General features: G+C 37.0%; 2 protein-coding genes across 4 annotated transcripts; both read right to left on the bottom strand.

Annotated features, from left to right (window-relative positions):
* Positions 1-19118: 19118 nt before the first annotated feature.
* Positions 19119-32772, bottom strand: ccdc69 (coiled-coil domain containing 69). 2 transcript variants are annotated; one of them, XM_083559936.1, is made up of 10 exons: positions 32685-32772; positions 32529-32595; positions 26830-26890; positions 25473-25651; positions 23021-23108; positions 22864-22937; positions 22595-22696; positions 22349-22468; positions 20741-20838; positions 19119-20319 (listed from the first exon to the last, which is right to left on the bottom strand). In XM_083559936.1, exons 2-10 carry the CDS (start codon positions 32574-32576, stop codon positions 20151-20153), a joined length of 939 nt encoding a protein of 312 aa, XP_083416062.1. In that variant the 5' UTR covers positions 32577-32595; positions 32685-32772; the 3' UTR covers positions 19119-20150. The 2 variants fall into 2 exon arrangements, with proteins under 2 accessions (XP_083416062.1, XP_083416061.1); XM_083559935.1 differs by having other exon boundaries at positions 32529-32766.
* A 4243-nt stretch (positions 32773-37015) lies between these two features.
* Positions 37016-39965, bottom strand: LOC310736441 (ganglioside GM2 activator-like). Of its 2 annotated transcripts, XM_083559938.1 has the most exons (5): positions 39669-39931; positions 39408-39560; positions 38270-38452; positions 37597-37772; positions 37016-37548 (listed from the first exon to the last, which is right to left on the bottom strand). In XM_083559938.1, exons 1-4 carry the CDS (start codon positions 39771-39773, stop codon positions 37617-37619), a joined length of 597 nt encoding a protein of 198 aa, XP_083416064.1. In that variant the 5' UTR covers positions 39774-39931; the 3' UTR covers positions 37016-37548; positions 37597-37616. The 2 variants fall into 2 exon arrangements, with proteins under 2 accessions (XP_083416064.1, XP_083416063.1); XM_083559937.1 differs by having other exon boundaries at positions 37016-37772; positions 39669-39965.
* Positions 39966-60948: the final 20983 nt, after the last annotated feature.

Genomic DNA, 60948 nt, shown 5'->3' on the forward strand with positions numbered 1-60948 from the left:
TCCTGGCCATGTAATTCACCAGAGCTGCACAGGTAGTACTGCTGCTGGAATACTCTTCCACTCCTCCGTAATAGCATCAAAGAGCTGCTGGATGTTAGAAACATGGCACTTCTCCATCTTCCAAAAAAACATCTGAATAGCCATTTTACAGTAACTCAGTATTCATCATGTTCGTGTATTTGTCTGCTTGACAAATACACGAACATGATGAATAGGACGTGTGGCTTTGCCTGGTTAAGCGACATACAGCTGCTATCACTTAGGGTGTACTCACTTTTGTTGCCAGCTATTTGCCAGCTATTTGACAATAATGGCTGTATGTTGAGTTGTTTTCAGAGGACAGTAAATCTGTACTGCTAAACAACCTGCACATTGACTACTCAAAAATATATCAAAGTTTAATTTCTATAGTATTGTCCCTTGAGAAGATATAATAAAATGGTTGCTGAAATGTGAGAGGTGCACTCACTTTTGTGAGATACTATTTACATATATACGTATAAATTTATAGCCACCAATCAGGCATAACATTATGAGCACCCGCCTAAAATTGTGTTGGTCCCCTTTTTGCTGCCAAAAAACTCCTAACTTGTTAAGCATTAACAGCAGTAACTACTTCAGCAATTTGAGCTACAGTAGATCATCTGTTGGATCAGATCCCATTGGCCAGCCTTTTCTCTCCACGGGCATCAATGAGCCTTGGCTGCCCATTATCCTGTCACCAGCACACCACTGTTCCTTCCTTGAACCACTTTTGATAGATACAGGTAGACCCAAACTTATGACATAGATAGGGACCGAAAAACTGGTCGTAATTCCATCAGGTTGTAAGTCGAGAAAAGTGACTACTCTATGATGCGTTCTGACACAGACATAAAGAGGCACTGTAAACACATTTAAAATGTTTTAGTACAAATAAAGTAAATAAAAACAACACCCCACAAGAGCTTGAGTTTTGAAGATGCTCTGACCCAGTAATCTGAAATCACAATTTGCCCCTTGTCAAGCTTGCACAAATTTAGCTGCTTCTAGATCTGACTGATATTCAAACTTAATATTCAATTATTAACTCTCCATGTCATGTTGATTCACATAATGTACCTGTAGATAAATCCCCTATATGATTTTTATATAGGAATTGAAAGAACACAGTAAAATCATACTGTTTTGCTCCTAAATGGATTCATTATTCTATGTAGATAATAAGTTCTGAATTCATTATGATAAAAAATGCAATTGTAATACTATGCAAAATAATATTTTTTACAATTGGGATGCTAGTTTCTTTACTGTTAACCTTCATGAAAATCCAATTAAAAGAGCAGTGGGAAAAAAGTGTCCAGGTTTGTGTTAATTCTACGACATGATAACGATGTTTGGTTCTTCTGATCTCACAGTGATTTACATCAGATGATTCTGTGGTATCTCAGATTGATAATTCCATGACATCTTACTGATGTTTATTCAGTGAAGATGTTTGAGATTTTCATTACCAAAGGGTTATTGGATATAAGGATAGCTAACACTTAGCATATAATCATAAAATACAAAAAATAAATTTTTGCTTGATCATCTAATTGCTGCTTTTATGCTACAAATGGATTTCACTTTCAATTTCATGCAATATATCATTTACTTGGTCAAAGGAGCTCTTTTATATTCTTTTACTCTTTTGGGGTATTAATAGAAACTACTTTTAGATTGACCCCATGCTAAAGAGTGATTATGAACAAATATTTACACATAAAAATGAAGCCCCTAAACAATAGCACATTGTATAATAAGAGAAGATTTTTACAAGGCTAGCTTACACAATAAGGTCACAATGCTAAATGCTACAAGTTCCCATCTTCACTGTGAGCTATATTAGCCCTCTGGACTGCTTTGCGGCCCTTCCTTTCCATCTTAGAGAAAAGTCCTGACACGAGAACAACGTTGTTGTGGATGATGCACAAATTTCAGACAGAAAGAAAAGCAAAATGAGCGTTTAGCTGTGAGTGTGAATTGCCTTTCGCACCAGACAGATTTTCTGATCCCATTATGGCTCCAGCTAGCGATTTTAGTGCAAATTTCTCAGCGCTTGTGTAGATTGCACATGCTCCCGGTGCCTAATGAGGGAGCATTAGCCAAGGGAGAAGCAGTAATTAGACCAAGCGTCAGAGAGGAGGACAGATGGCATGCAAAGACAAGTCTTTTTCCTTCAGACTTATTGTCCCACTCCTTCAAGGGATGTCAAGACATACAGCTTTTATTCCAGCTCATCATACTTTTTTATACGCTAATTACAAAACAGTTTACTTTGTGAGGCTAAATAGGTTTGAAGTATCGCCTTAAATGCAATTTGCTTGATATCAAGGAGTGACTAATGTATCATTAAATTGTTTCTGATCCCAAGCTGAGTGAGGCCAGCTGCACATGCTCACCTCAATAGTACACTTAAATTAAAACTGTGCAATTTGATTTTACAGGATTCATGTAAAATCTTGCTAAAGGCTAGATTTATGGTGCATAGTAACCATTCATCTAATTCTATAGTCCCTTCACTTAAGAAAATAATATAGCCAGTGAGATGTTTCCAAACATAGTTAATCTTCCTAATTTATAGTTCTCAGCTCAAGATATTGGCGGGAGACTCCTGATTATGAAAAATAATTCATGCCTCTGTATTCACACAAAATGTGATAGTTTAGTTTTGACTGTACATAATTAGCTTGGGACTATGTCATAATGTAATGTGTTTTATTAGTGTATTGTTTATGGTAATTTATTGTTCGTGTAGTCAAATATTGCGATGTGTTCTGCATTTGTCGATGGCACATTTGAGTCTCTAATTAGGCTGTACAGAGTCGCTACGAAAATTATGGGAACTCGATGACAGCCCCATCAACATCTTGCTGTGGTTTCAGGCTAAGTCGCAGCATGTAAATGAGCCTCGTATGACAAGCACTAAAGTGATGTGCCCTATGTGTGTGTGTTTAGGGATTAGGAACATGCACGCAGACACAACTTAATTACATGCGAGTGAAATACATGCACCTACAAATATCCGAAGATGTGAAAATGCAACTGCTGAGAGTTTTCAGTTGGTGTCATGCTTGAAAGACCCATCTCTTTTAACTGACACCAAACACTGTGTTTCTCCACACAGCTGCACACCTGGTCCTGATGGAGACTCTTTCTCTCTGGTATTTCTGTCAGCTGAAATTTGGAATGGAAAAGGTTTTGCATGGGCTCAGCAAAACGAGGCACATTAAAGAGTGAGGGCCAGCTGTGCACTGGATGTGGAGCTTTGGAGGATTCTCCCTGATTTTTCTCACATAGCATCATAATACACCGCCTTCATTTCATACTTGAGCTAAACTGCCTAAATCAGCAAAATGGGTGCTTAAGGGGTCCTTGTTTCTCAAAGCAGGTCGGACGGCCTTGGCTTTTTAATGTCACATTCCTGCCTAGCATTTTGTTTATTTTTTTTTCTTTATGCTGGTGCTGTCCCAGCTCTGTCTGGCTCTCTCACACACACCTGCAGTGCCCGAGGGGGAAGGCCGTGGCCCAGACCTTGCACCCCCACATTCTGTTCTTCTTGACTCAGAGGAAATGAGGAACACTTAGACTTGAACGGCTTAGCTGAAAGTCACAAAGTGTTGAGTTATTAGCCAACAAAACCCTGTGACCTGGAGAAGGTGGATCCACCTCTATCCTCTGAGGATTTGTGCAAAGTGATTTTTCCAGTGCATTCCAAAATAAAAATATAACATGTTTTTTGTCTTTTTGCCAAATAGTGTTTGGCTCACACGTTATATTTCTGCATAAACAATTTGAGGCTTAAGCAACCCATCCCGCAAACACACCTCAAAGTCCACAATAACAATAAGCTACAAAATTAACTATAACCACAAGCATGTGTTTGTGTGGCTGCAGTGCTTTATGTAAAAGTGTGACTCTGTGTGTACATTGGTGATCAGTAGCACCTGGGACAGCAGGGACTGTGGGGCGAGTACCAGCTTCCAGAGTGCTGTGTGGCAGCGCCCGCCTGGCTTTGGCACCTCAGCTGTCAGCCCATGCTGCTGATGACGCCAAGGTGTGGGGCGAGAGAGCCGATAATGAAGGTACCCATCTTGTTTTCACGACAGATTGTTTGCTCTGGGCCTTCCGAGGTGGCGTTGAGCTCCACGCAAGTCCACACCCCCTTCTGCCTTAGGGCTTGGCACCTCTGCTAGGAAGAGGAAGGTATTTTTACCCTGCATGCATCCATCAAGACTGCTGTCGAGCTCCACCATGTTGAGTGCAAATGATAATATTTTGCCTGATGACTGACTCTATTTGGTGTGTTTGTGCGGTCGTCTTCCTCTCCACTTAAAATCATAAACAGTAAACAAGATGCATTAAACAACAAGCAGGTTAACTTTCACCTGCTCTTTAGTTCCCAACTTCTGGGAAAGGAAAAAAAACTTTTTGTATGCAAAACACCTAAGGACATATTAAAGGACACACGATTTTATTTCTTGATTTTGAATTTAAGGAGTCATTATGCAAGTTAAAAAAAAGAGCTCCATAGTGTTTCTCTGTCCTTCTCAAGAGCAGCAGAACTTGAGAGTCTGAATAGCAGGATACTTGTTCTCAGTAAGCCAAGACTACAAAAGGTTGCTTTGTGAAATCTGTCACAGACTGGCCCCTAATGAGTGTTCGGCAGCTAGGAGAGACACCCACTTCCCGCTCACTAATTGCTTTATTAATGGCCTGCCTGTTTTTGATATCGTCATCCGCTTAAGCACTAGTTGTCCTCCACACTTTCTGGCTCTCCAAATCAAAGATACCTGACCTTATCGCCCCGTATCACAGGCTGGGAGCCTCGTAGGAGGCTGGGATGAAGGCGAGCAATGAGAGAAAGAGAGAAAAAAAAACTTTTAAGGCTTTCAACCCACTGATGAAGAGGATCATTTGAAGAAAACCATATGCACAGGCATCTGCTTCTTCTGACTCTTAGCTTACTGACAACTATCTCTAGAGTCTCTCGAAGCACACCAAACACTGTTTTTAAAAGGAAGGGCCATCTGTCTTTCACTCTTCCCTTGCGAGGGCTTTTCTTGGCATGCTGAGATGCCTTACCTCTTCCGCCGACACTCTGAAAGAAGTGTGTCTCCCTAGATAAGTCAGTGGCAAGCATTCATCCAACTCCCAAAAGAAGAGAGAGAGAGAGAGAGATGGGCTGTGTAATCATCTGAGGTTCTTATGTGTGTGAATCTGTTACAAGTGCTAAGAAGAGAAGAGCGGATCTCACACTAAATGTCACACAAAGTGAACTGCCAACATATGACATAAAGTAAATATTTTCTTAGCCATAATTCCTGCGACCAATTAACTTCCAATCTGTTTTAACTTTGAAGCAGAAGTTCTAAAGCAACCTTTTTAAAGAAGATTTACACTTCCTTATTCTAAAACCTGTTACCAAGCAGAATATCTGTACGATGCACTTAAAAATATATCTTGATTAATTTTCAATGTTTATGTGTTCAAGAGGTAATTCAAGGTAATATGTAGTTGCAATGGTAAATGAACTGGCAAAAGGGTAATTGATTATAAGTGGAATTTGGGCAATCATATATATTGGAAAATAAATATACAGTACATGAGATATGCTAATGTTTGCCTGTTCTATTAGGGTAAATGTAACTGTATTCCAGCCTTGCATTATTATAGATGCCTTTCAGGCTACTGTATTCCTTAACCGTGATGGCCAAGTGAAAGAAAAACGCCATTGATGCTGGAATTCATGCACTGAGTGAAGAGGAAGTCATCAGCATGTGCTGGACTAATTACTGCTACTAATACAGTGAGGCCCAGCACTGCCGTTCATAATGAGGCAGTTGTTTTGGGAACCTGGTCAGACAGAGATGCCTGCAGGTGTCTATTGTGCTCGCTCCACATGAGGGGTTTAGGAGTGGGAGGAGTGGCGGCTAGTTTGAAAACGGCTGCTCGAAAAGGACCGGGCTTGGATTAGCATGTTCCCAGCAGTATGGGGCTATTCTGAGGGTAACGTCATTAGATGGCATTAAAGCGATTCACTTTTTCCCCATTCTTCTACAGATGCTCCACAGCGAGCAGAGGATTAGGGGTAAAAAGCAGCTTTAATTGACGGGACTACATCATGTTTGATTTTCCTCCTTAAATATAGTTCTCCCTTATTTTGAAATTGGATTGTGCCAGATTAGCAATACCATATATTGTGTATGGGATCTTTTTGTTCATAAAAGTTTAAAAGTAGCAGAAGAACACTTTTACGAGCTCCAGTTTGTTATAGATTTACTGTTAAATTAGTCAAATCTCCAAGTGCGCTCGGTAACAAGCATGTTTGAATAACCGGGCCAACTTTATTTTGCAATTTGAAAGCATTATTTAAAAAAATAAATTATAGGCTCTAGTGCTTAATTGCACATAATTACAAGTATATTGTCAGCATGAACATTAAGCTCTTTAAATTAAGACTTTAAAATTAGGCTTATTTTTGTCTCAGTTCTTGCTCGCCAGCTCGCTCCTTCATTTAACTTCTGCTGTTCTCTCTGTAGAAGGGACCAAGAGCCCCAGCACTAATGCAGCCTTCCATCCCTCTAGATCCGTGGTGTAATTAAAGCATAATTAAGAGGCAGGGCCTGATGAATGTGTTTCTAAATGTCCCATGCTGTGCTGTTGTTGAGCCCAGCATGGTGGTTTTAATTGATTCGGGCTAATCAGCAAGTGGAATTAAAACAGTCACAGTTGTTTGGGAGAACAAGAGTGCAGGACTGGGCACCAGGACGGCTCCAGGCAGCATAAGGCCTGGGCCTCGCTGGACCAGTTATCGGCCTTGAAGGCTCACCATGTGTCCAGCAGGTTGGTAAAGACACACGCTAGCTGCTATTGTTTATTATTCCGAAAGAAATGCTTGTTAAAATAGGGAGCTCGATTTCTGGTTTCTGTTTCTGCCATTTTGTGCACTTGCACCTGCTTAATAAGCTGCAAATATGACTAATGAAGCATAAACATGATAAAAGTAAATGATGCATTTGAGTGCCTGTCAATGGCTATGAATCACACTTTGCTTTATTTTGCCACTTTGAGTAATATGTAATAAGAAAGAACATTTGTGTTGAGTTTTGTTTGCATATCTTGGTTTTGTATCTTGGTAGAGTTTGGTTGCATAAAGTTTTGTATGTATAGCTCAAATCTGAATTGTCCTGAGAGTCATTTGTTACTTATTTTGTCTTGTCCTCCTGTTGCGGCTCTAAAAAGAGATGGAAGGGGGTCCTGCTGCTTAGGCCTCTGAGCAAAGGAAGTTCTGCTTATAGGTGGGTGACAGCAGTCCTTGGGAGCTGGACAGAAGCCAGCTAAACAATGGGATGGGCAAACGACATCAAAGTGCAACAGCCCACATAAGCTGTGGTTACTTAATGTAGATGCGGTCATGCAGGGATGCTGTTGTTGGAAAGCCTTGGTTTGTTGCAGTACCAAACACGTATTCGGTAGTTTCTGGTTGGGGACGTTAGGACTTTTTTCCTGGATGTTGATGGAATAAAAGGATAGATTTTTGTTCCATGTAAAACTATAAATAAGCATATAAATATGCTGAAAACAAAAACACTAAGCACTATTTCCATTCAACCTGTTGCTGTTGGAATCCCTTGGTGAAAACCATTAAGAGAGAAAAAAAATGTCATAACTCCCCCTTGATGTAGAGTGCATAAAGGTACAACATAAAGACAGATGTTTTGGCTCTGGACATTCTCATCTGTCATATATAATAGCAGCTTAATGAGGAAAATCAAGCTGGCTGTGCAGATGGCAGTCATGAGGCAGCTGTAACATACAGTTGGACAGATGACATCTGCCTTTATGCTCTCCATTAGTATAATCACACAATTAAGCATCAGCAAACCGTTGTGGAGGAGCCCTGTGGTATTTGTACGTCAACAGATGAGTTAATGCGTGTAATAACATAATCAGTACAATCTAGGAGCTGATGGACTGAGTATAAACTGTAGAAATAACTGTGAGTTTATTATGTTTATTGTATTAAACCAAAATGCTAAATGCTTAGGCAGCGTTAAACATGTTTAGCCATTTCGACAGCTTCCAAAGGCATGTTGACTTTCTTGGAAAACCCAGAGGAAGAAGCATCTCTAATTGTATCGGATTAAACAGGTACTGACCTATAAAAGCTTTTATCCAAAGATGATACTGTCATAAAGTTAATGACAGTTGAGGATATATTTAAACTAAATGACATTTATTTGTGTTTCTGGAGCCAGTGATTGTACACAAGTGCCTCTTGATAGAAACAGACTGACACACACACAGATACGCATAGACATACACACAAACATAGATACACACTAACCTATACACACACAGAAACACACCACCAGACATACAGACTCACACATACATGCATATAGGTAGGTCTGTTGTGCACAGTAACAGGCACACCTGGAGATGCTCGAGCGTTCCTCGTGTGAAACCGGTATTATGCTAATTGTGACCCACGGGCACTGTGTGAAGGCTTGGTATAATTATCCATGTAATTGTCTCGTATTTTGTAAAGTGCCAGATCGTTTAATTCCGGATTAACATTTCTCACCTCCAACAGCCGAAGGCTTTGCCTTAGCTCACCGCTGCTCCCCCGTGGGGAACTTGACATTATTCATATGCCACATCTCTCTCTCTCTCTCTCTCTCTCTCTCTCTCTCTCTCTCTCTCTCTCTCTCTCTCTCTTTCTCTCTCTCTCTCTCTTTCTCTCAATCTCTCTCACTCTATCTTTCTCACTCTCACCGTCACCCCATCTACTTTTTTGTTCTTTAAGAAAAATGGGAGAAACACAGACCATCCACCAGTCCAGGGATAGCTGTCCACATTCCCCGACATTGCACACCACGGTGTGTATCATGGCTTCACAGTGTTTGCAGAGGGGGATGACAGAGCGGCTTTCATTTATGTCAGTGTCAGTTTTCACATGCTTGATGCCTTAATCCCTTCTGTGTTTGCCCAGGACTGCTTGGAGGATTTCCTCAGCGTGTACTGAATGGGCCTGCTGTCTGCAGCACGTCCAGCTCTGAAACCACAAATTAACGCTTTATGAAGCCTCTCTAATCATCACAGCTAGCTGTCTGTTACTAAGGTCAGACAAGGCTTCTAGAAGCTCTGACAGACAACTAGAGCATGCTGCGAGCTTGTAACCTGCACATGCAATAGACTTAAAAATAGATCTGGCATATGTACTACCAAATAGATCTGGCATATGACTACAAAAAATTCTCATTTGTGTAATACAATAAATGGTAATGTGTGTTTACTTTTTGTTTTATACACTAATTAGTGATGTTTATTTATATAACAATTATCACAGTGACAAATACTAACTTGAAGCTGCTTGCCAACAGTATAGAAGCCTTAAAGAGCAACACTCAATAAGCTTGTTTCCATTAATGCCATTCTAAGTTAATGGGAATAAATACACATGCTGTGTTCGAAGACATGGCACTTTCACTATGCTGTGTCATTCATTTTTAAGTCTGAAAAAAAATGAAATTGGCCTGGAGTGTATAGTGTCAGAACCATATAGAACACAAATAAAGTACACACATAGAAACAATAAAAACCATCCAGTTTTTACAATCAAGTCAATATTTGCACATTAGCATCAAGTATAAGCAATATGTTAATATGCATGAAAGATTTTATAAAAAATTTGATGCAGCCTTTATATTCTCTGATACCAGTACATAGATTTTTTAATTATTTACAAACTCTTAAATTAGCACATTTCATTTAATTAAGCCTACAGGCACATGTGAATGTGCAAATCAGGTGCATATAAATAGACTTGCGATGCTATGTTCAGTTCACTAAGCAGTCACTTCATTATTTTTGCACATTTCTAGTTAAATGCTTTTATTCTATAATAAAAAAACACTTTACTGTCTGTATGTATAAATATATATGCGGTTTACTGAATATATATGCAAAAGTACTTGTATACAACATTGTGGAATCCATTCAACCTTACCTTTACATCTCTAGTGTTTGTATTGTGTACATCATTTTTTTTTTTAATGGGACCTCAATGAGCCCAAATCTTCCATGCCACACTTTTACATGAACTGAGCCTAAACAAGCAAAGCAGTGCAGGGAAACAGCGATTAAGCTATCAGCAGACAGGAGACAGAGGTGTTTCTGGTGAATCTAATCGTTCAGATGCTAAATCTCCTGTCGTTGAAGTGCTTTCTTTTCAATTCAACGCGTCCCAGTAAATAGTCTATGTACCACTGATGTGAAGGTAAATAATACAAGTCTGAACGTGGTTTGAATATTCGCCATGCCACCCGAGGCATTTGCAGTACAACTATATTTACAATGCTCTTTCAGTGAGTCAGCTCCCCCTGGCACATGGATGCTTCACGCTTCCCAGAAATCCATTGCAGCATTTTGGTGTCAGTCATCTGGAGCTGCAATTTAGTGATTTAGGATCTCAACTGACATTTGATCTAGTCATTTCCGGGCTCGACAAACATAAACGCTGTCTGTCCGTCAAAGATTTGACATGGTGACAAGTTCTGGCTGCCAATATACAGACAGTATTTTTTATTTTTTCAATAATGAATGACTAATGAACAAATATATTAAGTAAACTGACTTCAGACATTGACAGTGCAAATGAGTTCATTTGAAAAGTAACATAACTAGCATATCTTTGAAGGGTTGTTTGTACATTGGCAGAAAGTTTGCATTAATGTGCTATTGTAATTAGTGCAATTACAAGCACACAAGAACAACCGTAACAGCGAATCATGAATGCCACATGTCGCAGCTCAGGAATGCGACATGGCAGAAGTACAAATGACAAAAAAGTGCAACAGTTTTTTAAACACTGTGAGCAAATCATTCTTGGGAATAATATTTGCTTTATTTGCTTTAATATATTCATTTTTTATTGATTTATTATTGTATTAATGTAATTACATTATTTATCATAGCAATGTGAAAGCCATTTGTACCATTTGAGCCAGTTTATTGCTTATGTAAACACTACATCTACCTTTGCTATTTATCCAATAGTTTATCATTTATTATTGTCACTTGAACACACATTAAATCATGTTATTATCTTCTGGGGGTAGGAAAGAAAGAAATTTGTGAGGAGCACTTGGAGACACTATAATTCCATGTCAAATGGAATGATTCAATAAGGACTTCAGCTTACACTGGAATAAAGCCATCACCAAAAAAGCCAAATCAGCTATTATTAAAACATGGGTTCTAATGTGCAGATAACTCACTGCCATTCAGGGTGTTACCTGCAGCAGAGATGTTAAATACCTCCTGGTACAGATGTATAAACTGATTCTGGTATGAAACAACCTGTCATCCTAGACAAAATAAGAAGCCGCGTCGACGCTTTGCACAAATGTTGCAACACCAGTAGCGCAAACACCTGTTTCTCGTCAGACTAAAAGCTCATTGAGCATTTGCTCAATAACTGTGTTTGGAGTCATTATCTAGGCTAAATGTCAGTAATCATGATGAGGCAATTTCAACCAGTATTTTACGTGTGATTAATAGAACAACTTAGGACAAGTCGAAACCAGACGTGGTTAATTAGTGATGGTTGAAATCTTTTGTTGTATTAGATGAATTTATACTAGATGTTTCAATTCAAAGGTCTTGTCATCATCCAAGGGAAGTGTTTAGGAACCCTATAAAAACATTTTTTTTTTCATTTTAGCGTTTGACTAGATTCTGTCTTACATTTCCTGGAACATTACTTTTCCATTATCTTTGTCATTACTTATACATACTATATTTTTCTATATTTCATTTACACACAGTTTAATTAGATTCCTATATTTCCTATAGTTCCTATATTTTGCATAGTTTTTTTTTTCTTTGTGTTACTGCTATTATTATGTTTATCGTAAATAACTAGTACATACTTCTTTATTCTTTACTTCTCTATGATCACCTTCACAATGTGAAGCACTTTGAGCTGCATTGTTCATACATAAAAGGAAAATGTTATATCGAATGTATATATTCAGCTTTCAAATTTTTTGGTAAAATGCTCCCCATAGTAGCATCAAATTCCTGTTCTTGGTTGAAAGGCGTGAAATCTGATTTGGCCTTCTTTTGTTGTATCCCATCTGCCTCAGGGTTTGAAGTGCTGTTCATGCCGACATGCTTTTCTGCTCACCACAGATGTAAAGATTGGGTATATTAGTGAGCGTAGATTTCTTGTCAGCTTAAACCAGTCCGGCCATTCTCCCCTGAGCTCTCACATCAACAAGACATTTTTTGGTTACTTTGATCAAGTTTACTCCATTCTAATGTTTGAGGTGAACATTAACTGAAGGTTTTTTAGTGTTTCTGCTCATTTTAATGCATTTGCATTATTCCACCTGTTTGGCTGGACTAATAAGCAGGGTTCATATTATGTAGGTGGTAAAATATGCTATGTATTAGAGGTGACCAAACTTTTTTCTATGATAAGCCAAAGATTTAACTTGATTGAGAGCTTTGAGCCAAAAAGAAATATTGCACCATACCAAACATTATATTAAAATTAAATGTTGCAATGATTCTTCTCATTTTAGATTTCATAATATTTAAAAAATAATTAAATAGAAATCGTATAGTCTGGTTAATACTGTTTTATTTTCAAAATTCTAGTCCAGTGACACTTATAGTACAATAAAAAACAATCCAATTTATTGTCCAAAAAGAGTTCAATGAAGCTGGTCCTTATTTCTTTCCTCTTGTTTTAGCTCATCTCATATATAAGTTGGAACTTGGGCCCTATAATCTCTGCTTGTGTATACTATAACACGTGATATATTAAAGTTTAGATATAAACCTATTTAAAAGTGTTCTTTCTTTAGGGTACATTAGCGCTGTACAGGCCTGAAGCCAAAGTGGGCAAACAGCTTCAGACAAACCTTATCTGCTACAGATCAACTTAAAAAGACACCTGTGGAATTCAGAATGACATACTGCCACCTAAGAACTCATAAAAAAAGATTTAGCCCCATACAAAGGCAATCCTGACAGCTGTGAGCATCGCTGCCGGGCCCCTCTGCTAATAAAATACAAGTTACAGGATAATGAGGGTCACTCCTTAACTGTTTCCTACAACAAAACATGTACAGCAGGTAGTAAATTACAGTAAAACAGATCAACAGTTGAAAATATTCGGCAGACTTTGTTTGGTCACCTAATGAGCCCAACAGTTTTCCTCATTCAAACAAATTTGAGGGAATCAATGACACAAGTTGCAAATTGGCTTTGTGAGGCATGGACATATAACTGTGTTGTTGAGTGCAGGATTTCAGTTACCTGCTGGCCCAGGTTGAAAGCCAGCTTATTTGACACCTTATGTGTTGACAGGTGTCAAGGCAGGGTGCCTCTCCTTTTGTCTAGAGCAGAGGAGCTGGAAGGAGGGGGAAAGCTGCCCAGCCCCTGGGGTCTTCCTGTGGTGGCGTATGTTTCCAGTGCAGTCCCTCAAGGTGAGGAGCCCTTAAATAGACGCTTTAACTAGCCCAAACGACTCCCCGGTGTGCACAATTAGGTGTCTTAAACACCTTTGTGCACCTCTGTGTTTGTTTTCCTCTTTTGATATTGATGCATTGTTTGTTTTTGGTCATGCATCCAATTTGATGTTCCATGCTTTGTGTCAATAGAACTAACACATTTTCAAACTAACAAATGTTCTTCAAATTGCAATTACTTACAAACACATTTGAACAACTTTAAGTAAATGTGCAACAAAATATTTTCAGATTTTAAGCAAATGTGTGATCAAGTCCAACTCATATATCTGAATCATACGTTAATCAGATTTTAATGAACATATTTGTCTAAACGTGCAAATACACATTTGGAAACTTTAACTGCTGAAATAAATCCCTGTGCTCGGCTGGAAGATGAGTAATAGAAAGTGCTAACAGTTTGATGGATCTTGGCAGGAAGCTTTTGCTAAGGGTTCTTTCAGGGGGGGGAAGCGTGCACGATCTTTATCGATGGCTGACTTCTAATTTGTTTTATTTCATGGAGATGACATGAGCTGACAGGCTGAGAGAAACTGGCGAGGGGAAAGGAGAGAGAGAGCTGGGCTGTGAGTGGAACTTGCTAATGTTTGGCACAATGGTCGGGTTGCGTCTCAACTCATTAACTGTCTTTTCTCACAAGGCCGCAGCACCACCAGCCACTCCATGCCCAGTCCATGCGTGCCAAATTCAGAGAAAATGTTCAGGATTAGAAAATAGACTTGCATACGCATACTGTAAGTATGAATGACAATGCAAAACTACTAGATCTTCTTGGTATAATTAAATGCTCAGCAAATCTTCCATGAACCTGCTTGTTTGTGGCATTCCTAGTCCAGTCAAACACTGTTATTTCAAACGATGCAACCCGGTGTGTTCAGTGTTAGGCTCTTTATAGAGCTTAGAATAAAGATCCCAGGTGGCAGTTTTATAAGTCACACAGAGTTTCTGATCCGTGTAATTAGTTTGCCTGTGGAGGATTTCAGCACAGTATGCATAGACTCACACTCACTGGGGAAGGGATTTTAAAGCACCTCAGTGCCCTCATACCCTCAAAGCTAAAACAGCAGCTTTTAATATTACATGAATACAAGTTGTTTAGTGAAAACAAACAGGGTTATAACCTCAGACACTTGTAAATAAAACGAAAACAATGAGATTTGACTCAACGTAAAATCCAGCTTTTGTTAGAGCTTCTGGTACACTTTAAAAAAAAAAAAAAAAAAAAAAGAACATATATTTGTTTGTAGGACAAATTTCTGCAGGCATTATACCATTAACTAATGCCTTTCCTTCACATGTTTTCACCTGTACAGGAACTATGCAAAAAATGTCATAGCTCACGATATCCCCCAGGCAACCAGAGACATATCAAGCATACGGAGGTGTGTAAGGAGAGCGTAAAGCACCTCCATCAAACGGAGTGAAATGGCTCAGTCACTACCAAGTGTACAATGCCATTCCATCCTAGCCATATTTATGGCATCAGTTGAAAATTGCATCACTAGTGACAAACAAATGACAGACATGTTGATACACTGACAGGCAAAAATTCCCCACCCCAGCTGTAACGTATTCATCTGAGGGCTTGGTTATGACAGTAGTTTGCAGCAGGTTTCCTCCGCCTAGAGTCTAGGCCCTAGACCAATAAGAGATTTATCATTTTATTCACCAAATCTGCTACAGTGGAGTCACAGCATGAACGAGGCTCATGATTTATTGATTGCAGGGCTTGAGCACTGCTTTTATTCCTGACAAATTTGACAGCGTGACTCGTCCATAGACGTTTCAAGTGTATGTATTTGAAAGCAACCACAGGAACCAGCCCAACTGGAAACATATGTTCAACTGTAACACAGAGACCTCTTGTGGTTCCTTATGGCAGTTCCTGCAAATGGCATATGATCCTGGGATGTATGACTACAGTGGAGAGATATGATATAGCCGTTGCAGTTTTCAAGCATATAGTTTTTCACCATTCACACAGTATTAGCAATTAGTGAAGAACCATCCAGCTGGCTTGGATGTGAGCTGGAGTTAGTCTATGTGTGAGGCAGGCCATCTGTAGGATACGGAGTGTTGCTGTTGACTGGCTGGTTTGGGCCTAGATTTGGTTCTAGCATATACTTGCTGTCTAGGTACTCTAAATAAAAAAAGAGCAAACATTAAATAAATAGTAAAAAATTTTGGGCAGTTTTAACAAAAGAAATAAGTTGCTTATTTAAACAGAATGAAATGAACTGTAGCTGAAAAATCAAGAGTTTAGAGCATAATCTTCATTTCTTTGCTCCATTTGTGAATGGGCTTTTGATATATGGTCAAAGTCTGCCTATTGAAAAGAGAGGGCCATGCTGTTTAAATGAAATAAAGATCAGACTAACACTGAGCTCAACATGGTGGGTAATAAGGGGTTGGGGTTGGCTGGGTTGGGGTGGGGTTGGTGCGGGGGGGGGGGGGGGGGGGGGGGGGTTAGTTAACCACACCTTTTAATCAAAGCTGTTTTCCCCAGGGTGCAATTTTCACCTTTTTTGTTCTAAGCCTAAGTGGCATGGAACACCTCACGAGTCACAGATAGCACATGGCAATAGGTTGGGTTTCTGAATAGATTCATTAAAAAAATCCTCTGAAAATTTGCTTTGACAATAAAATAGAATTTGCAATAAATAAGAAGAGCACAGAATGGGAAAGGGAGCAGATGTAATGGCAACACGTTTTTTTTTTCCTCCACTGCTTTTAAGGAACATGCCTTCCATCACAGAGATACACAGATAGAATGCTGGAGCGTTCACATGGATAATAATGCACTGAGGGACTGAGAGAAATTCAGGTGTGCAGAAAAAATCCCACCATGTAAAAGAGCTTGTCCCACTTCCCTCCAAACCATCTCTGTATATCCAGTAAAAGATGTCAGGAAAAGCATTTGTGGCCAGATGATGATGTTCCTAATTCACATGACTGCTTATTTATTGATGTATTTATAATATAGACTTTTTATTTATTCATTGTTCTGTTAAGGTTAACGTTCCCTAAGGGGGCTATTAGACTCCAGATCTAAAATCATACTGTTTTGTAAATATACACCTATTCAGTATTCAGCCGAAATTTAATTTTCAGCAACTTTTTAAGCTTCACGTACAAAAAAGAAAACAATCTTTTCATTCAGTTGGTAGTCCAACTGTAAGGCCTTTACAAAACTGCTGAATCGTGTTATCCTGGTGGGATAAACAGATGTCCATGTATACAAAATAACACCGAGTCTAAACACAAATTAATTGACGAGCGATTATTCTAACGGGATGAAAACATCATTTGAACGAAACGAAGCGTGACACGTGATCGACGTGACTTTTTTTTTTTCTCACTTTAACACGTTTAACAGAGTGTGTGTGTGTGTGTGTGTGTGTGTGTGTGTGTGTGTGTGTGTATGCAAAGCCACGTTTTCTTTCAGAAGTAAAATACTGTTTCCTTAGAATCAGTATTTATTAATTATTACTTATGTATTAATGTAAACATGGAATATTCCTGCACATATTTATAACTTCAACCCTCTTAAACCCAAAACTTTATATTAATGGCACAAGACAAAAAAAAAAAAAGTGAATGTTTTCTGTTATTCCGCCTCTTTGATTATTTCCGTCAGACTGGGATGGATTTATTATTATTATTATTATTATTATTATTATTATTATTATTATTATTATTATTATTATTATTATAGCAATAGTAGTAGTAGTGTGGTAGTTTAATAATTATTGCTATTGTTGCATTTAATTTCTTTTCCTTCTTTCTGCAGTTTTTTTCTTTTTTTTTTGTCAGAGGCTGGATGGGGAAGATTGTTTAAATTTTTTTATTGTTTTAGCTAAAGATTTTAACATTTAAATTAATTAATTAATTTAACATTAATAATTCATACAATTAAATTGTGTCTAAATTTGCTGCAGCCTGTGTAGAAAAAAAGTACAATTTATCTACTTCATTAAACTATTAAATGTATTTTTTCCATGACCGATGTTAACACACCAATCATATAATATTTATCTACCTATAAAATCTGTTTAATAACAAATTTAAAACTAAACTACAAACAAGTGAATATTATAAGGAGGTTGATGATACAACAATACCGATTTATTTTTCACCGAATTATAGTTTATCTTAATTCACTTTATTTTCTGAGAAAAACTAAAATGTGAACATGATTAATCAATGCTGCAAGTTCCAGAGAAAAGTGTTTGATTGAATAAAATAATAGCAGTGTAACAACATCATAATCTACAATCCTGGTGTCTACTGTACGTTAAAGTTTTTTCCAAGGGGAGAAAAAAAAAACCCCAACCCAAACACAACCGGTTTTTGTTTAAAGAACTGAGAGCATCCAAGACCTCGTGGAAAGATTTCAAAGAAAACTGGGGTACTTAATTCGTCCACCTTTTCTTTTTGGAAGACTATAGGCATGAAATGTTAAGTGCAGGTGGGTCAGCACCTCTATTTGCAGGAAAGGGGCTGTAACAGGACGCTGTGTTGACTACAGGTCTGCGAGCGTGTTGTGCTGCTTTCGTATCCCTTTCAAGTGCTTCCTCTCGGGCCACGAAGATCCTCCCAGGTGGCTGCTAAATGCTCTGGGAACCGTGTGACATCACTGCAGGGGACTGACCTGCACTTATCCTACTGCCTGGGCAGGTATTGTCCCAACATGTCAAACAGCCATAGAGCAAGTGATCCTCTTACATCCGCTCAGCCGTTCCACAAGGGCGCAGATTGGGGGGAGAGGGACAGAGGGAGAGGGGGACAGAGGGACAGAGCGAGATCCCTATTCCGCAAAGTGAGCGGAGAGGCTAAGGAGGAAAAAGGGGCCACAACAGGGCACACATCACCACTCAGGATGTCAATCACGTATCTCTACTGCTCTTATTTTGCAAGAAAAGAGCCCCACTAACCATTCTCTCCGCATGGGCCACAGTGAAAGTGCACGTCTGGGTAACTTGACTCAACGCTAAAAGGGTCACTTGTTAACCATCAACATAAGCTCACGGCACCTCAAGGGTGACAGACCATGTAGCCAAAATAAAGAGTTCTGTCCCCCGGGATTTAGTATAGCATCACAGATCATTTACATACACATCAGATGAATTGTTGATACACCGATTGTCTAAATCTGATACATGTTATAAAAGGAGAACACGTTATTTACATTAACGGTCTAATCCGAAAAGGTCAATACTAGAGTCTGTACTGACTAACTTTTGTAATGTTACAATTCTGTCATCGCAAACCCAGCCTATATAAGCAGAGAAAAATCAATTCTGCTTTGTGCATTAGTTACATAGTCACCACTCTGCCCCCTACTGGCCACATGTCAATACAGCAGAGCTGCACTACCAGAAAAGTAACTCAACACTCGGATTCCTTATCGATACATGAAATACTACCGGCACAAAATCTCTTCCAATCCTGAAAGCGAAAAAAAATAAAAAATAAAAGCAGTCCACACCAAAGCACCTGGTTATGTGTAGCATTGTGCACTAATAATCCGAAGTATATTTCACAAATAGTGTACCTCAGATGATTTTATTGAGCCTCTCTTTGCGAGGCCCTGGCAAAAAAAGGCACTTAAGAGGTAAACATATACAACATAAAAATGCACAACAAAGAAAAGAAAAAGATGAGATGAGTGTGGACAATAAAAACACCTTCACTCTGAGCACAAATCTACAAAATGGTCCTTTGCATATGCAAAACACTGCTCTTTATCATCTTGTAAAGTTAGATTGTGTTCTAGCTGATCATCTCATACTCACTAAAAAAACCCAACAATGACTGAATAGTTTTGCATATTGCAATCAACAAAACATGAATGCGCTCAGGATTTAATCTTACCCAAGTGTAAGCATGCAAACAAACTGGTTCAACATGTACCAACAACTCACAAAAGCCTACAATCTATCTTATACAAATACATACATATACATGAATACTGTTGTAAAAGTGCCAGTGCATCTGAAAAGCTTTTAAAAGCTGTTGCTTTAAAATACACTTGCAAGTGCTTTGGCTTTTGTAAGGCAAAACATAGAAGAAAAAAAAAAGACCATTGTAGGAGATTAAAGATCAATAAATCAAATAAGAAAAAAAGGAAAAAGAAAGCATCATATAATGTTAGCTTTCTGGAACAACATTGTACTAAATATAACCATAATGCGGTGTACATATTTCAAAATAACATCATAAAGCACTTAGTTTTTGCTTTCAACACATTTTGCTAACCATTATCATCACACCCTTCATCAGGACCAGGTGCATTCAAAATAAAAACAAATAATAAAAACCAAACTAAAATATAAATAAAACAAATCTGTCATACTGATTTCCCATCTTTGACACAGTGATTGAATATATGCAAAATGTATGTAATGTCATTTTTAGTATGGCAAAAAAAAAAAAAAAAACAGTTTCCTTAAAACAGTTATTTGGAAAGAGACCAGCAGCAGGCTAAAACCGAGAGGCATGGGTTGCTTAACTCTGGAGTTTAAACACACAAGGCTGTGGTGAGTGGAGTCCAGTGTGTGAGATAGTAAAAGTAAGACCAGGTCAGCTTGGGGAAACTTCCGCAGGCAAGGGTATGTGAAAAGATGAGCAGGACTCCCGTCTGTGGAGAAGTTTGAAGAGCAACTCATCTTTCTCCTGACTGAGTTTCTGGCTCTGCATTGTTTGCTTCTCTAGCGCCTCCTGCAGCTCGTTCTGCTCCTTGGACAGTTGGCTGAAAAAAGAAATATTGGAAGAATTAGAAAAGGTGCAGTACACAATTAATTTCCAGGTAATAAATGAGTGCCCAACCACACCTTAAAAAATCCCAAATTCTATGAAAACTAAAAAATAGAATAGCAGTAGTATATATATAGAAAATGATCAGGTGTTTGTGTGTGTAATAAATATACATATATAGACACACATATAGACACACATATAGACACACATATAGACACACATATAGACACACATATAGACACACATATAGACACACATATAGACACACATATAGACACACATATAGACACACATATAGACACACATATAGACACACACACACTATTTGCTGAAAATATCTATACATAAGGCAATTGTGATTGAGGCCAAAGAGCTTTAGGTAAAGTTTAGACTTAGATGCTTTAACTGCTTACTGTATTAGTGTTTGATAATTATCTATCCGAACTCTGAGGTCCTCATTCTTCTGTAGAACCTGCATGGCCTGGTCCTCCAAAGCTAGGTTCTTTTCAACCTGAGAAAACAGTACAGACATGATCAAGTATTTGTTAAAAAAAACAACAACAACCTGACAAGTAATAGAGAGGTAAACACAAAAATACATGATTCATGTTTAATCATAGAATAAAGACTACTCAAATGCCCTCCCATCACTTACAAACAGGAGCACACTAGATTGGCATACGTGTGTGTGTATATACAGACATGGTGCCCTGCAAGGAGTCTCATCTGAGGTTTATCTTTGTGTTGCACTCTGTTTTTTTCAACTACAACACCGATCAAGAAAAAGCAGCTAATACATGAATGGATCACTCTGGAATAGGGATGTTCAATTTCACATCTAAAATTCCTTGAATTGTGTCTGCGAGCCTGGAAGCTTAGTTTGTCCAACGCATCAATCACAAAATAGATTTTGTGAATTCCACAAAATCACAGGCTGTACTAAATCTTTTTTTACCTCCTGCAATGTGTCTATTCTTAAAAAAAAAAAAACACACTCTCTTTCGGCTTCTCCCATTAGGGGTCGCCACAGAGGATCATCCGCATGTTTGATTTGGCACGTTTTTACGCTGGATGCCCTTCCTAACGCAACCCTCCCCATTTATCCGGGCTTGGGACCGGCACTAAGGCTTGTGCAACCCTAATGGCTGGGGTCGGGTTTCCAGACCGGAGATCGAACCCGGGCCGCAGCGGTGAGAGCGCCGCATCCTAACCACTAGACCACCAGGGAACCGCAATGTGTCTATTCTAAGAATACAAAAATTAAAAATCAAATAAAATAAAAGGTGTGTGTGTGTGTATATATATATATAAATATATATATATATATATATATATATATATATATACACACACATATACATACACACACAATATACATACATATATATATATATATATAAATAAATAAAACACACACACACACACACACACACACACACACACACACACACACACACACACACACACACACACACACACACACACACACACACACACACACACACACACACACACACACACACACACACACACACACACACACACAATGGGAAACACTCAGATGACAATGACAGCATATATGATGTTGCAGAAACTGTTCACTAAAGACCTAAATAATCTCAGGTTGACATATGGAAGTGAAAAAAAAAAAAGAAAAAAAAAAAAAAAAAGATAAATAAGACAAAGTAAGGAAAAGGAAGACGAAAAGGCTACAGCCAGTGATCATGCTGAGTCCAGATTCTATCCTTCAAAGTTTTCTAGTTATATTTACAACATTACATGGAATAAATACTTTTTTGTATCCCAAAAATACTGTTCATGTTTCTCAGCATTTATAAGAGTTTGAAGAGTTAAATATTAAACAGTCTTTATTTTTTTTCCCCCTGAACAGGGAGCGTCAGCACTGTTGTTTTAAAACACTGCATTCTGGTGAACTTGAACTTTTAATCCAGCCTGAGTGTGTAAGAGGAAGAGGTCATCTGTTTCCATTCTGACCAAAAATGGTGAGTGGGAGTTTATACCAGGGCCTCCATCTGCCGCAGCTTGCTTCCCTGCTCCTGTAAACGCTCGCTCTTCATCTCTATGACAATTAGCAGACTCTCCTGTTCCTGCTCCCAGAATTCACCCGGGCTACCATGAGTCTAACACAGAAAAGGGCAGGATACAAAGCAAATGTTGCATTTTTACTGAATATATTGTACAATCATTAAATTTAATGGGGGAAAAAACTACATTTACATCCCATTTATCATCATGAAATTATTTACTTCTATGTTTCTTTGAAGGTCTCTTTTCAGCATGGACTCCTTTACTCTCTGCTTCAATTCTGCGAACAGCTTCAGGTCCGCCATCAGTTGCTCGATCTGCTCCTGTTCAGAGTTCACACAGAGTTCAGACTAAAACATCACTCAAACGTCACAATGGTATGTGCAACACAACATTCGAAGGCATGGTTTATAAAACCCTTTCCATATACAATCCATAAAGAGTAAACTGAACAAGACAGCACTTCAGTGTTTTTTTTCAACTGGGGTACCTTCAGAGCACCTTCAACTGCTGTGTGCGTTTTCTGCAAAGCATTCTTCTCTTCATTGTGAAGATCTTTTGTCGCTGTGGGGGAAAGCATGTATCTTATTTTATATGGGTACAGAAATAGCAAAGTGCATGCTTTCTGATTAGTTATGGGCACATACCTTCCACTTCTCTCTGGTGCTGCTCTCTAGAACTCTTCATCTGGTTCTCATGAACTGCACTGAGCTCAGCAGCTGTCTCAGACTTCACCTGTTGACAGGATGTATAAACCATATGATAAAGAAAAAAAAAAAAAAGTACAATGTGTGCAAGCCAGTCTTTTGGCAAGCGGAGTTGTTACATCAGTTTTTAGAAGTTAATGCTTTATAAAGGTGATAAATATACTCTGGTGCATTAAAAGAAACCTGTCAAACAACTGTCTAAGATTTTTTACAAAGTTTAACTAATTAGGCACCTTCATAAACATTGTTCCCTGACCTATTTTAAAAAATAAATGATAATAAATAACTGAACACATCTCATGCAGCTTTCTACAGTGCGAGTCAAATACCAGGAGGTATCCTGGTAAATAGATTTATTGCTGATATTTTCTAAAACATAACAGGCCCTCCACCAAGAGTAAACACAGAACAGGTACAGAATCCAGCTCTGCTGACAAAACCTACAGTAAATGTCAAGGGTATATAACAGACATTTACATTTAATAATTTAGCGGACACTTTTATCCAGTGGTTGGCCAGGTCATTCTTGTAAACAAATTTTAAAAAGAGAGATTTCGGAGATTTTATCTAAGTAAGTTTTATCCTGGTTAACCAAAATTTACTAACTAACTTAGTGGTCGAAGTGGGAACAAAATAATTAACCCGGTGCCAAGACCTTACAAAAACAGATAAACAAATTAAAAAACAACATGGAATATACACAAAGGCATTTATGCATTGCAATAACAGAAGAAAATGTGTTCTACATGCTATAATAAGAGGAAGATCTTTAAACATTTGCAAAAAGAATAAAACAACTTTTCTGACTGGAGTGTAAAGTGTGAAGGTGTGTAGACAATGCATTGTAAAGCCAGTCATATTTAATACGCAACGTCTTTTTCATTGAAGTTGTATACTATAAAAGTATGAAGAAACAGTAAAAAAAAAACAGTTGCAGGAGTGAGGCCTAAAAGTTTGCAGACAAAGCCCAGCAGATTCTGTAGTTAGAAGAAGAAATCATCTGCAGGATGCGAGTGTGCTATTGTGAGGAGTGGTCAGAAAGGTAACTGATCATGCAGAAGGGAGGTTTTCATTCAAGAATAGATTGTCAGAAAGGCAGCAATCCGCAGAGCAACTTCAAAGATATAAAAAAAATTCAAATAAAAAAATAGATGTGTCTTGTTTATGCAGCAGTAAAAAAAACCCGTCATTTAGACTAAAGAGAAGACTGGACTATGAGATGACCCCTGGTGGTCTCCAGTATTAAATGTGTAAGGAAATGAAACCTCAGTGACTGAAAATGTGTGTTTAACCTTGTAACCAGACCTTTTCCAGGATATGATTTTGTAGAAAACTTGATGACAGCTGCTAAAGAGTGACACAAACAGCAATGAACCAGACCACTTGATAGAGACATATTGGTAATTAGTAATTTGTAAATGCAAGTAATTTTCTCTTGGGTACAAACCAACCAAAAGCCAGCTGTGCAAGACCACAGAGACCATAATGAACATGTCTGGCTTTGCTGGCCAGAAGATAGACAGATGTGTGCAAAGCTCCCAGCCCCAAACAGGAAGGAGTGTTAACGAAAACACAGAAAACGGGCAATATTCCTAATTACTTTTATCCTCTTTATGTAATGGAAAGAGCACATCTTGTTCATCAGTGACAGCTTTACAGTATATAACTGGCTGACATCATCTCGCTTGTTTGTTCTTTTCTGTGTTTGAATGGCGTGCAACTTGAAGCAACTTGTCTGTGAACGATCTGGTTTACATTCATTAGTAACTGTACTGCAACAGCCTAAACCCGAAGCATAAATCACCACTCTGCTTTGAATCATATCAGGTTGTCAAGAACAGGCTGTGTTTTTCAAAGCAATAAGCATTAAACTACCAATAATAATGGCTAGTTAAATTATTAGTCATGGCAATGTTTCATCTAACAGCATCTCATAAGCTGCAAATAGACCAAGACGAGCCTTGTTTATCCCCTTTTTAGTGTGACCAACACCACATATGCCACATTCATTCTTTTAAAACATTTAATCTTCACTAATTTAATAGGTGGGAATTCAGGGTACAATTAGTGTACAACATGAAACAAGGCCTAACCTATTTCATCATTTGAGGCATTTCTCACACACACACGCGCGCGCGCGCGCACGCACACGCACACACACCTTTCATAATGCAGGTTTTAGATCATTTCAGCTGTGCATGCAATGTTGATAGTAAAATTAAAAAAATACTGTTAACAATTCAGCATTAAACCCATGATTCATATGCATTCCTTCTTTACTTCACATATTAAGAAAGACTTTCCGGATTTTGTGCATTAAACAACCTAAGACAGCACCAAGGATCCAGAAGAACTTTTCCACTCAACCAGTAAATCCATAAACTAGCTTTACCATCTCAGTGATACTGTGCACTAGCATGCACAGGTCTCCGTGTTGGTGGTCCTTTAAAAGTTGGTCTCGCTCTTCACTTCCTGTAGCTGCTAAGACCTGGTCCAAGACTTTTAGTTGCCATTCATACTTTTCTAGCTGAGACTCTGGACCGGAGCCCTTCTCCTCAGACGGGCATTTTACTGGTAAGCAATAAAACAGGGCATTAGCATATCAGATTGTGTATTTTCAATCTTAATTCACTGCACTGAGTTTTACAGGTTTCAGTCGTCACATGAAGAATTAGCACAATAATACACAGTGTTATGCTTATGATATGAATGAATATGAATTGCTCCAGAACACAAGAGAGATGCACAAAGCTGAAACACAGTGCACACAGAGGAAGCAGGGTGTGCCCAGGCCTGTCTTATAATGGTGTTAAGTACGTCATGGTGTAGGGGACCTTCTGTCTGGGAGTGTTTCCTATTTATATCTATTTCTAGTCATGTGTAGCTGTACATAAATACACATGGCCTGAAATGTGAACATGTGTATTAGAAAGTAGCGTGATCCATACCGAAACAGAGCTGTAAACAAATCTGTACCAAAAACAGAACCAAAAAAAAAAGCATTCTCTCAGTGTAACGAAAGTGGCTTGAAGGTCCCCTACACCATGACGTACTTTACACCATTATAAGACAGGCCTGGGCACACCCTGCTTCCTCTGCAGTGTATTAGACACAAGGTATTAGATGTGATCAATGATTTCTTGATTGTTCATGTCTTGCTCTCTCTTCCACCTCTTTTTAAAAGATGGTTCAGGTGTGTTACGAGTTTGAGCCTCTGTAGGGCAGTATTCCCTAAGAGTTGTAAAACCATGGTCTGGTTTGTTTTTGTCCTGTAAATGTTGTGCGGTAGAGAGTTGATCCTTGCCTTTAGCACACAGTCCTTAGCCTAATTCCTATGCCAGACATTCTCATTTACAATGCATAATGTTAAAACCTTGCAAAACAGGTCATATGTAATTTTTTTTTATTTTTTTTGATCACTTTGCTGCTATGACTCAATTTCACCAATGTCAATATAGGTTTTTAATTGGTGCCAAGCTCCTTGAAGTGTAACCTCCTTCAGGCAAAAAACAAACAAACAAAACAATAACTAACAAAAAAAACCCCACAATGTTAAACGATGTAAATATATAACTTTATAAGGAGCAATTCTTTGTGCCGATGTCCTGCAGGATTGAAATTTTCATCAGTGCCATTAAAACAGTTATAACAACTACCTGCTTGAAAACATGTTTTTGTAATCACTCACTCACTCGCAAAGGATCATCAGCACGTGTTTGATTATGTGACAGGTACAGGAAATCACTTACCACTTCCATCATGAGTGCTGCTGATCTCCTTGAGCGAGGCTTCATTCTTGGCTTGTTTTTTCTTGAGTGAGGAGACAAGAAATGTAATTTAATTTACAACTTTGAGGCCTGCTGACAGTTAAAGCAAAGCAAGTGTACAATAATATTTTTCCCAATCCACAATAATGATCATTATGCTTTTAAAATCTAACAGAAAAGTACAATATTATTTGAGGAATCCAAAATGGTGTTCAGCGTTTACTTCATTTTAACCTCAAATGATACCACGTTTGAATGTTCCACATTTATTGAACAATATTAACATATCTGCAAATGCAAATCTAATTAGCTAAAGCCATAGTTCCATTCAAGACACAGAAAACCTCATTTGGTTAGTTTACTTTGTATGTATTAAAGACAGCACAAAAACTTTTCACTAATTCCTTGCAGGACTGAAAATACCATCTGGTAACCGAACCAATCACTCAGATTACTGCAGTGTAAACACTGTCTGCATATAAGTTAAAGCTTGTGCTCTCTTCTCATAGTTCTTCCTATTTTGCTAGTATTGTGCTCAGGACAGCTAAATGTGCTTTACTTTGATTTCATTTTCAAATGAACATTTGTCTGCATGCGAAGGAATTATTTTCAATAATCATCACTATTGGAATGCGCTCGACCAACATGCTTTTATTTTTGTTACAATACAAACATTGAAAAAATGAAATCCAAGCATATGGAAAGGCAATATTGTAATAGAATAGATTGTAAGGATGACTGCCATGTGCATACTGTGTGAGACAGTGATGTATCAGGCACATACAGTAGTTGTAATGCATACGTGTTTACTAGAGGGACAAAGTGGGACGTTTTGGGGACAAAGTGAGAGAGGCCCGATTGAGATGGTTTGGACATGCGCAGAGGACGGACATGGTGTAGATCAGTAGGAGACTGCTGAGGATTGAGCCAATAGGAAGGAGGAAAAGAGGAAGATCAAGGAGGAGGTTTGTGGATGTGGTGAGAGAAGACATGCAGGTAGTTGGTTTGAAAGAGGCAGATGTAGGAGACAGGGGGTATGGAGACGGATGATCCCCTGTGGCACCCCCTAATGGGAGCAGCCGAAAGAAAAAGAAGATCTGCAGTCTCAGCTGCTTCTTCGTTTTTGCTCTCTTTTGTGCTAATTGTATTATAGTTTTGAATCACACTTTATTTTTCCTTCTACAGCTGTTTACCTGTGATTTGCCTGCCATCCATGCAAACTAAAAAAATCTGTCTAGTAAAAACACTTCCTACCACCTGTCAGATGTGACGAATACAATTTGAAAATTATTAGAACTAAAGAAGAGAAATGTCCGTGATGATCCTCTGCAGTTTACTGAACTCATTTGTCTGTTAGGCAGCTGTAAATAACAACAACAAAAAAATTTTAATAAAAAAAACATAACAGCCCTGATAAATAATCTTGTCCAAGGCATGTTGGGCTGTTCATTTGTCTACCCTGCAATTGTTAACTCCACCCCTGAGCCTAAGTGGCCAGCTGTTTTGAAACTCAAATTCCAAACAAATTCAGCTTCTCTTTTCAGCTCTCTGTCCAAAAGCAAGTATCATTAAACTAAAGTATGCTGAATAAATGCAAGGGTTTCTTGCATTATGTGGAAACTGGGGTCAGACACAAAGTTTCCAATACGAAGGAAATACTTTATTGTGGTACACAGGTATACTGATGCTTTCAAGCGCAATTAAATCCAGTAGAATATCCTTGTACAAAGAGTATGTGGACACCTCACAAGTTTACCTATATGCACTAGTTAAACATCCCATTCCAGATTCAGTCTCCTGTTACTGTTAAAATGATCTCCACTCTAATCAAAAGGCTTTTTAGTAGAATTCAGAGTGTGGCTGTGAGCATTTGTGCTTATTTAGTCACAAGAGCATTAGTAACGTCTGGAACTGAGGTCAGGTGAGAAGGCCTGGGTCTAGTCAGTTTTACGCAAAATGGTTATCAGTGCAGTTACGGCCCGTCTATGCAGCCCACATGCGTTCTACCACATCAAACTTGACAATCCCTGTCTTACTGGAGCTCACATTGCGCACTAGGGCATTGTCGTGTTGGAACATGTTTGGGCCTCTTGGTTCCAGTTAAGAGAAGTTGTAATGCAGAATTATCATAAATAATTGTGTGCTTCCATCTTTGTAGCAACAGTTTGAGGACGAATTACATACGAGTGTGTGGTGTTTAGGTGGCCACATACATTTGTCGCCATATACACTTGTCCATATAGTTTATGCAGTAATTCATTCAAAGAAATGAACATGTTTTGCTTCTAATTTGGCAGGGACATCAATGCAACCCGGAGTCAATGTGAACAGAGTGAGATGGGGGGGGATTCAGTGGGATTCAGTGAGAAAGCCAGATGGATCTGTTTTTTTATTAAATTTTTATTATCCAGTCCCATTATTGCTTACATATTAATTATCTTATGAGCAAGACCGCTAACCAGTGAATAACAAATGTAAAGAAAATTCACTCTAAGTTTACATGATATATAGTCTGTCAGAGATTCTCCTAATATTAACATGCTCTTATTTTCTCCACACTTTTATTGTTGATGGTTTAACATCATGTGCTTCCTGACTGCCATACAGAGAAGAGTCTGTTAGAACAAAGTTATAATATTGCTTATAAAACAGGAGCATGGACTGATCTACTAAACAGACATTACAGTTTTCCCCCAAGTTGGGGAAAACATGTTATGGTTCTCCACTTAATCGATTGGAATGATCAGATTCAATGTAGTCAGACAACCGATTTTTAAAAATCAATTACTCTTCCAATGATACTTTAAACTTCAGCTGCCTCACACAGGAAAATCGTCCTTCTCTTCATGGGGAAAAATGCTAACAAGCACTATTTAGCTATAATAATAAAATATAAATATATATAAATATATATAAATATATATATATATATATATATATATATATATATATATATATATATATATATATATATATATATATATAGATATATCTATCTATCTATATATATATATATATCTATCTATATATATATATATATATAGATAGATATATGCAATTGTATATAATAGCGCTCTATATTTATATATATATATATAAAAATAAGAGAGAAAGAGAGCGTGAGAGACAGAGAGCGCTATTATATACAATTGCATTTAAGTTAGAAATAACCTTGAAATCCAAGAATAAATTATGTCATTTATTGTTTTTAAACATCTATACAAATATTTCATGTACTAAGTCATGGTTTCATCTGGTATCAGGGCTTACAAAATTCTGATTAACGAATAACCACTGAGATATCACTGACCCTGGCTGAACTGATAAAATCACTGAAAGTTTAAGACACCTCAATATTCAGCATCAGCAATTAGTTAAAAGGAGAAGCCTGGGAATGCCAAGAATAGTTTTTTTTTCCCTTGCACATAAGATTTGGGTGGCAATGGCACGATGCCTCACATATCATTCGCAACACTTTAATTTAAACACATCGATCAATAGAAATAAATCCATAACGCAGACGTTTGAACTTGCCCTAAGCTATAATCTTGTTCACATCGTTGGCAAATTTCCGTTGAACGAGAGCATAAATTAGCCAACACATATGAGGCCTCATTTGGCATGATCTAACTTTTTTTTATAAATGTGCGATTTGTTCTTTTTTATGCTGAGCCTGTTTGAGATGACAGGTCTTTGTCTTGACAATAAGTCGAACAGCAATCCAATCCAACTCAATCTGTGTATGAAGAATGGGTATTTCCTATGTGTATAAGTTGTTGCCAACTTTTTTTAATTATCCATAAATTACAAAAATGGAAAATTCCTCTCATCGAAATGATAAATATGAACAGATAGCACAAAATGTCAACTACAATATATTTAAATCACTACAGAACTCTTCAAAAATGATAACCACACTACATAGAAGTAATGAACAGGTCAGACCCAAAAAAGGAATGTTACTGCCATGCCATACTTCTAATGGGAACACTCCCCTAGTCTTCTCCAAAAATGTGTGGTCCAACTGTGAACGTTTAAAACTTCTCAAGGCCATTGCTGTCTGTGGGTGATTTAAGGTTTTGAGGCTTTTGTGGCAAAAGATATGCACGGACAAGATTTAAAATGTTCTCGCACCATGCAAGATGTCTCACATACAGACAACTTTGCACAGATCGGTGACGAAAAGCTGAGCTCCCATTTCTCTCTTTCCGTTCCCTATAGTTTTTAAACTTGCATGTGGATTCACTTTTTTCTAAAATTCATTCATTTGGAATTCGAACTCTGATCTGGGGCATGCATTAAGTAATCTTTTAATGAGGTAAAATCCAACGCTGAACCCTTGAAAAGTCTGTCAGCACATTCAAGTGTTCTATGAAGCAATCTGTCAAAAACAAGTGGAGCATGTAAAAGCTAAAACCACAACCAGATTATGTCACTGCATCCAGAAAACTCCAGCTACCTGCTTATTACATTAAACAGTTCACATAATAGTTCAGAGAATACACTAAAAGGCCCTTATGCACGGGGATTGTTACTGCCTAAACCGGTGCAAAACACCAAACCATGCAACATTTGCTGACTGGTTTAAGTGGGCCGTAAAGGTTTGACGGACCCTAGGGCTTTATTGCTTATCGCCTCATGTTTTTGGGGGCATTCTGAATGAAGCTGCCAGTGGGTTTCTCTAACGTTCCCTTGCTTAGGCTATGAAGACTTTCACACTTCTCTCCAGTTGGCCATGTCAACCACTCAGACAGCTTGTAAATATTTCTAAGCATTGCCTGTTCGGCAGGTTTAGTGCTCGAAGCTTGGATTTCTGGACAGATCACGCCTTTTATATGACCCATTGTGGTTCGTAAAAACGCTAGTGTTTATTATTTTAAGACAAAAATCGTCGACCACACGTCACTATACATAGCCGGATTTGAATAAAACTAGTCAAATTCGTGTCAGGCAAATGAAGAAACCCTAAAAGGACTAGGAGAATGAAGAGTCTGTAATGCAAATAAACATGTGCCGATGATGAATTGCACAGGTTTGGTCCGAGATCACGTTGTGTAAGGTCTGCTTTCAATAATCAATCAAAGATTGAAGAACTGAAGAATGACAGTGTAGTGCAAGACCTCTGGGTTGCATTAAGAAAAGTTGGAAAAGAATGTAAATTGGAAGAGCACCAACATTATTCCTACTCAAAAGACAAACACAAAAACGTGGAAACACTGGGATTAATGTTCCTGGGCCAGATCAGTGACTTGTGTTCCAGATTAAGTTGGAAACTATGGTTATTTATGTAGTCTTGTAAAACTAGCAAGTGGTGGCCTTATGCAGATTTGAGCGGAAATCATTCAGTCCAACATCACAGCCTTATTTCTGTGTTTCAGCACAAAGCCGATTACTGAAACCCCCTTCAGACAAATACTCTAATACCCTAACACTCGAATACTAACAGCTAAACAAGTGGAGGAGCAAAAACAACTGAAAGTGAACATTTCCATCAAACATCTTGTATTACCGTGAGAAAGGAAGGAAGGAAGGAAGTCAGCAGCTTGAGGAGCAACAACAGCTAATTTCCAGATTCGCGTGCTCTGGTGGAGCTCCTACTTAAGTCAGCTTTTCTTTCTCCTCATTCAAACTTTTCACTGAAAAACAACCCGAAAAACGTGTAAAAGGAAATCAGAACGTACCTTTTTACGGCGGACGTGGACACAAACTTTGCTATTGTGGCAGCCCATGACTTTCCGTGTCGCCTCTCTGTAACTGCTGTGAGTGAGGAGACAGACAGAGAGAGAGAGACAGTAAGCTGCTCGAGTCACCTCGCGATCAAAACATTGCAGCCGCACGAGCTCACCTCCTTACTCCAGCGGCCGCAGTGCACGCGCACGCCGGGGCGGCGACGCGCCACGCTTTATTAACCTGCCTGTAATGAAACATCAACATGACCGGAAGTACAAACAAAAACTCACGAACAAAATAACAGAGCAAACTAAAAAGATTTATTATATCTATAAAAGTTAAAAAGTTTCAATAGCGCCGTTGAGATTTAAATTTTACCGTAATTACGCTTATATTTGGGCACAATTGTTGTTCTTTTTTTGTTCAGGGTTCGTTCACTGTAATTGAAACACGTTTGGTAAAGTTTTCACACGCAAGCACACTGACTAGCGTGATTAAATGGCAAAACTAAGGACTAATATTATTAAAACTATTAACCACCTCAGAATAATTTAATGTATTACTCTTATGGATTGGAGCAGGGTTTGTAACCGGTTACTAAACAGTTCAAATTAAATTTGACTAAATTGCTGACGGAATGAAACTACATCCTATAAAAATGCTTCAAACTACACAAGATGGCCAATTACGCGTTATAACATCTGACCAGTTTTACTGCACTAATTATATATTATTATTTATTTACTTTCATATTTATATGCACAGTCAGTGGATTTCAAAGTGTGCACCATGCTCTTTTAAATTTACAGACCGTGCATATGAATATGATGCACAGTAGAATACTGTATTTAACATGAATAGTATCACATATTAAAATGTATTAATGGCCTTCTTGCGAATGATTTTGAACCGTATGAGAATGATGGCACTATGTTGGAATAGGTTACAGTATGATATGTCACAGTACTTCTGCCAGATCATACCATGATCTATTTCTGGCTTCTTGGCCTGCTTATTTGGTTTATATTAAGCATCAGTATGATAACCTACCTCTTCTCGGGGCCATCTAGGGAATCTGAAACACTTTCATTTTTGTCAAAACGTGGTCTATTTATAGGGGACGGCTCTGATCTGACATAAAAAAACGCAGTTGTTGCTGTGTGTGAGAAGAGGAACTTTCCAAGGCCTAGCAGCTGTAGAGGCTCAGTTAGCAGCAGGCCCTACATCCAATTGGATGAAATAACAAAGTGACAAGCCGTAAGATAAATCACGAGTTACACTGCTGTGTGCAGGAACAACGGCATTGCAGTAATAAAAATCTGTTTGTTTTCACCTAGAAAGATACGAGCTAATTATACACAAGGAATATTGACATGAGCAACTCACGTTTATTTGACCCTTATCAGCACAAAAACGATTCATAAAAGGACCAAAGCTGTGTAGATTAAAAAACAGACATTATAAGCTATTAAGTGGCATTAGGCTAATTATACAAATTCTAGGTTCTTTTGAAAGATCATCAAACAGCATTCATTATATACAAAACCTAATGATATGACAATGTTAATAGTAATATAATATTATTAAATGATAAATAGTATGTGGAGAAAATAGTGTATACAGATTCATGGAGAAAACATTGGCTCTGTTATGTGGTAAGAACCATTTTGCTAGAATGGTTCGGGTTCCATTAAATAAAAGTGTCACTGCAAAAAAATAAAGTAAAAACTACTAAACAAACAAGCAATTTCTCTGTCCTAATGGGAGTGGTGTGACAGTATCCCTATCCAAACTAGAACACCTCACTGAATGGTTTGATGAGTATCAATATAACAAATCTTGCCATGATGATGATTGGACGAATGGTATTCAGCTCTCCATACAGTTCCAGAGGCTTAAAATCAATGCCACGGCCCATTGAACTTTTTTTGCTGTCTTGAGATAACATTCTTGCCTTTGTTATGCAAGAGCACTCTCTCTCTCTCTCTCTCTCTCTCTCTCTCTCTCTCTCTCTCTCTCTCTCTCTCTCTTTCTTATACACATATACAGTATCATCTCAAAGTGGTTTCAGCATCATGAATATTTTAATTAAAATCCAGGAATGTCTAACTTGTTACCTGTGTCTAAATAATAAAACTATATAAATGAGTTATAATTGAATCATATAGTGTGCATACATACTCTTAATAAAAACAAAATTCTAATATTTTACAATATATAACAATACTTAGATAATAATACTTAGCAATTATCTATATATAATTATAGCAAGATAGCAATTCTTAATTCTGGATCAATCACAAGCTCTGTGTTGAGTGAATTGGGAGAATCCTTTTGCTGGCATTCAGAATGATGTAGTCAAGCAATAATCCCACAATATCTTTTGTTTTTCTGTAAGGAAATGTCTGGAATCCGGCTGCTATCTGAAACCCACTTTCCCTGAAAACGACTGGTATGATTCAGCTTGATGATGCACATTATCTAATCTATGTAATTTTGCCCCCTGATTTCTGCAAATTGGCAGAAAACATGAGACAGAAACACTGAAATGATGTAACAGAATTATAACTTGGAATATGTATGGAGTGCATTGTTATATGTCAGTCATCTGATAAGGATACATGCTCAACATTAATAAGTGTTGTTGCTAATAATTTAGTACAGAATTCTATATTACTTTAGATTTCAATTCAATTTAATTGTATATAGTAACTAGATTATATGTGCTGACAGAGAAGAAAAAAATGTGGGTTTTTATTTGTTCAAGGTAGAGGACTGCTATGGTTTGAGATCCACCTGGCCATCTGGAATAGGGCAGGTGATGAATGACTTGGAATGTTTTCTGCAGGAATGCAAGGAATGATTATAACAAGTGAAGAGGCCAGACTCAGATTTTTTACGATGCAACCTCATGAATACTGCACTATAGAGACTTCAGCTCTCGGTATATTATTATTATTACAGCTGGATGGCTAAATCTTCATTCTGAGACCAAAACCAACCTATTCACAACTCTGTAGGAAGCAGTGCTTCACAAATCATATTTTACCTCGCACACCTCAGGCAATGCTTTAAGGGTGTATTTCAGCTAAAATAAAAAAAAATAATTCAGTTTCTCCCTTACGCCTCTGTAATTAATCTGCCAGCATATGTTCAATGTTCCGAAGTTCCTTCAGTTTAGCAATGTAGCTACAAGGCAAAAACTTATAGTCACAATTTTATCGGGATGCCAATTGCATAGCCAAATCGTTACACGTTTTCCTCCACCCTTATACTGCTGCTCGCTGTGTGCAGACTGTGTGCTACCCTGTTTAATATGAAATCAGATTAATAAAATAAGCCTTTTTAAAACAATGCATTACATATACACTCCTGATCAATGAAAGGGCCAAAACCAAAATCACAAAATTTAAAGCTTTTAATTGTCTTAATAACTAATCAGCAGTCAGAATATTTTGCAGAATTAAATAAAGAAATATAGTAACTTAATATGGGCTAGTTTTCCCCCTTTTATTTCTTTACATGTTTGAGACTTGTGGATTAATTTGCGTGCAGATTTCTACAGAGAAGAGTCAGTGCTGTTCCATTTAATGCTGTTAGCATCAAATTGGTGAAGAGTAGTTGAATTTTATAACATTTTAATCATCATTGCATAAGACTATAAGTGAATTTCTCTATTTTTAGATTTCAAGAGTCACAGGAGTGCATTTGTATAAATCCTGTTCATTTTTTTGACCAATATGTTATTACGTTTTATCATTTTGCTATTTTTTCTACCCAAGAATTTACATTATTGTGGTTTTGGATGTAGAAATATTATAATGAATTCTATAGTCAGCTAAAAGAAACGACATTCCCTTCATTCAAATCAAACTGCCAACTGACACAGGTGTCTCAGTAGCTCTGGTATACAGTAACTACTATACTGTGTGTTGACGCTAAAAGACAGTAAATGCATATATAATAAGTGTTTTTGTCACCACCAAGTGTTCAAAGTGTGGAATTAGCACCTCAGTGTAACAGCTGCTCATTTTTCCCAAATCCAAAATTTCCTAAAGGTGATAATTCGCCAGAACTCTTGTGAACAACTACAATCTTATTTATATTATTTGTATATTATAATAAAGCATTTAACAGTTGCCTAATACTATCATATTGCTACAGTGGTACAGGTTACTTTCATCAGCCATTAAGGTAATTCTATTAATTATTGAGTTCTTATAGTGCATTTATAGCTTGTTTTACTTGATGCTTAAATGTTTTGGGTCCCATCCAATCCCCAGTAACTAAAAACAGCTATCTACAGTATAAATAAATTCAGCTTGAAACAAATTGCAATTTTAACAAAGAGTGTTCTGTAATCAAAAATGATTAAACGTGTTTAAATAATATGTGAATAGCTGAAGTATGCTTTTTAAAATAAATCTTCCATTCAGTCTAATTTACAGCTAAACAATGTGAAAATGGATGAAAATATAAAAAAAAAAAATCTTAGAGATTTAACTAACATCATTTTAATGAAAATGGCAAATGACAAAGGGTTATAAATGAAATGTTTCATCAATAATCATATTTTAAAAAGTATTTTTATGCAAAAGCCCAGACTTGAGCAACACTGATATTATCAGAATGTTCCTCGTCACAAGATTTACATCATGCAATTAAAAAAAAAGAAAAAAAATTTTTTTCCTCCCACGGTGACAGTAAATAGGAAATATAAACCATAGAAACAAGTAGTCTTCACAAATCAAATTCAAAACATATAAGATGACATTTTGCCCTGAAAGACACAATAGCAAATGCTAAAAATAATTGTTTCATTCATTCAATTAAAATTAAATCTCAATTAATTTTTAAAGTGCACAACCTTTTCACTGTTCCAATATTTATGTATTAAAAACATTTTAGATCAAAAACAGGCTCAGAACTGCACCGATTAAAACCAGGCTACTTGTGTTAATTTCTACTGATCACAATGAAAAAGCATGTATTCCTAATAGTAAATCCACAATTCAGCATGATTCCAAATTGCATCACTGATGAACAGAATGCATGCAATGTGTGATAAAGGGTCCCGTACCACCTCTCGGCTTGGTTAGTTAATCTGAGTGTAGAGTGAGGGTAACTTTAAGGCATCCAAGCTCTTTGTCCAAGTTTCCCAGCACTCCCTGGACACGGTACTGGCCATTGGTCAGCCAGAAAGGCAGCTCCACTTTTGGCAGAGAGAAAACAGACTGAGGTAGAGAGTAGTCACCCTTGAAAAAAAAAAAGCACATGTTTGCAGTTTAAATTATGGCTAAAATGTAAAACTCAACAGTGAAAAAAAAAAGATACATTAACCAACTAAACCTTTTGTAACCTATTTTATAAGCCATTTTAATGATCCTTGTTCCTGTATAGATCATGATCATTGCTGGCTACTTGTGATTTCCACACTTTGTTCCAATGATACATGATGTGTTGACTTAACACTATGTAGGACTCTGTTTGTAATACTGATCTATGTCACAATGTCTGCCTGTGTCACAGTTGGAAAGAAACTTTGTGCAATTCTACCGCTTTCTGTGTAACTTTACTTCCTATATACTTAATTTTATATACAAAAGTAAGACAAAAGCATGTCGTTTTTAGAACTTAGTTTAATAAAAAGTCTACGTGATAGGTTTCAATCTAACCTAAAGAAATGACTGTGTGAGAATCTCTCCAGTTGACTGCACGTTTGCTTAATGTGTGTGGAAGTGTTGACACTCACTGCTTTAAAGGGGCAGTGGCAGGGAAGGCCGTATGTGTGTAAAGGCTCAGGACAGTCCTGACCCGGAGGAATGAGCTGGTCCAATATATCACAGGCATCCGGATAGTGGCAGCTCCCAAGCTCCTCCAAACATGGAACCTTGACCCAGAAACCAGCCACCTCTTTCTCCAGAGTAACATTTAGCTGCGATAACAGACAATCAATGTGTTGATAAAAAATGTTTATAAACTCAGATGAATCCGCAATTTGTCCTCACAAAGCCTTAAAGAGATGTTGACATAAAATCAGCTTGTTCCATCAGTTCTATGGAGGCATGTGATAGTCACAAGTGAGAATAAATAAACACAAGACAATACAACCAAGGAGGTGAAAAAACAATCTAGTCCCATATTGGCTTGCTTAGAAATAAACAAGGTCAGGCATATCAATTTACAGCTGAGTCAAGATAAAGTGTGTAACGCTGCCTGTGTCATGAAATATAATATAATATAAATATATGGCATTATAATTTATGCTCTTTTGCATTTTTGACAAATCCTGTGGTTAAATATTCAGACCCAACAGTAATAAATTATGCAAAAAAATAATTTTTGTATTGCCAACTGGTCTGAACAATAAATAACTAATGAAATAGATATAGTACACCATTGGAAATACTAGCGATACTTTCTATTTACTGTAGTTAACAGTTAAAAACAGGCAGAAACTGATATAGACACCTGAAGTAAGGGGCTAGATTGTATCATTAGACTTGATGCTTGTAACAGAAACATGAAACTTAATTTAGACTAAACTAAACTAAACTAACAACTAATATGTGGCAAGATTAATACACACCAAAAAAAAGCAGAAGCATGCAGTCTATTTCTTTGTTCCCACTTCCTGCATTTGTTGTGATCTAAGACCCATGTGATTAACACCAAACAGGGTGTGAAAGAACAAAGATATATGTAGAATAACTGAACTTCACAAGTGCACTGAAGTGAGGGGTGCCCAAGTTTTGGCTACATTTTGCACAGGATCTCTACCGCAAACATAAAAATATCCCCGTCATTATCCTCATTAAAGAAGCACATCCTGCAGAAACACCTCAGCATGTTCACCTGGGTTCAGTGTGAAAGGGTGTAAAGGGGCTTACAGAGACAGGAGACACCAGGGCCACTGAGGTTGTCCCAGCTGCACTTGCTGTCAAATCTCCGGGAATGTTAATGGGATCTGGAGACAAACTGAGACTCTTCATAACAGCTGGATCATCCGCCTTCCCACAGTTCTCCCAGGAGAAGCCTACAACCTGACACGCATACATCTTGCTGCATTAACACTTCCGATCTCAGCTTCCCATGTCATTCCTGCAACCATGTTCATTAACTGATGTCTAATACACACGCTTCATTCTCACCTTGGCTATTCTCAGTGGTCTTCTGATCTGCACAGCACATGTTCCTTGCTCAAAAAAGCCACCAGCCATCCATGAAGCAATAAACAGTGGAATAGAGGAGAGCATTGTATTACCGAGATTTATATGCAGTCTTTATATATCAAATGTGTGATGTAAAAACAAACAGTGTACAGCAGAGGCGTTATAAACCCTGATGGACGCTTCGCACCCAGTGCTGCACATTCACACAATGGAAATCCCACAATATTTACTCCACTTAATTCTCGGCTTCTTCCGCGTTCTGCTATAATTTAGCGCCCCCTGCAGGCCGGTGGAAACCTTCACTTATAAAATTGCAGTGCAGCGCTTTATCAACACGAAGCAGCCGAAGCGAGAGGTTGTGTTTATTCTGCGTTACCACTAGATGACGCCCTTGTACAGATTCTCGGTGGGGAGAATAACCCGGTTATCAAGAATTTAAATTATTCATATACAGTAATACATTTTTTAACCTGGGAAGGGTAAAACTTTTTCTTTTATAAAAGTCTTCTAACTGTTTTTCAGTAAAATATCTTACAAAAATAAAGCAACAATTGAGTTATCCATTCTTCAAATAATGGGAACTTAGTTTCTGAGTAAATCAGAATATATAGATATAGATATATATTTGAGTTATAGTAAGATTTAATCTGTGAATTGGCATAAAAGTTAACATTGATGCATCAGTGATGTACAAGATAGCATTGGTATCATGATGTATCATTTTAACATATTTGCATTGGCAAAAAACAATGTATTTATATATAATTATTAGTAAATGTGCTATACTTATAATTATTTAAAAAGTGACTAAAATTTTTAACAAATAAAGTATTTTAAATGTAGATTGATTTCTCCTCGCTAAACTTTTAGCCGGTTCTCTCAGCCCCACTGCTGCTACGTGAATATGATATATCACAACACTACCAGAGACCGAGGCACGTCCTGAGAGTCAAATAAAATATAGATTACCATGACAGAGGTAGAGTTGCATTTTTTTTTTTTTTTGCACTACAAAGGCCTGTTAGAAATCAGGAGACACTTAAGTAAATTTATGATTTGCTGTCTGTTTGTACCAAAGAAATAAAACAAACTATCTGTACCATATTGAATTGCATTGCATCACATTTTATAATCGAAATTTATTGCATTAAATCGCATGGTGTTGCATCAAACCAAAACCGGATCGCACTGCATTGTAATGGGGTGAATCTTATGGCATTGGTAGCTGCTTTGTGTATCGCAATGTTCGCTATGCAAGATGTGAATCGCATAGGCCTCAGTTTCCTGTTTCGTTGAGGCTGTACCTCTGGGATTAATTGGAATGCTGATTGCACACCGGGCCTCCTCACCCCACATCAGTACCTGACACCTTTGTGTCTGAATGAGCACAAATCTCAACAATGATACATGATATGGCATGTGACAGGTGGGTGAAGCTTTCAAATTGAATTTTATTTGTGGCAAAGTAGTTTTTATTATTGTGATTTATATGGAGTGTTAAGAAAAACCTGAAAAAAACCCTGACACAACCAAAAGTACCTACCGCTATTCCAGACCTGGGCATTTTACGGCCCTCGGGCCATATACAGCCCTTTGAGCATCCCTGTCCGGCCCGCTGTATGTCAATCATAAACACAAATGAACAAGTATTTATGCTGTGCATGTGATACAACTGTGTTGCTTTTATTTTATTTACAGACTCATCAAATGCTTCTTACAAAACTTTACAAATGATGATCACCTCTCAGCTGTACTTCGCATAGCCACCTCAAACATCCAGACAGATTTCAGTGCACTTATTCAAGCCCAAGACAGACTGGATTTTTTTACTGAACAAGTAAACTAAAATGAAAACGTCAAAAGCACTTATTGCTTTTTGTCTAAAGTTAAAGTATAAAAAAACTGTTTATTACTTGCTTTAATCGCTTTAATACTTTACTTACTAGCAGCTTATCAAAATATATAATTTACTGCTTTTTACAACGGGAGAAAATTAATATTGTGCAGAATAAATTTCAAGTTATTATTGGTTCGGCCCTCCAACACAGTTTAGATTTTTCATGTGGCCCCCTATGGAAATTAATTGCCCAGCCCTGCCCTATTCTATAATGATATTTGTTTACCAATCCTGTACAGCAAGTCTTTTCTTGTTCTAAGGCGGTATAACGGCCATATGATTGCACTGCACGTGCGCATGAGTCACCTTTAATCTCGCAGTGTGAGATCGCACAGGTAAATGCCAGGCCATATGTGCACAACAATCACCTCACATCTAGTTCAAAGAGGAGCTGGTTACAATCCACAGAAGAAGACTGCCGAATACTTTTAAAGTGTAGAATTTCAGTTTTGTGATGTTAGCAAAACTGGGGCATCAGGATATGATAAGACGTAGCTTCCTTTATGTGGTTTATGAGGAAGTAAATGTGAAAGAATGTAACTGAGGTTCTTCATTTGAATATCTACATTTGATAAGTCACAATTAAAAATCATAGTAATGGTTAATTCTGCAGAAGGAATTAGAAGGGAAATAAACTCTGCAAGTTTATAGTGTGTATATTTAATGTATCTCACCAAAATATTAATTTACAACCTCTTATTGCACAATAATTCTCATGTCTATTTGGCAAGTTAAGTATAATCTTATTTCAGGTGGAGCAGGAATGACAAGGAAGGTTTTCCACTGACGGGGTTACACGGTGTTACGGATTGGGAAATGAGGTTAGGCACAAACAAAACAGTGACGTTCATGACAACGTGCAGGATCTTGGACAGTTGAAACAAAGCAAAATGTTCTAGACTGCAAGAGAGATGTAGTGAAGACTTTCTTCTTGATAAGTTGGTAATAATAATAGTAGAAGTCATATAGTGGTTTCACTCAAGGTGAAACAAAACACAAGTGAGAGTTACTTAAACGTATGACATGCTGGGAATGATGGGTAGTGTAGTTCTGTGCCTCTTTGGCACTGTACGGTGGCCGAGAAGTGCAAAACACATTAACAAATCCGAAAACAAAATAACAAATCCGAAAACACAATGACAAGTCAGACAAACCTGAAAAGGTAGGTATAGTTGTGAATGAAAACTTACCGATCATTGTCATTCAACTGTATATCTTGAATGACAAGTGTCTCGTCCAATAATCTGTAAGTTTCTATTCACAATCTATACCTACCTTTTCCGTTTTTGAATTTGTTAATTTGTTTTTGGATTTGTTATTTTGTTTTTGAATTTATTATTTTGTTTTCAGATTTGTTAATGTGTTTTGCACTTCTCGGCCACCGTAGAAGAATAATTAATGAACATCTCAATTGATCAGCTTTAACTCTCAAAGGATTTATTGCATTTTATTGTACAGATTACGCAGGGCCATTGTTTATTGATTTCAGAATGCGTACAAATTAAAAAACATTTTTTATAAAACCTAGTATTAGATATAAATGCTTTCAAAGAAATATTCAATATAGAAAATAAACACATGAGCACAAATCCATTTTAAGATATAAAAAATTTTCAATTAAAAAGAAACAGTAATGATATTCCTGAAAGAATTTGAGAATGCTGCCGAGGGACAAGATGAAGGAAGAAAGGAAAGAAGGAAGAAAGGAAAAGAAGGGTGGAGGCTGCTTCATAGGTCAGTTCTGTTTACTACAGCATCTTCATTTAATGCAATGTTTTCTCAGTTTAGGTCTCTGGTGTTTGTTTACTACACCATTATTGAACAACGGTTGAGAGCTTTGTAGTGTGTTTGAGATCACTACGGCTTCTGTGCTCATAAAGACTCCTTTGGAAAAAAAAAAGGCATGGACACACTAAATATGAAAAGAACGACATCTGCACAGCAGTGTGGAATTTTTATTGTGGACATGTATTGTGCTTTTGATATTTCATATTAAAATATACAAATTCGCTGGTGTTTCTTAAACCAGACTGACTTTCATAGAGAGCAGATGCTATGGCTTTATATGGTTTCTTTTTGTCCAATCTAAATGACAACTTTTTCACTGTCACTACTGCAACCTTAAGTGTGATAAAGAAGCTTTATAAATAGTATAACTTTTTGTTCCTTCATGTTATTGTTAATATAATACTACTACTACTACTACTATTATAAGTAATACCACTACTACTTTTACTTTACTACTTCTACCACTCCTACAACTACTACTATTATAACTAACAGTATATTGTTATTATTATTATTATTATTATTATTATTATTATTATTATTATTATTATTATTATTATTATTAATATTATTATTATTATTATTATTAGTAGTAGTAGTAGTAGTAGTAGTAGTAGTAGTAGTAGTAGTTGTTGTTGTTGTTGTATTACTGCAATAGTAATAGCAGCCAGAAAAAAAGGTGAAAGAGCCAGTCTAAGGTATGATAAACTCATTATTTGGCCTGCAATTGGACAAAGAGAATAACTGACTATGTTTACTATCCAACTTAAATTGTGTCTCATTGATGTTTTTTTTCTTTTGTAAACATGTCATCTTTATTTGTAAATTTGTCAAAGAAAGGTTTACTTTTAGCTCATTTAAACATATGTAGTCTTCGAAACAAGATTCATGAAATTACAAGAATCTGTTCAACAGAAAATATTCATGTTTTAGATTTATTATGAGAGGGAAAACTTGTTTCTTGTCATTTTATACTTTTAGTGAGGACAATGTTAAGAAGTTGCTTCTCTCTTTATCTGATAAGAAAACGCCTGGTACTGATCATCTTGATGGCAAAAATTTTTAAATTGTTGCAAATATTTTGTGCAAACCAATATGTCACATATTTAACAGATCAGTGCTCAGCAGAGTGTTTCCTAAGCTATGGAAACAGTCTAAAATTGTACCTTTACTTAAAGAGGATAAGGCAGGGTTTATTTCTTCTAATTGTAGACCAATTCATATTCTTCCTGTATTAAGCAAAATATTTGAAAGGTTACTTTTTAATCAAATGTTAGAGTACTTTACATTAAATGAATTGCTTACTAGTTCACAGCATGCCTATAGACCAGGCCATTCAACTAACACTGCATTAGTGCATATGGTTGATCAGTGGCTTACATATATGGAGGATAAAAGTACTTGTTGGTGCAGTACTTTTAGATTTTACAGCTGCATTTGATGTAATTAACCATGATATTCTGTTGTCAAAGCTCAAGTATTATGGGTTCTCACAACTGTCTGTTTCACTGATAAGGAGTTATCTTTATGGCAGAACTCAGCAAGTATTTTTTAATGGTAGTTTTTCTGACAGTAAATGTATATCATGCGGTATTCCACAGGGCAGCTGTTTGGGTCCACTTTTATTTTCAATTGTTGTCAATGATTTGCTCCATGTTGTTAGAAATGCAGAAGTTGTACTTTATGCAGATAATGCAAGTTTATTTTGTGCATCTCCTTCAATCACTAATTTAAGTCTGAACCTTCAAAACCAATTAAATTTGATCATCAACTGGGTTAATTTGAACAAATTAGTTTTAAATATTTTCAAAACCAAATGTATCGTTTTTGGTACTAAACATTTGTTAAATAAACCTTGTAACCTAAATTTGACTATTGAAACAATTTTGGTTGAGCAGGTTACTAAAATTAAACTCTTGGGTGTCAAGCTGGATAATCAGCTCTCATGGACTGATCAGATAAATCATATTGTTTCCAGGATGGGCAGAGGCATTGCTTTGTCTAGGAAGTGTGTGCCGTTTTGTCCACCCTCAGTCATGAGAACAGTTGTCCAGTCTCTGGTCTTGTCACACCTGGAGTACTGCTCAATTATTTGGTCCAGTGCGACACAGGAGCACTTGAAAAAACTTCAACTTGCACAGAATAGAGCTGCCAGAATAGTTCTTGGCTGTTCGTACAGGACCAGTGTGAATGAGATGCACACTATATTAGTATGACTGAAGGTACAGGATAAGGTAAAGATAAGTCTTCTGTGCTATATGCATAATGCCATCTATAAAAATAATCCCAGATTTTTTGTGGATAAATTGGTGTACAGTGGGTATTGCCACCAACATATTACTCGGCAGGTCAGCTCTGGTGATTTAGTTGTTCCTTTTGCACAGTCAAATTGTATGAGGAGAACTGTACTAAGTTTGAGGAGAACTGTACTAATTGTACTACTGTGGAAAAAAGTAGAGGCTTATAGTCCGAAAAATACGGTATAAAATTCCTCAGTGCCACCTAATGCATTTGTAGCTGAGTAAATTACACTAGGACCACATACTTAGTATGCTACCGCTTCCAGGAATGCTCTGGGATGTTCAAATAATGCAAAAGTTATTACCAAGTGCAACTCATTGAATATAAATTCATTGATGTATACATAGTTTAGTAAACACAGACCTATTTTTCTAAAGTAATTTTCATTTACAACTGCTTGTTCAATGGATTAATTCATACATATAAATTCAGCAATTAATTTTGGACTAGCCATTATAAGGTCCCTATAGTCTGCCCCTAATTGCTTGTGCACCTGGTTATAGGTTAAAATGTGAAAAACATGCTACAGACTCAGCTCAAAGTGATAAGTGATAAATCTTTCCATTATGTTGTGATTGAGCAAGAGCAAAAAATGTATGTGCCCACATAAGGATCCTGCAAATGGCTGAGGCCTTCATAGGGAGCTGAGAATTCATGTGAAAAATGAGAGGGGGTGAAGGAAGCCCTCACTTCGAGACACTGATCTATGCTTACATTCCATACTACCCTAAATCAGGGCACTCATATATCAGCTCTTATGTCAAGCTGTTGTGTTTACATTTACTGTGATTTTATCACACTGAGCGCAGAGTGAACACAATGAATGAATGTGTTTTACTGTGGTGACACTGACTTCTTTGTAATTTGATGTGCATATAATCAGTAAAAAAGTGCACTGTAGGTGCCTTGAAAACTGAGTAAAAGTAAGGAAGCTTAACAGAATTTCCACATTTACAATGCTTTGTCAGGAACACTTATTTAGAGTCCCACAATTTTCTAATGCTGATGTTACTGAGCAGATAAGGGTTGAGGGCCTTGGTCAAGAGCCCAGCAGTGAAAGCTTGTTGGTGCTGGGATTTGAACATACAACCTTCAGGTCCAAAGTCCAACATCTTAACCCCTGTTACCATTTCTGTTCTTGTATGTGCTGACATAAAATAAAATAGAATAGAATAGAATAGAATAGAATAGAATAGAATAGAATAGAATAGAATAGAATAGAATAAAATAGAATAGAATATTGCCAACGGCACTTTGTATAGTATGAGCACAAAGGAATACAAGAGATGACTTTTACACATTTTTGTGTGCAACTTTGTGGAAATGTATTGATAGCAATCAGCATGCCACTGCTGTATCTCTCCTACAGAAGATACTTCTGTTTCCTCCCTAAAGGGCATTGAGTATTTTCGTTCAGACCCTCAACTCTAGATATGTGTGTGTAAGCAGATTATGTATGAATGTTGATTCCAGGCGTATTTTTCACGGCCACGGGCATTTCCAAAGACATCTGCCCTGCCGTGTGCATTCTTCCTTATCTAGCTGGTTGACCCCAATTCAGTTATTTTTATCACTATCAGGAAACTTCAACACAGAGCTTCTTTATTTTAAATGTTAACACTTGCACTTAATCTTATCAAAACCTTACACAAGTCACACTCTGGACACCTGCCTCTGCTACAATTCCACTACCAGGCGAAAGCAATGTCTAGGACCAAGGTTGTTCATGATGTTCAGACGTCCTTTTCAATATGACACAAATCAAGTGCTTACATATTGCTAACACTGAGAAATGTTTGGAAGGAGTACTTTATTCTGAACACAAACAAAAGACAAAAGAGTACATAAGTAACGTTATGTGATTCATTTTTTTTGAGTAACATGATAATGTTAGTGGTTTAATGAACAGTAAAATATAACATAAAAAATAGGACTAATTTATTAAGCTGGATACGGATCGATTAATGCATAGTTGGTTTGTATGAGTGTTCGCAAGGGAGATTTGGTTATCAGAAAAATTTGTTGTACTCCTGCTAGTGACTGTGGAAATGTACCGATAAGACAAGATGTAAATATCTGTAGATCAGCATTCAGCAGGATAAGTGCATTGATGTTTCTGTTAAACACACATCCTCATGTCAGACAGCTAGAATAGTGATATCAAAACCAAGTGAAAACAAGCAGTTTTTATTATTGGTATCAGTTAAAATATATAAACACAAATACGAACTGGAAAAAAAAAAAGTTCAGTTATACCAAAACAAATGCTGGTTTGTCTGTACAATACTACAATGACTGAGCTGACAGAAGAGTTACTGCTCACTTCTTATTGGTCATCAATTTTTTTTTCTTTTCTTTGTATAGTAGACAATCAAAATAATTTACACTTCTGCTTTTTAGGCCTTTATTTTGATTATTTGATAAAAAAAAATAAAAAAAAGTTTTGTGGAGTTTTGCGTTTATTACTACATGTAAATGATCCGTGTCTGAACATCCTTTGAGCTGTGTTGGGAACACCCTCTGAACATTGCGACATACGCAAGTGAATACAAAGAAAATCAACCTTTCTGAAACTTTCATAAAGCTGGTGGTAGATAGTTCGTGTAGACTTACACAAACAACACAACAGTGTTTATTTAGATACAACTTTAATATAAATTAGGCCTATTGTTAATCCAAAGTGTAAAAAGTCACCTTTGGTTAAAAGGCAGTCAAAGGGCAAAACTGATTGTAATCTGTTTTGCCTTTATACAGTAAAGTACAATACAGGAAATCATTCCTGAGAATAGGAATCAATTATCAACAATGAAATACGTTGGCTTATCAACGTGTAATGCAAATCCAGAAAGTAGAAGTTCCTGCCTAAACCAGTTTTCAGCACTCACAACAAACATTAGGGCCTAAACGAAATGGCTGCATGCAGCCATAAAACACACCTGTGCACTAGCACATATTCTGATTATAATCCATTATTAAAAGACTGCACCTGATAAAGGTACTTGCTGTACTCAGACACATGCTCTTTTACTTTGTATAACATAATATTCAAACAGATGATGGAAATCACAGTCACAAGAGCGCAATTCAATGAACACCGACAGTAGATGTCGATGTCGATGTCAAAGGCAGTGAACTCCATTAAAACACCCTACCAACTTATAGAATATGGTGTTTGTGCCTCTAGGACAGCTGCCGAGACCATTCCAGAGTAATGCTAAACAACGCCTCTGTGGCAGCTTTCTTAGACACTTTGTGTTATTTATTTTTTTCTTTAATTTGAATTTTTTTATTTTAATTTATTCATTTGGTCCACAAATTAAATATATGACTTCAGAGTGCTGAGAGCTTCCCTGGTGATCAACAACATGTTCATCGAGAAACATGTGGCAATTTTCCATATGCTAACATAGCAATCCCAATGATCTGTAAGCAATTCATATAGGGAAAGAAGGAAAATAAATGTGTGTGTGTGTGTGTGTGTGTGTGTGTGTGTGTGTGTGTGTGTGTGAGAGAGAGAGAGAGAGAGAGAGAGAGAGAGAGAGAGAGAGAGAGAGAGAGAGAGAGAGAGAGAGAGAGAGAGAGAGGAGAACGAGAGAGAGAGCAGGCTGTAGTGTGTGTAAGGACCAGCAGGTCTGCTGGGAGTTTGATTGTGTTTCCTGTGCATGCGGTGTTGGGCTGATTCCCGTCCCCTCTCCCCCTACCTTTCTCCATCTGCCTTTCCTTCACTCCCTTTTCCTCCTGTTCCCTCTTTCGCCCTCATGCTGGCCTACACCCAGCACAGAGGAGCCTCCCACTCATTTTGGCTTGCCCAAGCCAGGAGCAGGTGATAGTATTGTCACGTCAGGCTTGGTGCTGTGTTCTGCCCTTCCCCCTTTCCCCAGTGTGTTTCTCTGGCCGTTGGAGTGTTGAATGATGGAAAAAATGAAAAGCTGGATGGGGTTCACATGTCAAGCAAACGGACATAAAACAAACTGCATGCACACTGATTACCAGAAAGACATGCGGATATAGTAAAAAAAACAACAACATATAACACAAAACAGTGCTTCCAGCTATTTGATAGAAGGAGTTATGTCTAATTATATTGCCTGTAAATGAATCACTAAATCACTATTTAAAAATACATTAACACATATTTTATTTAGAAGTAGCAAATACAAAAAAACCCACTTAATTATTATTAAGGATTTTATTATATCATATTAATCATATTATCATGTTATTCACATTATTGATAATTATAATTATATCATTATTTACATTACTTTATATGTGTATACATTTGAAATAATCTTACAAGGCAAAATTATAACAGTATCATTGAAAAGACGGAAATATGAAGAAAGAATGAGAAAATGTTTCCTCATCATTTTCAACAAAATTCAGAAGATCCAAATTCTAGTTAAACAACTTTGCTTCGATGTTTTGAGACGTAACTGAAACGTATAGTTTTTCATAACTTATAATGGATAACTCACGGAAAAGAAAGTTTCAAGCTACATCTTTTACTTTATATTTAGATACATATTCGTAAATTTAACAGCAGTAGAAGTAATGGCAAATATTATCAGAAAAAAAAAAAAAGAACTCTCAATCACTATCGTAAGCTTGAACATTAAGCTTACATACTCTTTCTCCTCCACCTTGCTGGAACACATCTGTAATTATGGGCTTTAGTGCTGCATGAATGAGCAGTGCTCCTGAAGACCTGGTTGGTGGAAAGCAAGACAGGATCATAGAAAGCAAGCAGGGATAAAATGGGGATTATGGAATTCTGTCTTGATGCTCTTTGGTTTTATCCTAATGGGAGTTTTGGTGAATGAGATTCAGACTCACATCCAGTAATTATATCTTATTCAATTTGCTGCACAGTGCACGTGCAGAAAGGTCTATGTATTTTGTTGAGGCAGAGATTTTGCCTTCCCATACACTAATCTGATGAAACATTAAATGAATTTCTCTGTCAACAAAGAGTAAATATTGTGTATTACAGTTTGCAATGGCAAACTTTGCTGATTGGGCATTTTGTTAAAAACAAGATTGTTCTAAACCACATGGTTAGTCTTTCTCATGTCATTTCCATGTCTAGTAATATAAATAATTTGACAAGGATTTTAGAGAATAATCTTTTGAATGTTTAATTGTGTAAAAGTCAGAAAATGACACCGCAGCTCTTTCATAAATGAAAGCCCAGAAATTTGAAGTGTGTTTTGTGAAGGCTTGGCTGACAATGGTTCTCTGAAGTTTTATCAACAGGCTTAACTCTGGTGAAGTTTCATATTTCGACTTCAGCAGTTCAGCTCAATCAGCCAACCACAATCAAAACAACAATATATGCCTTTAGGAGTGTTGAAAAATATGTTCACATTTTGCTGAATTTTTTTCTGCCCCACTATTTTATGTGTTGGCAAACACATGTCAAAGTGTTTAACAATAAAAGAGCTCAATCTATTCCTGGCACTGTGACAGACAAAAGTCCTTTTCATAGAAAATTGCTCTCAGCTTAGATAGAAAAGATTGTCTCGCAGCATTCTGGGGAATGGGAATTGCTTCAGGTGTTCTGTTTCACAGGTTAATCTTCAGTCCCTACACTTTCCCACTTCTTTGAAACTAAATGTTCAAGAAAACTTTTTCCTCCCCTTAAAGTCTTAAAGTTTGCAGCAGTGCTGCTGCAGTCTTGATTCATCACAATCTATAACAAGAGGTCAGTTATTCTAAATCATTATTGTTTGTATGGTAAGAACGTGCATTAGGACTTGTATGGTGGAGGCTCAACTTAAATAAATTCAAGATGTTCAATTGTAAATATGCTGAAATCTTCTATGAAAAGACGTCAGTGTCAGGGTTAGTGTCAGAGTTTTGCAAAAGTCTAAGGTTTAGCTTTAATGTAGCTAAACCTTAGACATAAAGCTTTATGTATTCCAAAACAGAAAGGTGTTGTGAATGGATGCTTTAATCTTTTCTCAGTACACTTATCTGCAAGGTATGTAGTAAGCAGGAGAGTTAAAGGATGACCTTATGTTGCACTTTGTTCTTATTTTTAAAGTATACTGTAACCATACAAAATTAATTGTGACAGTGGATCAATTACCGTATTTTTCGGACTATAAGCCGCTACTTTTTTCCCGCAGCTTAAACAACGACACGGCTAATTTATAAATTTTTCCTGTGTTTTTCCCGGTTTCACAAACTTCAAGCCAAAAAACTGAGTGACATAACATAAGACCAATGAAATTTCCGAACAGAAACGAAAAAAACACACCTCACCTGTGTTCTGAGCTGCACGGCATCGGGAGAAAAAACTTTTTTTTTAAACGCACGACGATGCCAAAAGATAAACTCCCGAGAGAAATAGTTGTGAAAGGAAGGAGGAAGACAGTGAACAATAACTTTCTTGGTAGGCTACTGTTTAGATACAAGCCGTTGTAACGCCTTGAGTCTGGGTCATGGGAGAGCTCGCTAACTCCAGCAACAAAAATCATATAAGCACAGACAGGTTTCCAAAACTCGTGCTTTTTTATTTTTCTTGGCAACAGCGTTACGGTTTAGTCATAGAAACTTAGAAATCAGCATCAGAAAATAATAAGGACATAATCCTCAGTACGCAGTAATACCGGAGGAATGCAGTGACAGGCTATTCCCAAAATACCGCTATGCTCCTGAAGGAAGCGCAACATATTTCACTCGTTACACCGTGTGTAACGTGTCTTTCGTTAAAGCCTGTGTAAAGTTCATTAGTGTAGACACCTGCGGCTTATAGACAGGTGCGGCTTATTTATGTTAAAAATAAAAATATTTGTAAAATTCATGGGTGCGGCTTATATATGGGTGCGCTTTATAGTCCAGAAATTACGGTAGTGACAATCTGACAGTGGATCATTCGGCACAGTGGGACATTAAGACAGTTACCATGTTCTTAGTATTATTCAACATTGACACACACTAAAGTCAAACTGGTAGCAATGTTGTCAATCAATCAAGTTGTTCAAGAAATGTTATAAAATCCTTAACATATTAATTATATTTGCAATAGCTTAGGACCTTAATTTTCCTTACACCTAGTATTTGGATTCTAATTTGGATTCTCCTTCGAACACAGAGAAAACTTTACATGAATTAATTAATTTTGCAAGGTGGAAGGAAATCCAAAGGAAAACTCTAAGGAATCCCACTTTTATACGGGGAGATCATGACACTGCATAAACTTCAAATAGACAGTAACCTGATCTCAGGCTTGAACCAGGAACCCCTGGAGCTGTATAGGCCTATTCAGATGTACAATAACTACCAGAATAAAGTCATTCATAACTGCCATATATAATTTATAACATATTCTGCCTCTGAATTTCATTTAAAAATTCACAATTTTAATAAATGGGACAAACACCACTTCATTTCTAACAAACATAAATAAAATATGAGTCATATTTAGCTTGTTCTTCTACAGTAAGCTCAAACATCAATCTCAAATATTGTCTAGCTATGCATTTCTTACTTTTCACCATTATTCTTTTTCCTGCTTTAAACAATTTCTTATCATCTATTATGTCAAAATGACTTGAATACATGGCCCACAGATGCATTGAGACAGGGGCATTTTAAGGTAACAATTAAAGGCGACATTCATGAAGCCACAAAAAGCTGAAAGAAACTTATATACACTTCAAATACATCAAACACATAAACACTAAATGTAGTATAAATAACAATTCCTTTATAACTAATGTCGTTATGCCTATTAGGTATAAGGTGCAGTGTATGACATTTTAGTTGTTCATGAATTTGTATTTTTACGTTAAATTTAAGAAATAAATAAGTAATAATTAGTCTTGTATAATTTGCTTATAATGACTAGTTTGATATTTACTGTTTAATGTCATCAGTGATTACAGATATTACAATATGTGTAAAGTTTTCATTACTGTTAATACATTTTGTACCTTCATTAAAATGATGATTATAAGTTTTTGCAGGTATTCCACACTTTAGAAAATGATTTCAGTGACAGTAATCAAAGAAATCTAGGACATTATTACAGCTTCATGAAAGTGCTTACAAGGAATTATTTCCAACTTACAAAGAATTGTAAGCACATTTATTAAGTGCCATTTATGTCTGTCCTTTCTTGTTTAAATCAGTTTTGAATCAATCAGAGTTTTTTAATCAATCAGAAGTCAAATTGGAGGTTCTTGGTTGACTAACACTAGAATGACTGTGGCTCAGTACTCCTATTTTATATCACTTCTTTATAATGGGATCATTAGGTAAAAAACACAGAATGAACACCTTAAAGGGTCTTCTAACTTAAACTCGCCTTATCAATATATAACGTTACATAATCATAATAGACATAGAGTTTCACTGCAATTCCTTAAGCGTAAATCTTGAGCTTGGGTTACTCTTATGGCGAAGTTTCACATGTTCTCCTTGTGCCCACGGGTGTTTCCCCTCTACAGTTTCCTCCCACTATCCAAAAACATGCTGTTTGGTCAACTGGACACTCCAAATTACCCCTAGATGTGAATGAATGTGTCTTTGCTCTGATCTGGTGTCTGATTCAGGGTGTGTCCCTGCCTCGAGCCCAGTGTTTCCAGGTTAAGCACTGGATCCACTGTGACCCTGAAAAGTGATTACTGAAAAGAATTAATGAAAAGCATTTGACTGAAATATCCATGAAAATATGCTGAGAAGGTTAAACCTTAATGGCCCACGCTTTCTTTCCATTGTTTACATTCCTTTCCTATCTGGTTTTCTTTATTGCCTGGATGGTTTTACTATCTCTGACCCCTGTCCATAGGTGGAAAAAGAACTCAGGATTTATGGGTTTAAACCAAATGCTGCTATTTGAGCAAATTTTTTTAGATACATGTTTTTGTTGTGGCATATACTCCTTGTTCCCTGTCCAAACACTGGAAAGTGTCATTTAATAATCTTCCCAATGCATCAAGTAGGAAGTGTGTGAAACTTAACACACACACACACACACTAAATATTTACCCATACAAATACATTCATACAGAAATTAATAGGAAATTAGTAGGAAGGAAGATTTTGATTCAGGTTTATTGTCAAGTCAAGTATTTATCCCTGATGATCAGCCATGGCGACTGTGGCAAGGAAAAACTCCCTTAGATATTATGAGGAAGAAACCTTGAGAGAACCCATCCAAAAGGGGAACCCATCCTCATTTGGGTGATATCAAGAGTGTGATTATAAATCCTTAAACAATACAAAACACTGGAGAGTGAGAACTAACATGAGCACCGGAATGTAGGATCATGAATAATGTCCTTTCTACAGTCTTATACAGTCATTTGAGGTTATGGAACCAGGAGCTACTGAGCAACTCATAAAATATCTCAACATTTGAGATCATCACAGATCCAACACCAGCTTCCCCATGCCAGAGCCTTTAAACACTCAAAGAGGTCCAAAGTCCAAACTCTACATGAAGTGGGATCCAAATGGCGCTGGTACGTCTCTAGATGGTTCAGGATGTTTGCTGGCTCGGCATCTACTGCTTTAAAGGTCCATAATCTCCATGAGGTGGGACGCGACTGGAGCTGGCGCAACCTCAGGATGCCTCGGGATGGGAAGAGAAAGAGAAGCAGTGGAGAGGAATTAGCGTAGCTGCTGTTTATTATATTAACTATTTATTATTAATTTACAATTTCAGTTTTTTGTCACATCAGCGTTTACACAGTTACAAAATCACAATTTATTTATTTGAGGATGCTGATGATTTGAGGTAGTGTCCAAACTTTCAACATGTGTTAGTTCCCAACAGCAGGTTTACATGTTTTTATTATTACCAGGTGCCTACTTTTGTAAAATCTTCTGAAACAGCTCAACTACTTCTTTCATTTTTCGTAAAAATGTCATTCAACAAGGCATGTCACACCGTCACCATAATGTGATTCTGACATGACAGAGGTGTGCTAAAATAAAAAGTCATAATCTGTTTTAATGCTTTGTGTTGTAGCGAATACTTGACTCAGAGAATGTCAATTTGACACACAACAAGTCTTTATGACACGTGGTGAAATAATCCTTATTAAAACATTTTTCGGGGATTATTTCATTTAACGGATGAGTACAATATACTGTAGGTGTCATTATTTTACTCTTAAAGGATATTTTATTTATATATATATACTTTAGTTTACAGTTTTTTTAAGCAAAAAGAACTTATTCTTATATAATATAAAAAAAAATTTATCTCAAAATTGCATATTTTGATTAAATAATGCAAACAACAGCTGTACATATGAGAGATGGTAAGATTCATTGATTTGCGTCGGTGCATCTGGATAAAAATGAACGATGTGATGCATCAAATTAAAAAAGTGTGCATCAGACACAAGTTGGCATTTGTACCATGATGCATCCTTTATAACATATGTGCATCGGTAAAAACGATTCATTTATATATAATTATTAGTAGATGCGTTATACTTTTATTATTTAGAAAGTGATAATTTGTGAACAATATTTAATATGTACATTAATTTCTCCTCGCTACATTGTTTCTTAAAGCGGTCTTTCAGCACCACCATATATATATATATATATATATATATATATATATATATATATATATATATATATATATATATATATATATATACAGTGGGTACGGAAAGTATTCAGACCCCCTTAAATTTTTCACTCTTTGTTATATTGCAGCCATTTGCTAAAATAATTTAAGTTCATTCTTCTTCCTCATGAATGTACACACAGCACCCCATACTGACAGAAAAACACAGAATTGTTGACATTGTTGCAGATTTATTAAAAAAGAAAAACTGAAATATCACATGGTCCTAAGTATTCAGACCCTTTGCTGTGACACTCATATATTTAACTCAGGTGCTTTCCATTTCTTCTGATCATCCTTGAGATGGTTCTACACCTTCATTTGAGTCCAGCTGTGTTTGATTATACTGATTGATTAGGAAAGCCACACACCTGTCTATATAAGACCTTCCAGATCACAATGCATGTCAGAGCAAATGAGAATCATGAGGTCAAAGGAACTGCCTGAAGAGCTCAGAGACAGAATTGTGGCAAGGCACAGATCTGGCCAAGGTTACAAAAAGATTTCTGCTGCACTTAAGGTTCCTAAGAGCACAGTGGCCTCCATAATCCTCAAATGGAAGACGATTGGGACGACCAGAACCCTTCCTAGAGCTGGCCGTCCGGCCAAACTGAGCTATTGGGGGAGAAGAGCCTTGGTGAGAGAGGTAAAGAAGAACCCAAAGATCACTGTGGCTGAGCTCCAGAGATGCAGTCAGGAGATGGGAGAAAGTTGTAGAAAGTCAACCATCACTGCAGCCCTCCACCCGTCGGGGCTTTATGGCAGAGTGGACCGACGGAAGCCTCTCCTCAGTGTAAGACACATGAAAGCCCGCATGGAGTTTGCTAAAAAACACCTGAAGGACTCCAAGATGGTGAGAAATAAGATTCTCTGGTCTGATGAGACTAAAATAGAACTTTTTGGCCTTAATTCTAAGCGGTATGTGTGGAGAAAACCAGGCACTGCTCATCACCTGTCCAATACAGTCCCAACAGTGAAGCATGGTGGTGGCAGCATCATGCTGTGGGGGTGTTTTTCAGCTGCAGGGACAGGACGACTGGTTGCAATCGAGGGAAAGATGAATGCGGCCAAGTACAGGGATATCCTGGACAAAAACCTTCTCCAGAGTGCTCTGGACCTCAGACTGGGCCGAAGGTTTACCTTCCAACAAGACAATGACCCTAAGCACACAGCTAAAATAACGAAGGAGTGGCTTCACAACAACTCTGTTCTTGAATGGCCCAGCCAGAGCCCTGACTTAAACCCAATTGAGCATCTCTGGAGAGACCTAAAAATGGCTGTCCACAAACGTTTACCATCCAACCTGACAGAACTGGAGAGGATCTGCAAGGAGGAATGGCAGAGGATCCCCAAATCCAGGTGTGAAAGACTTGTTGCATCTTTCCCAAAAAGACTCCTGGCTGTATTAGATCAAAAGGGGGCTTCTACTAAATACTGAGCAAAGGGTCTGAATACTTAGGACCATGTGATATTTCAGTTTTTCTTTTTTAATAAATCTACAACAATGTCAACAATTCTGTGTTTTTCTGTCAGTATGGGCAGCTGTGTGTACATTCATGAGGAAGCTATGAACCTAAATAAACCTAAATGATTTTAGCAAATGGCTGCAATATAACAAAGAGTGAAAAATTTAAGGGGGGTCTGAATACTTTCCGTACCCACTGTATATATATATATATATATATATATATATATATATATATATATATATATATATATATATATATATATATATATATACACACACACACACACACACACACACACACACACACACACACACACACACTCTACCTAGTTTGCGATTTGAATATTACAAGGGAGGAAGGGAAAAAAACAACTTTCAGGAGAGACACACTCCAGTAGGCAAATAGTTACTTTTTAGATGCTGACTTTTCATTATTAACATTTATACTGTTTAAATGTTAATTCCGATTTAATTTTTTCCAATTTAACAGTGATAAATTCTTTTAACACTATCAAGTATTAATGGAATGTAAACAAACATAACATAAAAGCAAAATAAATACGATTCTGAATGCTTGTTTTATGTTTTATGTAGAGCTTTATTTAAGGAAGAAGGATCATATGAGATTTAAGGATAAATTGTTACAGGCACAATGAATAGCATTTAAAAAGGTGCACTACAACTGTAAACACTACACTACTAGTCAAAATCTCTCTACATAAAATCAATTTACTCATTTATATCATCTCTTCTGTAGTTATCTCTGTCTTCAAATGTAATTTCTTTTAAAAAAAAAAAAATACATTCTTATTTACAAGTCACTTTGCATTCAAATGAGTGAGCAAGAAGGTGTTTATGCCTCTAGTAGTTTTTTTCTTATGGGTGTGAATCTGACTAGACAGTTGGTGGTCTAGTGGCAAAATATCCCACACTTACCTCTGTAGCCTGAATTTGATTTCTGGGCAAGGAACCAGTCACCACTAAGCCTGTGCACTTTCAGTGCTAGTTTCAGTGCTACTTTCAGATTAAATGAAATGGTTGTGTCAGGAAGAGCATGGAATCTGTGTCAGATCAAAAGATCAGTTCATAATATAAGCCACTGAAGGACAACAACCTTAATGAGTCAAAATCAATAGTTTTATTTAAATATTTTTGTTTTGGGTATAATACAAGCTTTTCTGGCAGAACAAGAAAGCAAACATCTAACTGTACTAGTTATGTACACTCACCAGTTAATGTCTAATGAGTGCTGGTGTCTGTTTTGAGTGTAAATAGATAGCTGAGACAGCAAAACAAGAAAAGCAAAAGCAGGTCAACACATTTCAATATCTTTGATCCAAAGTACAGTATATATTTTTTTTCAGGTTTGATGCATAATGAAAAAAATGTGCCATAAATTGATTAAATAATGCTTATTTTAAAACAAGCAAGGTGATGCCAAATCTTGTCGAATTGCATAGATTTGCCCTTCAGAGTGTACTGAAATTGTTTTCAAAATTCAATTCCTTGAGTCACAGTTTAACAGTGGGAATCTCACTTTTCTTCCAAAACAACAGTTTTATTGGCGGTAATGAAACCACATGCAAGAAGCTTGTGTTGTGCTGTGCTTAGTGTATGTAAGGAATCTGACACTGCTGCTATAATGAAAGTGGGGATCTGGCAACATTTGGAACAAATATTTACAAACGCATTTTAAAATCTTTAATATGAATAACACTGTATTTGGAGAAAGTAGGAAAAGGTTATGAAACAGATCAGCATCATGCAGCAAAGAGGAGAATAATCTGATAAAAGCTTGTGTATGTTTGTCTTTGAGTAGTGTACTTTGTGGATCATTTTAAAACTGAACAAATTATTGTGCAGTCTGTTCTCTGAAAAGCTATTGTCTTTTATTTTGACTTTCTCTTTCTTTTCCTGTTATCATTTCCTCTCCTACAATACAATCAATCTGCCAGTGCAAGACCATGATTTTGATCAGTGCTAGGCATTTAAAATGTCTTGCAGTTTTATGGGTTTTGCAGAAGAAAAAACATCAGCTAAGGGAGAACTGAATGTTATTTGAGATTGTCTTGACACTTCAAAAACACTAGTAAGTGTTTAACTGTCAGGAAAGTGGAAATGACTTGCCTATAGCAGCCATGTGGTCACTTGTGGATTGCTGAACACTGTTTATTTTGGTGCAGACAGCTGTGACCATCAGTTACATCATCACTCTGACACCTGAAAGCCTTTAACATGTATAAATAAAATGTATTGTTTATTTATATTATTAAATTTATCTGACTAAAATGTAGAGAGATTAATATACAGAATGATCTACCCCTGTATAATATGCAGCATGCACTTATTATGGTGTTTTTTTTTTTGCTTCGTTGTTTCTCAGATTGATGGCCATGAAGCATTGCAAGTGGGTCTGTAAAGTTTTTGTTACCTTAATGGAAATCGCAACCCATTATTTTAAAAATGTCCTACTCTTTTCATAGTTCATTAGCTACGTCTGACTACTTCTGATTACTTGAATTGAATAGGTTTAATTTATTCCTCAATAGCAAGTAGGACTATAAATAATGTAGATTTGAATTTGGTGTGTGTGTCAGGTTCTTCCAGGTTTGCATGTTCTCCATCTTAAGTTTTTCTCGCACCACCCGGTATTTAAGGACACAAAAGTTTTTGTTTGTGCTCATACCCTGTATTGCCCCGTATTGCCCTGTTCGCCAGCCTCTGTTTAATGAATTATATTATATATTATATATATTAGACTTGGTTTACCCTGCCTATTTCGCTCCTGCACCAGTGTCTGTAAGTTTTCTGACAGGCGACATTTATTCCCTTTGTTTTTAAACATTCTCATTAAACACTGTTCGTACTTCTGCCTGCGTCCTGCATTTTGGGTCCTTCCAGTCGCTCCCAGACAGAGTGAGTGAAAAGTTGATTTGCATAAAAGACTTGGCTTCAATAAATAGCCAGAATAATATTATACACATTTAAATAATAAGCCTTGCTTTAGATATTTAATGCCTGTTTGTGTTAAAAAGTTATTATACCCACTATTCTCAATCAAAGCGGTTCTTCTTTTGTATGCAACTGTTGTGTTTTTTTATATGCTCATTAATCATGATAATCTAGGAGATGATCCTTCATGAACAAAAAGAACAAATACAGTATTATATTCACCTGATGATAAATGAATAGCATTAACCTACTTATT

The sequence above is a fragment of the Silurus aristotelis genome (genome assembly GCF_946808225.1).
Source record: "Silurus aristotelis genome assembly, chromosome: 14".
Lineage (NCBI taxonomy): Eukaryota > Metazoa > Chordata > Actinopteri > Siluriformes > Siluridae > Silurus > Silurus aristotelis.

Excerpts from the sequence above, each read along its gene's own strand:
- LOC310736441 (XM_083559937.1), bottom strand. The coding sequence starts at position 39,773 with ATGCTCTCCTCTATTCCACTGTTTATTGCTTCATGGATGGCTGGTGGC. Across the intron at positions 39,561-39,668 it reads GACCACTGAGAATAGCCAAG|GTTGTAGGCTTCTCCTGGGA; the intron begins GTGAGAATGAAG and ends TATGCGTGTCAG. Across the intron at positions 38,453-39,407 it reads CCCTGGTGTCTCCTGTCTCT|CTAAATGTTACTCTGGAGAA; the intron begins GTAAGCCCCTTT and ends CTGTTATCGCAG.
- ccdc69 (XM_083559936.1), bottom strand. The coding sequence starts at position 32,576 with ATGGGCTGCCACAATAGCAAAGTTTGTGTCCACGTCCGCCGTAAAAAG. Across the intron at positions 26,891-32,528 it reads TCCACGTCCGCCGTAAAAAG|AAAAAACAAGCCAAGAATGA; the intron begins GTACGTTCTGAT and ends TCCTCACTCAAG. Across the intron at positions 22,938-23,020 it reads GCACCAGAGAGAAGTGGAAG|CGACAAAAGATCTTCACAAT; the intron begins GTATGTGCCCAT and ends TTTCCCCCACAG.